A 60,444-nucleotide genomic window follows, 5' to 3' on the forward strand; every position below is an offset into this window, starting at 1 on the left:
CACGATTTGCTATGTATCACTTCCAAGTGCTGGTGGTGGAGCTGGGACATTGCGGTACATGCAAATGCTAAACATCTTAGAATATTTGACTCAGTGATGTGAGGTTTAATTTTCTTTTATTGCAATTGCAGAATGGAAATAGACTTATGATATTTGTGAGTATCAAACTTACATATCACAGATGCACTTAATTTATTTTAATTTATTATGTCGTAGTAGATAATTTTTTTTCTATCAATAATTAAAATTAATAATAAATTTAAATATATTATTTTCTACACTATGTTAAGATAAAGGTCATCTATTTCGAAATCCTGATTTGGAAACAATAACTCAATCAGAAATGCATCCAAAGGCATCATCAGTTTCTAATAACATTTTCATAATAATAATTTTTTTCTAAATAATCTTATTTATAAAATTTCTATATATCAAGCTTCAAGTCATATATGATATATGACCTTAGTTTTATATTATTTTAAATCGTATATTAACATAACTTAACCAAATAATTTTGGTGCCATATGGATGCAAAAACTCATATTTAAAGCTGTGATTATTTTAGTACGCAGGGCTTGTTTCTACTTATATTGCGTTTTGAGTTTACCACTCAACTTTATAAAACAAAATATGCAAAATATATATTTACCCGATATTGTTACATCTTGCCCTTAATTTCTTCAGTTTTTTTAAATTTTACTTTTATTTGTAATTATTCCTATCAACTTGATAGTTATGGGGATTGAGTGTATTTTGGCAATTCCGAAGAACAATTTTAAGTTGAACTACCAATATAGAATCTTAGCTTACGCTGTTAACTTGGAATTTAAGATCCTTCAAAGATTATAACAATAATTTTTTAAAACAGACTTCATATTAAAACAGAGTTCATATTCTAGAACTAAGCTTAAGATACTTTTTAATCCAGTATTTTAAAACACTTTTTGTAGAAGCAAACGGTAAAAATATAGATGCTTCTTAATTAAATACTTAATTAATACTTCTATATATATAAGTAACGTAATTGGGGCAACGACGTAATTGGGTCTTATGGACGGTGTAATATATAAAAAAGTAGCCCTATATATAGATAGTTGAAGTAGAGTTTAATTTAATTAATATTTAGTTACACAATTTTTGTAAAATTTCATGAAATTATTTCATAATAATAAGTCTAATATAATGAGATATATTATTTAGTAAGGACGTTATATATTAGAATCAAGTAATTTTACACTTTCTGTTGATTTATAAGAAATTACTGGGCAATGTTTCAGTAATTAAACCGTGTTGGTCAATACTGATAAATGGACTTCTGTATTTATGTAAATTAAAATTTTGTATAAAGACATCTATTTGAATTATTCATTTTCTGACGTTTCTATCTTTTTTTCCAGTCTTTTGCTTTTAACAGAGTGTAACTGCTTAGCAAGATATATATGTATGATAAATATATGTGTATGTGAATATAGCGAAATTGATTTGTGCCTTTATGCTTATAGAACATATTTGTAAAAGTTTATATACTTAGCTTATCGAACTATCTTTAGCTTAATGTAATGATACTCCGATGTCACAACTTTTTTTTTCTATATATGACATAGGTATTTTCTATTTTTACAAGTAAGTATTCACTCTTTCTTGCGAAGTCATTACAAAGTGCATGAAATGCAAGAATGCTGTACTAAAATTGCAAAAGTGCTGGAGCACCTATATTGCAGAATTGCAACATCGAAATGTAACAGCTGTTTTTGTAGTATACCACATTCACATGAGAAGTAACAGATATCAAAACACCTGTTTTTTATTCTTTCTTTGTTTCGTTGCAAGCATATGTACATGAGTTAAGGTATAGCAAAATTGCAAACAATTGCAAAAAAGCTTGTGCGTGTATTTTGCACAATCTATGTATTTCGTATACTTTGAAATCTGTTTGCAAGGTAGAATAAACTTGTAAAATTATGGAAAGAACAACAATGTTTAACATTAGATGATATAGAAACAAAATCGCAGTGCAAATTCATACTATTTGTGCTAATGAGTTACTCCTCAAATTGGGAACTGCGGTAGCCTAATGAAACAATATGAAGGAAACTTATTTTGCAATGGCTAAAATACATATAATATTATATACTCAATTAATGCTAATTAAAAAACTTAATTTTATTATTACTGTTTGATCAGATGTTCTAAACTCTTAAGCATAACATCCATTACTGTTGGATTCTATTGGACTGCTGTGATCGAAATTCAACAAATAAATTATTGTTTTAATTGTTTTGTAAAATTTTATTTAAAAATTGTGCAATACTGTGATTTCTTTTAAAAACAAACGCAGATTTTTTTACAGTGTACTTAAGGTATTCCAGTACGGTGATGACTTCCCACTTGTTTGTGAGCGGTTGGTGCCGCTGCACTGTTGCTCCTATTTTGCGAAAATTTTTGTAAAATTTTACAAATCAAAGAAAAAAATATGCCTTTGTATGCTGGAAAGTATTTAAACTCCTGCGACAATAAAATATAAAAATAATTTCTCAGCTCAAAAGAACATTGTTGCATGTTTGCATTCAGTGGAAAAGAAAATTAAATTTATAAACACACAAACGATAGCGCCTTTACGATAGGCGCTTAAATGCATAACTTCAGCATTTGTCAAACTTTCTCCTTAAAAATAATTCTACTCATTGTAAATTTTAATTTATTGTTTGGTATTCATAAAATTTTTTCAATTTAATATACAATGCAACTTAAATAGCATTTAAATTGAAAGGAAAAAATAATTTAATAATTTTTAAATATTTTAAAATATTTAAATTTAAAGCTTTTCGCGCTTATATCATATTATATTTTATATTAGTAATAAAATATGAAGTAATTTATACATGAAATTTATATACTATATACAAATTTATAAGTATTACACATATATTATACAACACTCTCTGAGAAAAAAATATTAAAATTCTAATAATCATTTTGGTATTTTAGCTGCAATTTTATTTTATTTCTTCTTATTTTATATCGTCCGATTGCCTGCTGCCAGACACTACAAAATTTTAATAAATCATAAGTTCCATATTTGTTTTTTCATATTAAAACGATACTTTCAACATTTTTAATAAGAATGTGAAGTGGGAAAATATTTCATATAGGATATTATTTTTAGTATATTGCTTAACATACTAGCGTTTTTTTTTAGCAGCTATCAGACATTTCAACTTATAACGCAACTAAAATTTATTTTTTACTAAAATTATTTTTGATATTTTTTTATCGAACAAAAGATTCGCGTTTGACGTGGAGTTACAACATAAAAGTATCTTCTTATTTTAACGGTTTTTGATATTGCAAAACAAAAAGAGTATTCTAGAAAAAAATTAAAAATATTATATATTTAAATATCGTTTACTTATTTTTTATATTAAAAATTTACACAACTGTCATACCCAGCGGCTTTGGAACGTTTGGTCTATTGTGTTCACCATACATAGAGAAAACTCAGGATTTAAAACACCTAGAACATTTACCGTAGCTTAGAATGCTGTTTAGTGGAAGGTCTCGTAATTGATCAAGATTCTCAAGAAAGTGTGCTCCTAATGTGTTGACTCATCGCAAAGTAGATGAGGGTCACTATCATCGTCTCCCCCATAACTGCGACAGCTATGATTGAAAGGGTAATTCAACCTTCTGGCATAGTTCCCTAGTCTTCAGTGACCTGTAAGTAAACCTACCATAAGACTGATATCTCTACGGGGCATCTCAATTTGAATATTGGATTTTGGCCAAATTGCATATAAATAACTGCATTATTATAATATATTATTATTATAATAATATTATTATATTATTATGCTTTTTTTATGGAAAGTGCTGTTCCATCAAGACAATGCACGTGTGCACACTTGTCTAGTCACGATGGCCAAAATCCACGAATTGGGATACGAACTGCTACCCCATTAAGCATATTTTCCAGATGTAGCCCCCTGCGACTATTTTCGGTTTCCAAACCTAAAGAAATGGCTGGGCGGTAAGAGATTTGAGTCGAATAAAGAAGTCATTACCGAAACAAACGCTTATTTTGAGTGCTTTGAGAAAACCTATTATATTGAGGGAATAAGAAAATTAAAAAAACGATGGACTAAATGTATCGAGCTAAAAGGTGATTATGTAGAAAAATGAATGATTATGTAAAAAAATATTGTTTTATTCAAGAAGTCACTGATTTATCAAACCGTCCTCGTAACATATTAGTAGTGTTCTATTACTATTAGTATATGTTATAGCATTTAACACTATTTAGTATTTATATTTATAGAAAATTTGGTTATTCCTGTACTGTAATTTTAAATGGTCAAATTCGAACTATTATCTCTCTTACCAAGTCTTCTAAAACCATCTTTTATATATAATAGGGATGTGTACTTTACTGTGCGACAGTAAAAGTTCTGGATCGCCAGCCGGCAACGGATGCAAGTGGTAAATGGACGGCCTTTTCTTCTCGCGCTTTGTAGGTTCCATTTACGTGACATCTATGAGATGTCATTATGCGGCTTTCTCAATGCGGTGATGTCATTATGTAGCTTGGCCAATTCAATTCCATTTCCGTCTCTTGATATCATTCTCTACAGGTGCAGTGTTTGTCAACCGGTAAAGATCTGCCTTAGACATAGTGTTCGGGCAAAAAATTTTGCAGACATAGCGCAGACATTTACTAATAATCACTTTGACCTTGACATGCTTTATTTCAGCGACTTTAGAGTCTAAAGCCTTTTTTTTGTGACAATATTACCAACGTAACATAATTCATTATCATCTATTTGGTGCTATTTATCTTTAATAGACACTGTAAGTGCTATATCGTTTGCCGTGCATATCCGCATTATTTTGGTTTTCTTAAAATTCACTTTCAAACCCTTGTCAGTGGTGTTAGCGATAAGAGTTTCCTTTAAATCATAAATAATTATATTTACCTTTTTAACAATATCTTAACAGTTTAACAGTATAAAATATATAATTATTTTTCTAAACACAAATCAATAAATGAACATACCAATTTGAAGAGAAATTTGTATTAAATAAATAATAATAATAAATTTTTATATTAATTAATATAAAATTTGTTAATTAAAATAAATACTTTTATAAAGAGGTTTTTTCGAACAGTAGTGAACTACAATAACAAAAATTCATTTTATATTATTTTAATTAATTAAATTTTTGCCTGACCATACAGCTGTTTCGAGTGTTGCCAAATAACCAACATCAATGGTCTTGTAATTATTTCTTATATTTAAATATTCATAAAAAAATTTTTAAGACTGCACGTACCAGGAATCAAACTCTGGTCCTGCCAAATTTGAAGCTCAGAATCAGCGCACCCTAACCAACTGATCCAAAGCCGTACTTGACTTTTTATGTTCACTAATTTTTCTGGAGTTTTGTTATTTTACTAAATACATTTATTAATAAATAATATAAAAAACTATTTTATTAAATAGTAATATTATTTATACAACCCATACACAACATAACATATAGGTATGTTGTCAATTAATTTAGATTTTAAATAAAATTGTATAGTTTTTGTAAGTGCTCTATGAATTTCCTTGAATCAATAATAAATAATAAATAATAAATAATAAGTAATAAAAATATATACAAATAATAATATTTAAATAATAAATTAATTAATTACGTATATTAAATTCATATTAACACTGCTATATTTTATTCTTAGTACTAATTGGAATTGGTACTATTATATTTTTAAAACCATGAAATTCTAGAAAATAAATTGAACAATTAAAGCAAGACAACTTCAAAACCGTAAAAATAAAACTTTATTTATTTTTTTAAATTAGAATTTAAGTTAGAAGCGTAGAATGAACAACAAGGATATCCTACAGAATGCAATAAAAATCGTGACTTTTTTGAATAAAATAATTTTAATTAAAAAAGGACACATAAAGCGTAAATATTTGTAGGACTGGAAAAGGTGCGGAAGCAGCGAAAAAAGAGGGCAATATTTCCAAAAGTAGTACTGAATTCTGCTCTTACAATTGTTCTGTTCCTAAAACAAGACAATAAGAAACCTCTAAAGTTTATGAAGTGAAAACAACAGCCAAATTCTGCGAATATCCTTTGCCGTTTCTTATGCATTCACGGTTTGCTTCAATTAAGAGTTGTACGTGCAGTTGCTTTTCCTAAAAATTTCCTATGAGTTTTATAATTATTTAGAGGAAATAATAGCACAAAATTTTTTTAGTTCTTATACATTAAGTTTTTATTGCAAAGTTTTTTACTTTTCATGCAATGCAAATAATTAAAATAATAATTATAAACTCAATAAAATTAAGTCAAGTTTTATCACAGCCATTGTGTAAGCTTATATGGGTGCAGCCATGTATACAAGGAAGTTCCAGATTTATTTCAATTTAATATAATATCAATTCATTAAATAAGCATGCATTTTTGTTCTGCATTTCTGTTCATAGAAATTACCTCAACTATTTAAAACATAGCAAACAGGATAACGTTACTGTAAAGTCATAAGTCATAAACTCGGTACGAAATTCATTAGATGCGCACTAATTTCTAAAAATATTTGTTTTAACAACAACAAAGGAAAAAATATATATAAAACAAATTATACAATTTTGCAAAAGAAAAATGCTAAAAATTGAATTAAGTTTTATTGTTCGTTAGTTGAATACACAGGAACCAGGTCCCTTCCATGTGCGGATCCACATATGCGTTCATGGCAGGATACTGCAGAAGACCGAAATGCAAATTCGTTAGATTCAAATAAGTTTTTTGTGTGCAATGGCGTTGCTTCGTTGCATTGTTTTGGAAAACATAAATTGAAATTTTATGTCTGAATTATTTGAAACGGAATTTATGAATTCATTTTATTTTAGTTCCTGCAAAAGAATCATAGAAAGGACATAGCAAAAAGTAACAATTTATTGGCATATGAATGAGAATTTCACTATTATGAAAACTAATTCAAATTTTTTCTTTAACTTTGTGGTTCATATTTGGATTTGTATAAATAATCTTTTATTATAAATATATAATGTGTATCATTAAATTAAGTAGTTGTGTATAAAAGATCAAGATTTGCTAAAGACCATGGTCAACGCGATTTTGTACCTTTAAACTTGAAGAGGAGTAACGAATTTTTAAAAGGATAAAAATTATATTCATATTTATTTTAAAATGATTTATAATGGGATTTACAATGGAAACAAACTTCTTTAAGAAGAATATGATTTATCTAGACATTATCTAAAAGTCATACGATATTCAATAATATTTGATAATATATATCAATACTACATACAAAATTTAGTAAGAATTAAACCATTGCTTTTGAGTATAGTTACATATCAGACGTGAAAAAAAGCTGAAAGTAAATCTTGGTCTGATCCGATTTTTAGTTCTTCAAAACAAAACGTTTTCAGCGCTCATATACATGTAAAGTACATAAGTCATTTGTGTAACGAATATAAGTATGTTATATTCAATATTTGACGAAATCTGTTCTGTCAGAGCTCACCTATTGCACAGTATTTATATGATTAGACAGTTGCCTCTGGTTTGTTGTATATAGTCTTCTTCTAGAAGTCAGAATGCAGATCTAAACAGTCCAGACAAATTTCAATGCGATGCTGTTTTTCTAATACAATGACAATTGTTGGTTCTGTTCACTATTCACTATTTTCAAGCACAACACATCTTTCAAAATTGTCTGCAAGAGATCTTTCTATTTCAGGAGAAGTATATCTCACTTGATATATCCATATCAAGAGAGTTGTATCTCACTTGATATATCCATATCAGGAGAGTTATAACTCACTTGATAACATATATCCATATCAGGAGAGTTGTATCTCACTTGATATATCCATATCAGGAGAGTTATAACTCACTTGATATATCCATATCAGGAGAGTTGTATCTCACTTGATATAGCCATATCAGGAGAGTTATATCTCACTTAATATATCCACAAGCAGTACGGAACTACAAATATTAGACCTATTCCATATATTAAGCTGATTTTGATTGAATGAGCAATAAATTCTATAAAATCAAATTCAGCGACGCAGTAGATTTTTTTATATTTGGAATCCAATTTATAATTTTTGTATTAGTAGTGTGTTAGCAATTCTAGTATTCTAGTAAACTAGTATTTTAAAAATTATAAAGATACTTTTAACAAGTAAACGTATTTTATAATATATAAAATGCAAATATTACATTTTTGGGCTTATTCTTAGTGTGTGGGTTAGTATCATTTCTTAAAATCATGTAATTTGACAAATATTTTTCAATGGGTATATTCTATAAACCCCAATTCAGATTAAGACATCTTTCGTTAATTGACTTATTTAGTTGATTCTCGCTTAAATTATAAAAAAAAACCCCCTACAAGGGTGTTATGAAAATATTTTTCCAGTAGAATAAGATTTATGAGCTGCATTCGTAACATAATCCAAAACTCTTAATATTATTATGCCATAATGTATACAGTTTTTTATATTAATATTACACGTTATTCGTCAATAATCTTGCCATTGTTGGTTAAGTATTTTTTTAAAGTAGGTGAGATTGACTGCATTCTTAAGATATAAATCGCAAAATATCTTTAGTGTGTCACTCTCGGACCATGTCTACCGTATATATGAGATATCGAGGGCAAAGGTGTGTATTCTAGTATTTGCTATGATTGTTGATACCGAATACCCGATTAGATGAGTTATTTTAGCATTGAGGTAAAAAATATTTATTTTGTAATACTAAAACCTATATATTTTATATTTTACTTTACTTGATTTATTAAACCATCAAAATATCCTCAGATCCACTTAATAGCTATACCCATGTTAATTACTTAATTGGAATTGAATATGATACTTTTCCAAATCATTGGACCTTTGCAAAAGTTAACCATAAGTTGTTCAAATAAATAATTGCAATAATAATTTTTATAAAATCAAAGTTTGTAGGAATTACTGCATGTAGAATATTTTAAACACATTTCTATTGCATATTAGTGCACTTTAACAGCAAGTTTTAACAAGTACACAATTAACTATAAATGAAAACATTATTATATGTGACAGCTGTAGTTCTTTAATATATAAAATGATAGTACTATTCACAGAATCACACAGTACTGATTAAGACCCTTCAATTTTCTAAGTTATTGAAATAGTTATACATTTAATCAGGTTTCGCTCATATTTACTGACTGCCATTATAAAAATAATTACATATAAAATTTATATCTGAACTAATTTTCGAAAAGTACTTTAAAGAGCGTTTCCTTAATTTATATATTTTCATATATTATAACAAACGTACAGAACAAGGCACAGAACACAGGGTGTGGATATAGCCTTACCTAAATGCTGCCTTTCCGCCATTTACTCCACATATTTCAGTAGTATCAGTAGTATAGTATAGTACATATATCTGCTTTAAAGTACTCTGGAGAAGTGGAATGCCTACGCTATGATAATAATCCAGCGCCCCGGAGTGTGAATGCCCTACTCGCATGGACTAAACCACTCATTCCTAGAGGGTTAAATCTATTATATTCATAAGCATCAAATATTTATTGATATAGTATAAAGTGGTATGAAAAGTTAACAAGAGGTTAATATAATTAACCTTTCTACAAATAGTTACGTTTGCAATTCAATGATTTACTTAACGTTCTAATTGAATGTTTATTTTTGTTTCATGAAATTAACTAAAGGAAATGAACATATTCATAAATCTATAATCTTCTTTTGTTATATATATTTTTAACAATTATATCTTTTACACGTGCACAAAAGATCTTTCAGATCGCAGTGCATGCACAATATATCTATAATCTTCTATATGAATATCTCTGAATAAATTCGTTTTGTTGCACCTGATCAATTTTTAAATCGCACTTAGTCTGCGAAAAAACTAAGATGTGGATATTTAAATCTAAAGTTTTATCTGTCCTAGGAGGACAAAAACGGCTGCAAAATATCGCTAACGATAGAGACTCTGACCCACAAAATCATAAGTAGATGTCTTCGTAATATATTAAAGATTATGTGCCCCAACACAATCTAAAATAACAATTTATACACAATATGTCAATTCCGACCCATCGAAACTGAGATAAAAATGCACACGTGGAAATGGATCGACCATATTTTGTGCAAATACCTTAATGAAATATGACGACAAGCATTAGATTGGAACCCTGAAGACTGCAGAAAATGTAGTCGCTCTAAAACAATGTAGAAACGAAGCTACAAAAAGAAATAGAACAATCTGACAAATCTTAGAATGAAACTAAGCGATTAGCAAATAACAGGATGAGATGGAAATGTTTTGTGAAGTCCCTATACTCCAACGGGAGTTAAAGGAAAACGTCATCATATATGATTAATAATGTATAAAAGTTATTTTACTTAAATGTAGCATTAAGGATGTAGCATTACTTTTAATTTCAAGCATATTTATTTGCATATATAAGTCAATAAAAATTAAATTTTTTATTATATTTTTAAATCCTACGATATTACTTACAATAACTGTGAGTGCACTTCAAAAAGCATACGAAATCAAAACACTGCACAATTTAAAGGAAACTTGCTAATGTCAGCAGGATATTATGTGTGTATACATACATAAAACTCTGCTTTTAACTTAAGCTACTATATCAGTACATACATAAATACCTCTTTACAGAGCTTATAATTTTTTTTATATCTTCTATTTTTGGAGTATATGTTAAGAAAACAGAAATCACATTGGAAATGTCCTCGAGAGTGTAGTTAAAATCATTGATTTCTCTCGTTGATTGTTGAAAGGATATGAGGAAACGATGTTTCATTTTTCCTAATGTAAATAGCAATTGCTGCTATGCATTGCATTCGTGCTGATGTATATGGATTCAAAGAGCTTAGGGATAAGGCCAAGTTTAGCTCACCTTTCTTCTTTTGCAATCGAACACAAATGCAACTCACGCAAAATCTACTACAGCATATTTTTTCGCACTAGGTTTTGTTGTGAAATCCCGTATAAAAAGGAAGTATTATTTCAGATACCGAGAAAAACTTTTCATGTTTTCCCATCCTTGTTTGCTTTTCTTGACAATTTTTACCATTTTTCACCATTTAATATTCCATTTAAAGTATCAAGAAAACAATAATGCGTTAATATTTTGTTAAGGTTCCTTATATACCTCGTATGTTTAATATACTAGATGTAGTTGTTAATAACAATGTTCTAATAAATGTACTAAGTTCTTAATTATAGAATTATAGAACAAACACTAACAAATAAACAAAATCTTTCGTATTTAATGTAAGTTAAAACAATTTTGACTCTAAATCCAACAAATTAGTTGAGGCATGTCAAAGATAAATTCATGATAATTATGGATCACAAGATTATTTATAGGCTTCTAACAGTTAATGATATAGTCGGTACTGTTAAGATATTTATTTCTGTCAAAATTCTTATAGGTGTTTAAAAACTGGTCCCATTATTGCATAAGTAAATATTTACTATTATAATACGTGCTTAAAAGTAAATTGATCATTAAATTGCAAATACATGAACTTTAACAAGTCTTTAAACTGTGAAATATTTTGTTATAAATTGTAGATATTCATTCATGAGGCAATTAACATTGAGGTAAAGAAAACAGATCAAAAATTATTGAAAATAAACCTTAACTACAATAACAAAATGTACTCAATAAAAAATTTTAATAAAGCAAAATAATTGCATTTCCTCAAATTTATTAATTAATTATCTTTGTTTATTATCTTGAGATAAATGTCACCAGACCATTTTGTGTACTACGAACCATTCACTATGATACACAACCCACATATATGTAACTGAATCCAAAAGATTTTTATTAGTCAAAAATTGATTCAATTTTCTATATGATATAATACTTAGGACAATACTTTTTCAACTTTCAAGAGTCATTATATTTTTTTATAGTGACATGCCCTTCTGTAATGTTTCATATGATTACGTGAAGTAGAACAAAATTTTATAATAGAAGAAAATCTAAAAATGTCAAAATAAAGGCACATATCAGTACTTAATTACATTTTCTTAAAACAAACATAGTAAAACCTACAACAAATTTAGTGGTCAAAGAGAAACCTATAATTTAAATATTTTCATAGTAACAAGTACCTGGAGGAGTAAAATGATGTAGCAAAAAACCATCCCACAGGTCACAAAACCATTCTGTTTTATTGTCAATGCCTTAGCTTTCATTTAGTGCAATTGTCAAGTGCAAGTTAAGCCGAACTTTGTTCCACTTAAGCTGTTTTTTCGTCTATCCACACTGCTTTACTTACATTTATACATACCTTATCGAGTATATTTCAAAGTTCTATACTACAGTGTATCAAAAGCCACAACTCTGTACACTTGTCGTATACTTCCATGTATTTGAATAGGTTTAAAAAGCCGATAAATCACGTTTAGAGTAAAAGTTTTCCATTTGTCTTTAGGATATCTTATTTAGTGCTATATTGTATATATATAGTATTTAGTGCCAATTAAGTGTTTTGTATACTTATAGGCTCCTTACACTAGAATAAATGATAAGTTGAGTTATATGCAAACAGAAATTGTGATTAATGAATATATAATATTTCATATTTCAAGTGAATCTTCAGTTGCTTCAGTTACCCATAATTAAATATTTTCATATCAGTTTGATGACTGAAATCGTAATAAAGTACCCTGGGCGTATGAGTGATTTTTAAGTAAGAAAATTTAAGTTTGACAATATGAATTGTGTGATTTTTTTAAACGAATGATTTATTTGAATGACCAAATAACTGAAAACATATATTTTGGCTGTTGTTTTTTTTAAAATTTTGTATTCTAAGAAAGCACAAAAAAATCGAATAATAGCCGAAAACAGTAAAAAACAATCTAATTAATCTGGAATCTAGTAAAAACAGAAAAACACAGTAATAGTGAAAAAATTTTCAAACCCTTTGGAGTTTTCATGGCACATTTTTAGTAACCTTCTTCTAAGACATGAACTCTTTAATATTTACGTATGTGCTTGATCAAAGTACAGCCAGTTTAGAAGATAACTTATTACACATTCAAATTCATTAGTATTTAATCTGAAACTCATACTTTTCAATATTCTTTAATACAGTATTTTAAGTGAAATTCAAATTATGCCTAGAGAAGCAAAAGGCATTAATTGTACTAATTCATATTTCCACTTTACTAATGAATAGCATCCATATTACACATAACCATTGTATGAAATATATGTACATCTGTACATATCATATCCTTTACCATTCTCATACATGGCTAATCTTAAGGCAACAATTCAACCAAATTGTCATAAATTAAAACATTAAAATGTTGTTTCATTTGAATGCTACTAAATTTCAGTACTCATCCGGATCCTTCATTGTGTGTAATCGCATAATACAATGTCCAACTCAGGCAAGCGGAAAACGTAAGATATTCATTTGAGTTACTACGAAGCATGATGAATGCTTAACTTTACTAAATTTTCATGAGAACATACCGAATATCCACAATGGAAACATAGACGCTATGACACTTAATACTTCGGACATATAGTTGTAGTAATTAATAGGAAAGCTAGATCTTCTTTTCGATGTGCTACAAATAAAAATTAATTTAGTAGGAAATGCAGAAAGTCACTATAAAGCCATTGGTAACAAAACTTAGCAAGATACACTCCGAGTATGTCAAAACTACAATTTAATTAAACTTGCTGAGTTACCATTTCAGTGCATTCATAGTAACCTTAGATAAGCGCGATTTACTGGTGACCATAATAATTATTCATAACTTTATTATTTAAAATTTTAAATAATTTCTATTATTGAAAATAACCACTTTTATGTCATTTACAGTTCACTTATGAAATCCTAAACTATTCACGTATTTCGTTAAGTAAAGTATACATTGAGAATGAAAATTTGACCATCTGTAATTGAGTAGAATTTCATTAACATAAGGTTTTACATACATATATTGTACTTATTTTACCGAAATGAATGTTTGTAGTGTAACTGGAACTATATTCCCTGCCAATATATTTACTTCCTGTTGCGATCTGGTCATAAAAATAATTAAAGCTCGTCGAAATTTAGTGTTCTGTTGGTACCAATTACAACTATACAAAGCACTAGTTAGTTTTCTCGTTTCAGCGATTAATTCATTCACACACCAACAGCAGGGTAATACCTCAACTAGTATACACATTAGATAAGTAGTAGATACAGTCACTTGTAGAAGACTTCTCTGCGAATCCATAAAAGTGACAGCTGAAAAACATGCAACGAATGCAGTCACCGTAAATTGTGTACCCATCACAACGGAGACAACAGGACGTACACTTAAAAAAAGTCTAAAAGAATATTAATGTATTATACAGTTTTTAGAATATTATAATATTTATAATAATAATAATATTTAATACAAAATTTACTTACTGCATCCAATCCTCATAAACCGATACACAAAAAGCCAACTCCTCATATCGCTCTTCATTGCTTTTGAACATAACGTTTCCCATTCTTGACATTCTGCTCTTTATCACGCGTAAATGTGCCAATGCAATAAGCAAATATATAATGGGGCAAGTATCGCAAGTCAGGTTCTGCATGAATGTGATACTAGTGCCAAAAACTTGTGAACCATAAGCCAAATAATAAGCACCTTCATTTGCAGTCCAATCGAATGGAAACCAGCCTTCAAAAAGCAATGAGTGCTGATAGTAACCTAAGACAGAATATGCAATCAAAGGCAGTAAATACGTCACTATGTAACAGTAATACAGGCGATGACAGAATCGTACTTCAGCATTAAGCATATCCCTTTCCGATACATTTGTTTTTGCATGTTCATCTAATTTCCGAAAATATGTACGCGCTTTTTGTAGGTTTACTCTTGTGAAGTAAAACATAATCACATGTTTCGCGGTGGCACAAAGTAATGTCAAGCTAATGGAAAGATTGTTAATGACGCGTATGAAATCACCAATGAAAAACATCTGCAACAATAGATGAAACGGATGCCAAACAGCTGCCAGAAATATGAAGCCAGCATAGCACCAATAAAGATTGCGATATTTATTGGTCGGATGTAATCCTAGTACATGCCAACACTTCCATATATATCGACTTGCATCATTCGTATCAAGTTCCAGCGCCATTTTGCAATTGTGTCCTTTGAACAAAGTTTTACATTTGTCCTATTGCGATGAGATTTTTTATTTTTATATGTCCTTTAAATTAAACATGTCACATGATGGTTATTTACAGTACAGACGTTTGCGTCATATGTCTACAATCAATTTAATTAACTCTTTCTGATAGAAAAAATTGTACCCCAACAAGCTTCAATTAAATTTTATATTATTTTTTTCTTTGAATTACAATTTTATGAGTTCTACTTTCTATAAAAAAGTCATTATATCTAACGTTTATTGATAATAATACCACATGAGCAGATAATTAATACTTAAGAAAGTTTTAATTTAACTTCATACGAGGGAGGTATGAAAAATCTCATTTCAATTTCGTAAATGAAAAAGAATTTCACTATAGAAATATTTTATATTGTGAATACTGTGCCTTTCAGATTATTCAAAATATATTAAATCATTCTTTTTTAAGCCGAGTAGTTCAAAAAAACATTTTTTTCTAATTTTCTATTAGCATTACTCGATTTCTTAAAGACATATTTCGCATATATATAGCATTTAATGCTGTAAATAAGCATTTTAATCAATTTTTTATTTTAACGTAATCTTTAGTCTTCAACTTTTATTTTATTTTATTACATTATGATATCAACTGCAGAACTGTTATAGGTATCCATAAAGGTAATTATAACGGTCACGAAGATGGGAACTAAATAGTGCTGGGTATAAAAAATATTTGAAAAGCTGAAAAATGCATTAAAAATATCGTAGGTTGAAGGACTTCTGAAGCTCACCAAAACTGTTGAAATCTTTATAAAATTACGTATATCACAAATATATGTAAAGCATCTGGACAGAAAGTATGTACAGATATAGGTTGGTTTTAGACACAATTCCAAACTTACTTTATAAGCTGACATTGGATTATCTGACTCTATACTATTGGCTCGAAAGAAACTTTCAACTAATATTTCTTTCAAGAACCAAGTGAAAAAGAACAAACTTTCAAGCAAACTACGAGATATCAATTGGCTCAGCTCAGAAATTTATAACTGGATAACAACAGGCAGCCACAATTTTTCACGAAGGCATGTTGACTAATTACAAGTCACATAATGGACAAATGTAGTGTTGCCATTTTTATTGACCAGGTAGCAGTTGCAACTTTTAAATCATTCATAACACCAAACATTGATATTAGCTAACTAAACTGACTAGCTGACATTACTTTCATTTAGGTTTTTAGAAAAGAAACATTAAGGGATATAAAAAAATAGACGATTTGACCTATCTTGGTATTGGTTTCTGGATGTATCGTTAAGAGTACTAGTTTATGCAGATCATTAAGGAAAGCTCTACATTTTTCAGCTTACTAATAACAAGTGCATGACAATCAGGTCATATGTAACTTCTCGGTTAACATGACCTTCATAAATTAAGACTAAATTTTGAGTAATCATTATAAGAGACCGCATGAATATTACAAGGCTTACTAAAGTTCTGTCGGTCATTGGTGTGTAGGTGCATATGAAAAGTAACTTCATATTTATAAAAAGAAATAACACATTTTTTCGCCTGTCCAGCTATCGCTTCCAAAAGAAATTGGCTTTTAGAGATGTAGAGATCTTAGAGATATAACATAATGGATCTAGTTTTCATCTCTTTAGGTTACTTGCTAAGAAAGTGGTAACAAAACGGCGAAAAATCGTTTATATACAGTTAAAAGATACCTGTTGATGTGCTATTGCACTTCATGTGCTAAGTTAATGAAACCTTCTGTCTTGATTACTTTTGCTGTGAAATGATAGACATTTGTGTGAATGTAAAGATATATGGTTGTAATAAGACGTTTCCACAGCCCAATCACAATTTTTTTTCATTTTCGTTATGCGAAAAATTTCCCAGCTGTATTATTGCTCGATTCCGTGAATATACGAATTGCGAAAAGGATCGTGTATGTGCGGAAAATCCTTAAACCCTCGATGGTTTGAAAATGAACATCCGCTAAGTTTAGGCAGAGCTATTGTCAGCTGCGTGAAGACCGCTCACCGAAAATCAGCTGAAATAAATGCAGTACACAAAGATGTTCACTAAAAAATATTTAAATTATTTTGTCTTTTACACCTAATGGTTAGATCTGAAGTATATATGGAAATAAACTCTCGATATAAATCTCAATAACAGTTGTATTTTATATCTATAAATACCGTATAATATTAACAACAGTTTTTTAATATATTAATAATATAATTTATATTAAGGTGAGCATTTATTGACGCATTTCATTAAGTAAAGTAAACATTGAGAACGAAAACTTAACAATCTGAAATCAAAAAAAAAATAAAATTAATTAGTAACATATTTAAATAAATAAAAAATATTTGAAGATACATAAAATGAGAATTTTAGTTTACCGCAATAAATGATTGCAATGAAACTGGCACTAAATTTCCTGCCAAAATTTGTATCTGTTTATGTGTCCGCAGCATGAAAATCATTAAAGCTCGACGAAATTTCATGTCCTGTTCATACCAATTACAGTTATATACCGCATTAGTTAATCTTCCCGTTTCAGCAATTAGTTCATTCACACACCAACAACATGGAAATATCTCAAACATAAAAATCATAAGATATGTTCCTGATGCCGCCACTTGTAAGACAGTTCGATTCGGTTCCGTAATTGCAATTGCTGAGAAACAGGCAACAAATGCAGTTACCATAAATTGAACACACATTATAGTAGACACAACAGGACGAATGCTTAGAAAGAGCCTTCAAATAATAAATTTATTCATACAATATCTTGAACATTAATCATTTTTACTTAAATGCAACTCACCTCATCCACTCCTGGAATACATGTACACACATTACTAACTCCTCGTACTGCTCTGTACTATTTTTGGACATAATATTTCCCATATTCGACAATCTCCTTTTTATCACACGTAAATGTACCAGCGCAATAAGTAAGTATAATAGCTGGGAAGTATCGGTTGTTAGATTCTGCATTAGCGTTATACTTGTACCAAAAACCTGCAAACCGTATGCAACGTAATATGTTGCATCGCTAGCAGTCCAATCGAATGGGAACCAACCTTCAAAAAGTAATGAACGCTGATAGTAACCTAAGATAGCAAACCCAACCAAAGGCATTGTATATGCTACTATATAACCATAGTACAATCTATGACACAATCGTATTTCAGTATTAATCATATCCCTCTCCGATGTATTGTCTTTTGCGAATCCATCCAATTTATCAAAATATTTGCCTGCTTCATATAAATTTGAAGTTGTGAAATAAAACATGATCACGTACTTCACAGTAGCGGAAAGTAACGTTAAGCTGATCGAAAGATTGTTTATAACACGTACGTAGTCATCTATGTAGAATACCTGCAACAATAGATGAAATGGATGCCAAACAGCAGCTAGGAAAATGAACACTGCATAGCACCAGTAAACTTTCCGATATTTTTTGGTTGGATGTAGTCCTAGTAAACGCCAACTTTGCCACAAATAACGACTCGCGTCATTTGAATTGAGTACCTGCGACATTTCATCATTTGTATTCATCATAGGACGTTTCTCGATTGTTTGTATGCAATCTGCGTTTTTAGGGTTTTATATGAATACTCTTCTGAGCCGATACTATACAAGTATTTCACATAATGGTAACTTATATATACAACAAGGTGTGGTAATAAATGGTCATTAAATGACTGACATATAATTTTCTTTGCAAGCCTATTGTTTTTCTTCACCTTCATCGTGAAGTGTTTATTATTGGTTATTGATTATAATGTGTTATATGAGGGTATAATTAATGCTGAAATAGTTATTGCGTTAGAGTGAATTTATTTAGTAGATTTTCCGTTAAGCAGAATTTAAGAAATCTCATGAACACATGTTGTTCATCTCACCAACTCCAATATCTTTCTTAGTAAATCTTTTTCTTATGTAGAATTAGATATTCGTCGCACCATCTTACACCGCATATCATACCACTACCATCGTATTTGCCAGGTTTAACACTATGTGACTACTGACTGTTTCCCAATCTAAAGATTTCACTTCGGCACCATTTTAAAACTATTGAGAAGATAAAAACTGAATAGTTTCGCGCTTAAAAGAGCATTAAGAAAATCGGTTATAACAATTATATTCAATTGGCAGTGAATTTTTTTAACCTAAATAATTTATTGGAAAAAAAAATAGAAAATTTAAAAGTCATAACCAATTCCATACTCCTTTTTAATCACAGTATTATATAGCATTCTAATAAATTAAAAGTCTATTAGATCACCTTAAATTATCTCACATGTTTAAATTTAATTGCTTAAAACAAAAATGTGGGATTTCATATAGTAAAAAACTGATAAAAAAAGAGAAATTTATTTCAATACATTAAAATCACAACAGAATTAAATCTTTCTTATATATATTATACAGCTAAAATAATTATCTTTGTGCAAACTACCAACAGGTACTTCAAGCATCCTCCCAGCGCCCAAATAAAAACGACGAGTGTGAAGATCGATAAATGAACTCAATATATAATAATCGATTATTATATCCGCTAAAACATTTCACGTCATATTTGTTAACAAGGTATAGAGCGAAAAAGTGAACTTTATAACCTAAAAATATCAAATATTATAAATATTATTTATCAACAGCAATTTTAATGAAACTTCTAAATAAAATTACTTACCGCCACAAAATTCTCTAAGTTTACTGGCGCTAAGTTTCCTGCTTTAACAGTTTTTGGCCTCTGTAGATTTTGCATGAATATTATTTGAACTTTCTGAAAGTCCTGATCCTGCTCATACCATTTACAACTGTAAATAGACAATCTCAGATTGTAGTTTTCTTCCTGCAGCTGGTCCATGTAATAACAACAAGGATATATTTCAATGACCAAAACCAGAAGATGGGCAGGTTCCACTATGAATTCCATTATGCTTCGACTATAATATAACAATTTCAGTGCACTCAAGCAAAGCACAACAACAGCGACAAAGAATTGTACTAACATAGTTTGTGAAATAGCAGGGGTAATATAATCGAGGTACCTATTAGTGGCAATAAAAGTAATATAAGTTAATACATACCCAAACTTATACACAAAAAATTACGACTACTTACGCCATCATCTGTTTATGATCCTTAATACATCCTACTAACTCCTTCATGTTATCACTCTGGCTCATACTTTTATTCAAACCAATACGCTCTATACGATTTGATAATGCTCGTATGTGTCCAATCAGAACTACTAAGTAACACTGCAGATAACTGTCACATAAGCCATTAATAACAGTCATGAAATACTGAGAGAAACTTTGATAGGCGAATGTCAAATAAAAATTGTGTTTTGGCTCTTTAAAGACTTGCGGAATCCATCCACTAAAAACCAATTCATTTGAGTTAATACCAATTACACAAAGACCTGTTGAACCCATAACAAAATAAACTACATAGAACCAGTGATATAAACGACTAATCCGTACTGCTCTAAGAATATGTAGACGATCCTGTTTGTGTGTTTCTACACGTTTGTCCAATCGTTTTAGGTAGGTATTTACGTAAAGAAGAGCATTTCGGTTATAGAGAAAAGCAAGCTGCTTAAATCCAATCATTGAAATCTGTACAGTATATTGTAAATTAGTCACCAGTTCTTCCAAACCATCAACAAAAAATAGATTTGTAATTAAAGTTATTGGTAAGCAAATTGTGCAAAAAATATGCATGAAAATCCCATAAAAGTGGTACCAGTAATGGTCGGACTTCTTTGGGAGCATGCCTAAGAAGCGTTGATTTTTCCACCAGTTATGAAACGCTAATGATGAATCCAGTGGCTGCCCATTATCTACTATTTTATCAAACACCATTGTGTTTATTTGGAAATAGGAATATTATTCTGTACAAAACACAAAATTTATAAGTTATAAAATAATATTAAGTTATTATTACGGTTTACCTAAAATGATCCAATGAGATTAATAGCCAAGAAGGATATTAATAAAATACCAGATACGCCAAGATCAATACAATTTTTAAGTTAAAGTAAAAAGAAGTTTATAGTATAATTTGTTAATATTCTGAAAGTATTCGGTTTCTTCACTACTCTATTATTCTTTTTCTAATTTAGTAAAAATGATTGTATACGATGTTAATCCATCTCAGTCATACAAAGCACTCTTTCCAAATTTCTGCGACATTTTATAATATATGTTTATTATAAGACATCCGAGAGTTTATATGAATACTCTTTTACGTCGATATTGTATTTCTCATAATGGTTATTCACATAGGAACTTTAATTAACTTAATTAATCCCTAATTATACGATAAAGTACTCTAATAAGCGGTCATTAAATCACTAATATAGATTTTTTTTATAAGCTTTAGGTTTCTCTTCTCTACGAAATTGCTTTTTATTGATAATTGATAATAACGTGTAATTAGAGCGCATAATTAATGTTGAAGTAGTTATTTCGTAGGCATAAAGCAAATTTATAGTTTTTTTTTTCAATGAGTAGGATTTACTAACTCTCATATAACCCATATGTCATTTTTCTCAGCAACTCTAGTGGCTTTCTTAGTTAATCTAATTTAATGTAGAGATTTATTATAACTATAAAAATGATATCAGTAAAATATTTCTAAATTGTACGGATTGACAATTATTTGAGAGATAATTGATTTAAATAATTTTCATAGCATAATTTATATCTCCTGAGATCCCGACACTATAATTAAAAGTTTGAATTCAATCCCAAATTTCGATAATGCGCATTGGTCATTAGGAGTTGTTCAAGTGTTAACGCAATTTTTTATCGTTCTACTACAATATATCCCGTATAATTATATATGAGCAAAATACTATATGTTATAATTATGTGAAGTATTATTAAAAGAAATTCTTGTAGATCGTATTTATCGGCGATCGTAAAGCTAATACGAGAAGACCTATTTCGTCTGTGTCCAGACTTATTCAAATCCATACGTAACATTTTGGTCGTCTATTCTTTACTTTGCTTGGTAATATTTCGAATGTTAGAATTGGTCAAAACACAACCATTTAACTATAATTACTATGAATGTGGAACGAAAACACATTCCATAATTAGTTGATGAGGGTTCCATCTTCCACTTCAGCTACCTATCCATTTAATTGAAATCTTCTTGATAAATGTAAATGGAAGGGCAATAATATATTTAGGTATATTTATATAGTAAATGGTACTCATGTTCAGTTCGTTATTTTCTTCGATATCAAGTAGAAGTAAATAAAATTTTTTTCAGTGCCATTATAAGTATGCCAAAAATTAAAAAAATTTTAACACTTGACGTCATCGATGAAAATGTCTCACCATCGTTTACTAATGAGAAGACCAGAAAGACGGCGAAAATTGTCTTTTATTCCAAAACCAGTATTGATATATTTTAATATATATATACAATAGATTATTTGAGGGTGATCAATTTCTGCAATATCGAAATTTGAACTCCAACTTCACGAAAATTTTTGTCCCTGATTTCATGATTAAAAAATGAAATCAGTAATACTTGCCTCTTTTTCAAACCTTTCAGCTGATAAACGATCTCTGAATATTATCCGACTTTTTATAATTTCTTATTACGGTATTTTTTGACCATTTGGACAATTTTAAAAGATGACAACCAAAATCCGAAAATATTTTTAAGGCTCCACATTAACAGTTTATGTTTTTTATGGACATTGTCCTCGGTTTAGAGGACGATTATAAGAAACTTTTACACAAAAAAAATAAATGATTTTACTAAAAATAATTGGGTATTTATATATGCGAATTCACTATATTCACAAATTTTTTAAAATATTTGAGGTTGCCTAAAAAAATTATTAAAAATTCTACCGGAAGTAAATATTGAAATATTATTAGTCCCACAATTTAGTACGTATTCAATACTTAATCAATATTTTAAAATTATAGAGTAGATCTGATATTCAAATAGATATTAAAAAGAGAACACCATCTCTTCGCACATGATTTCTTTTATGCCCTTGATATAGTAATCATATCGATAATTTATTAGATCTTTCAGGAAAAATCTGTGATATTTGTATGGAAAATGTTGATATATCTAAAATTTTTAAAATCTTTAAGCAATAACGTTGCTACTCGTATTAAAAAACAATTTTTTATTTAGGTTATTTATTTTATAATACAAGTAGTAAATTTTATATGAAAATTCTTTGTATTTATACTCTACCTCAATATATTAATAACATTTGAAACAATAATTAATTAATTAATTTATAATAATTAATTTCACTTATATTAATTATAAATTATATATTATTTTATTTTATTGTATTTGATATGGAATCCATGCGTTACGTCTTCCACAAATATATGTATTGCTTCAGGTTTTGGTGACATGCGTCGCATATTTCTGCAGTAGATCAGAGTATCTTAAGCTGTGATTTTCACAAATGAAATAACAAAACTGAATTAAATTGATTTTATATAAATCGATATATAATAAACTGATTGTAAAGATTGCTTATATGATAAACGATATATACATTTTATAACGTTTTTATGTCATGTTTGCCAAAAGGGTATATAGAGAAAAAGTGAACTTTATGATCTGTAAATAGAAGATAACACCTATATAAATTTAGATAAAATTTTTAATGAAATACTTTACCGCGACAAAATTCTCTAAGTTTACTGGTGTTATATGTCCAGCTTTAACAGTTTTTAGTCTCTGTGAGTGTTGCATGAATATTATTAGAACTTTCTTGAACTTCAAACTCTGCTCATACCATTTACAACTGTATATGGACAATGTCAGATTGTAATCTTCCTCCTGCAATTGATCCATGTAATAGCAACAGGGAAATATTTCAATAACCAAGGCAATGAGTTGAGCAGGTTCCACTATGAATTGAGCTATACTTCGGCTGAAATATAATAGCTTGAACGAATTCAAGCAAAGCACAACAATAGCAACAAAGAATTGTACTAACATAGTTTGTGAAATAGCTGAGGTAATACAATCGAAGTAACTATTAATCAAATAAAAAATATTTTAATAATGAATACGTACTCATAGGCTTACGAACTTACGCTAATAGGTGTTTATGGTCTGTGATACATTCCACTAACTCCTTCAAATTGTCATTTTGATTCATACTTTTATTTAATCCAATACGCTCTATACGATTTGATAATGCACGTATGTGTCCTATCAGAACTACTAAGTAACACTGCAGATAACAGTCACTGCAACCATTGATTATTGTTAAGTAATACTGAGAGAAACCTTGATAGGCGAATGTCAAATAAAAGTTGTACTTTGGGTCTTGAAAAAGTTGGGGAAACCAACCACTAAAAATAAGTTGGTGCAAATTTAAACCGGTTATGCAGAGACCCGTCGAACCCAAAAAATAGTACACTAAATAGAAACAATGATATAATTGACTTAAACGCATTCCTTTAAGGATATGTTGTCGATCCTGTTTATGTGGATTTGCCCGTTTATCCAATTCCTTTAGGTATTTGTTGGCCTTAAAAAGAGCATTTCGGTTATATAGAATAGCAAGTTGTTTAAAGATGATCATTGAAAGTAAAACAGTCATTGATATATTGGTTATCAGTTCTTCCAAACCATTAACAAAAAATAAATTTATCAGCAATGTTATTGGTAGGCAAAGTGTACAGAAGATATTCATGAAAATCCCATATAAGTAGTACCAGTAATGATCGGATTTGTTTGGGAGCAATCCTAAGATGCGTTGAGTTTTCCACCAATAACGAAATGCAAATGATGATTCTAGTGGCTTTCCATTATCAGATGCTTTAATGAGCTGCATTTTTAATTTTATTTTTATATGGGTTGTAGAATGTTATTCTATATAAAGTTATTTCTATGTATAATGTATATGTAATGCATATGTTTATGATATATTTTACCGTAAATAATGCAATGAATGCGTTTAATTAAATTCCAGATACGACGAGATCAGTAAGTTTCTAACCTAAAGTTAAATTTTTTTCCTGTGCAGTCTAATATCTTATAGTTTCGAATAAATTATTAAATGCTCTATTAATCTACCGAATATATTGGTATAAGGTATATTAATGCACCTCTCGAATTATCTTATGTGATATAAGTATCTATATTGATTTAAAACATTTTTATAGCAGTTAAAACTATTACCTAACTTGTAGTCCACATATTACTGAAACAAACACCTTAAATCCAATACTGTTACTTTTCAAAGTCCTTTCCAGTAAATTATTCCTCCATACCTGTTATTTTTAGCGTCATATGGTAGTTTCTTTATCCGCTAAATAAAAGTCAGTAGCGTATTTTAAAAATTATTATATTTATGAAACACATTAGCAAGTTGATAATATCCTTTATCTATTATAAAAATTAAAAAAATGATGCACTGAAAACAGTTGTAAATGGAAAGCCATAATACTCATCTTTAAACTTTGTATTGTAAAGTTTAAGGTTTCAAAGGAATGCTCCCAAAAAAGTCCGATAGACTTGTTTTATGAATCGTTCACGAATGTTTCGTGTACAATATATAATACATAACAATGCTGAATCTGGTCATGAATGTAATAATAACTTTTCTGCTGTCAAAGATAATTATAATCGGGAATAGCATTAGGTTAAGAAAAATGAACCCAATTTGAAATTCTTTCTTTAACATTTGAAAGTATTTAGTGTAATGTTCCCTATATTTACCCGTTGTTGATTTTCTTATAGATTAGCCCGTCCATGTATTCTAAGTCAAGGGATAACATTAAATGCAGAACATGCACTAAACTAACCTCTTATTAATATGTATTATTAATATATATACTTCTCATTAATAAATTCGTATATAAAAATAAAGTCTTAATTCATCTAATAACAGCACCTCTAATAACAAGTTTTTAGTAAGACCCCAATACATTGTAAGCAATACCGGTTATTTTATTTAACCTATGAAATTAGTAGTACGCAATATCTTTTAAATTAATAAACTTACGTTTTGTAGGGATTATCTTTGGACTCGCAACTTTTAGATTTCGCTAGTTTGTATTGAAAGCATATTCTTTTTATTATACTACACATTACTGCACTAAATTTTACCAAAGGTACAATAATGCCTATAGGTTACATACTATACAAAAAATAATAAAATAAATCCTCCACTGATATATCTCAGAAGCCTTAACCTTCAATTTATAAAAGTTAATGTATTATATGAATTCAAGTCCATTTGTTATATGGAGAATACTATGTATTTACTGCGTCTAAGGTGGTCTATTTTACTATAAATTAATGATTAATGGTCGCTTTCGGCATGTCATTGTTTTGCATCTAGCAATTTAAAATTTTATACCCGGACATTAGGTGGATTAGAAAATGCTAGGAAATGACAAATTTATTATTCTAAATTACCGAGTTTAACTTCGCACGTATTTGAAATTATTTCTTTAAGTTTTATTTAACTTGAATTATTCTAGGTAAAATTAAATTAAAAGTTTCTGTTGCAATAGGTACTATATATATATATGAAACCCATCACTGATATTGCAATCACATGAATAATTGTCGTCATCTTTCACTTAATTCAAATTAATACTAAGGACTGATTTCATAGTTGATACTTGAGTCTAGAAACTGGCTTAAGTATTATTTCAGTCTACGAAATTAAATCATCAAATTAGCATTAATTTAGTCAGTTTTAAGAATTTATTAAGTTAAGACTGTCAAATGGGCCTGAAAAATTTTATGCCGTTTCGTTAAGTTCGCAAAATAATAGAACATTTATATTATAATACGCAAAGTATCTACCATATACACATATTTGGGAAAAATTACTTACAGGTAGTGGCGTTGTGAGCATAACTAGAATAAGTTCCTTACATCACCCACGTTTCAATTTAATATTGTATTCAAATTATAGATTTATGCTATATATAGAATATACTCGTTTCGAAAATCCTTTGAAGCACTTTAGCAAATTGTTTTCTGGGCATTATAAACTCTCTTAATCTATTCTCCTTCACTGCAATCCCGGTTTCAGAAAAACATTTCCTTCACTTTATATAACCACTATTAATAATTTTAATATTAAATAATAGGCTTAAATATATCTAGAGATTTCACATTCGCGTAAAAACCCTGTAAGTATTCAGTTTCTAAATTGATTCAACACATCTTATATTTTAAAATTAATTTTAAAGGATATACGAACTTTCTGAAAACATTCCTATCTAACCCTTTCAATAAAAATACTAAATTAAATTTTTGAATTTGCATTACTTCAATTCATTTATTTTGAAGTGTTGAGATTACTCAGTAGAGTATACAAAGAAAAGGCGAATTTGATAATCTATTAAAAAGTAAAGTTTCATCATATAATTAATTAAAAATGAATTCATCAATATATTCTTACCGCCACGAAACTTTGTAAAGTAACAGGAGCCAAACCTCCAGCCATTATAACTTTCGGCTTCTGTGTATTCTGCATAAACACTATTATAGCTTTCTTAAACTTCTGATTCTGTTCATACCACTTGCAGCTGTAAACTGCAGTTGTCAGATTACTGGTTTCCTTCTGCAATTCATCCATATACCAACAACATGGAAATATTTCAATTAGCAGAGCAAAGAGATGTGCAGGAAAAACGATCAATTCTGCTATACTTCGACTGTACGAAATTAAATAAATTGTACTGGAACAGAGTACGAGAGCTGTTATAAGGAATTGAACACACATAGAAGTTGATATTACTGGATTAATGCAATCAAAGTACCTATTATAAAGAAATTTGTACAATACGAATCACATATAAATTATGACATCAGTTTCCTTACTCCAAAATAAGTTTATGATCTTTAACACACTGTACCAATTCCTTTAAATTGTCCTCCTCGCGTGTATTTTTATTCTTACCAATACGTTCTATGCGCGCATTTAATGTTCGTACGTGCCCGATCAATAGGACCATATAGCTCTGTGGGTACATATCAGTGCATGCGTTTATTACAGTAAGAAAATATTGTGCAAAACTTTGATATGCAAACGCTAAATAATAATTCACTTCTGCATCATCGACTACTCGCGGAAACCAGCCATTAAAAACTAATTGATGCAAGGTGAAACCAATCACACAGAGACCCGTTGATCCCAAAAAAAAGAACACCACATAGAATCCATGAAATAAATGGCATATACGTACGGCTTTCAATATCTCATGTCGATCCTCTTGATTCAAATTCGCATGTTTGTCCAGTTGTTCCAGAAAGGTGTTTACTTTAAGCAGTAAATTTCGAAAGTACAAGACCGTCATTTGTTTGCAAGCAACCGTTGTAATGGTAACACTCATCGATAAATTGCTAAGAAGTGCCTCAAAATTATCGATGTACAACAGATTTAACCATAGAGTAACTGGTAGAAGAAATGTGCATGTAACATTCATTATCACAGCATAAAGATAATACAAAAAGCGATAATTTTTCGTTGGATGCATGCCCAGTATACGTAAATTAAGCCACCAATAGTGAAAGGCCAAAGCTGAGTCCAATTTTTGTCCATTGTCAGTAACTTCCAAAAGTTTCATTTTTGTTCTTCAATGCTGCTCTAAAGAATTGTTATACGTCTGCTGCGTAAGAGTTATAATAATGAAATACCTAAACTGATGCACTTCCGAGTTTGTCGCACATATAGACGTAGGTAGTAGCGAAAGAAACCCACTACCAAATTACTAATTACACACAACGTGTATGGTTTTAATATTGCGTCAGAGTGGTATTAAAAAATATTATTTCATGTCACCTATTCATGCCACTTGAAATTAAAATTAACGAAGAGTAATATAATTTAAAATAATTAAGTAATTTTAATCCTTTTTTGTTTGTACCGTACGCATTACAAATTTAAACCTTTAAAATAAGGTTGTTTAGTCTACTATGAATTAGGGTCTTCATGAAGTTAAAGAAAACTAAAGTCATTTAGTAATGGTCCAATTTATTTAGACAGAATGATCTTTACTATATTATGCATCAAGAGTTCAAAACATATTGACAACAAGAGTTTCGCTTTTCCGAAAATTTTCACTTTATTCAGATGCTACCACTGAATTCAGATTAGATTAGGTTGATCTGGCTTGCTGTGAGCCACACATAGACGTTTATTGGTCCCTAGCAGCACGAAATATAGCAAAATCTCTGCATAAATTTCATTGTAGATATTTTTGCAAATCTAATAAGTTCTTGAAACTGTTTTTCTAAAACAAAACCACCAACCATTTTTCTAACATTCTTTATCAAGTGTTTTTTATATCAGACCTTAGTGCGATCTGACTCTGTGTACGGTGTATCATGGGTCTAGTAGACAAGTACCAGGGCATTCATAAAAAGCTTTAATTATATGTGAAATATATTAGTTTTAATATTGACGATATTTGAAGTTGGGGTATAATTGTACCGAATCGTATAAATATTAAAAAAAAAATCTGATCGAATAAAATATGAAAAGTTTATTAATGGAAAAAATACTCTTTGTTAAACATGTAGAATGCATTTTAAAATAAAACATCTAATATCTCAAATTGACTAACCACAGATATTTCAAGCTCTTGTTTTATTTATCTCGGAACGAAATGATTTCTATTTGAAATGGTCACAGTTACCTAAGAACCCACAGTTACAAAATGATTTCACTTGTAAGGAAGAACCCTAATGACAAAATGTTTTCATGGCTATAAAGACATTTTGGAAACTTATCAAAAAATTCTATAAAACAATTGCAAATCGGAATTAACAAATAACATTATAATAATATTGCACAGCCAAGCTGCAATCCTAGCTTTGAATCATCTATTGAGTGAAACAACGTAAAATGAGCGTAACCTCTTTAAGCGAGCTGCACAATGTTTCTCTGATCTAATTTCCAGATTTTCAGAGCATAGGAACATAGGAAGCAATATAGCCAATGAAACTCTTACAAAAGTTGGCTCGTAACACCAAACATAGTTAAACGAGCTAGTGAGTCCAAATATCTTCAAATAGACGTTTTTGGAACTACCTTTCACAATATAAGGCTAGTAAGACACTATTATAATTTGAATCAAACAATCTCGCTGATAAAAGATATTAAAGGGAACTTTCTAGTCCGCTAGAAACAATTGTTTAGTCTATTGGAAAACATGCGAAAAAGAGAATTCTATTAAGTATTTGATATTTCCATTTTCTGTGTATATGATCTACTTTTTGGTGACAGAAGTAGCTTCGTTAGTTAAGCATTTAATCTGAAGGAATTTGTGGGGGTTATTATCGACAGGCTTCAAAGATTTCTAAACTATTCGAATTTGACCTAACCATGTTGTTTAAACACGTAACCAGATAATCAGTTTATAACATGGATATGATAAATAAACAGCATAAAAACACTTTTAAGCTGATGAAAACTCACTACCCAATTATTTTTTATAATTTTTTAATTTTTTTGTTTTTAACTAAAAGTTTGCTCATAATGATATTGTACTTTCTACATATTCTGTGGATAGGAACAATAGGATACATGTTGTGACGCATACCACAATCGTATTTCCGTTTATTTCGTCGTGATGAAAAATATATCATGGTATTCTAGGTACACCTGCTTTAAATACTATACTATATAGAATACTTTTTGAATTAGTTCCCTCTGTATTTCAATATTGGCTCACATAATATTTCATCCCTCTTTCTCCTCACTCCCCTCCTCACTCGCTTTCTTACTTTCACAGCCTGTCTATCTTTTTCTTGTTGTTCCATCCATTTCTCTTTCTCGCGCCCTCTCGCCATAATTTCCTTTCCCAATTTCTTCCGCATCTCTCTCTCTCTCTCTCTCTCTCATTCTCTCTTTTACATTTTGCGTTTCTTTCTCAGTTTTCAGGATGTAAAAATAATGATTCGAATCCAAGTATGTACAGCTAACGTTTTACGAAGGAAATCTAATCCTAACATTACCGAGTTATAACATACATAAGTATGTTATAAGTAAAATAGTAACACCTATTTTAGAATGAATTCTCAACAATTTTATTATATTTTTCTCAGTGTATACATATTATAACAACATTACAAGTGTTTGTAAATATATTTTATTGAATTCGTTTTCAATAAACTTAAAGTTGTTCCTAGTAATTATAAATGTGTGATTATAAGTTAGTTTCCGGTGATAATTACATGTCGTGAAAAAGGTATTGTAATAATTATTTTGGACTCATCATCGTGTACTGGTGGAGGAAATATTAATTTTGTATAAGAATTTTATGTTCAAAGAATTTTCAAATGTTTGCTTTGCTTAAAATAGTGAACATAGAAAACGAAAATCTTATAACCTGTAAAATAAAAGTTAATTAATATAATTAATATCAGATTCCTTAATTATTTTTACCGCCAAAAATGTCTGCAAAGTTATTGGTGCCAAATTACCAGCCATAATCACATTTGACTTCTGTGAACGTTGCATGAAAATAATTAGAGTTTTGCGAAATTTCTGATTTTGTGTGTACCAATTGCAGCTGTACATGGCTGTCGTCAAATAATCGCTTTCCTGGACCAGCAGATTCACAAACCAGCAACACGGAAAGGTTTCAACTAATACTGCAATCAGATAGGTGCCTGTGAAAAGTATCTGTGCAGCATCACGTGCGAACACTGTTAAGCTAATGCCGGTTAGACACAGTACAAAGCCTGTAACTATGAATTGTTGCAAAAGTGTCCGGGATATTACAGGACGAATGCAGTCCAAATAACTGAAAATATACAAGAGAGGAAGGAAATCTGAATTTCGGATAAGTACTAAATAAAAAAAATTGAAAATTTAAATGAGAATTTAAAAATAATGGAATTATCGTGAATTGTGATCAAATGCAAATACAAAAAAAATATATTGAATCCCACTCTATAAAACTAAGTTAGGAAATGATAACTGCTTTTGCGAAATTAAATTTTTGATCTGTAAATACAAACAATTTTAATTAACAATATATGTATAAATAAAACAATAAAATAAACAGAAACGACCCAAATGCTAAATTTTACTTTTTTATTTAATAGATTCATTAAATGGTTAATGGTCGGTTAAAACGATTAGGGCTAGCCTAATAGAATACCTGAATCGCGATATATCATCTTCCCCAAATAATTAGAAATAAATAATTACTTAACAAATGTTTGCCAAATTTAGCCCTTACTTAAAACTTTAGCCGTATCACCAGCCGAATCTGCATATAACGCAATCTATAGTTCAATATAGCGCTTTCATACAGCTCATCTTCAAAACTATACTCTAGATTGTATTTTGTATAAATAATTTGAAGACAAATTTATATATATTTCAAATAAAATATTCTCCCAAAAGAATTGACATAAAAAATTTCTTTATGTAGCAAAATTTGATAGACAAAGTATTCAAAATTTATATATCATAAAAAAAAATTATGAGCGACATCTGTCTGCGAGGTGGATAATACTCCTATACCCCGCAAAGTGCGGGGTAATTATAGTCGTATGTGTAATGTAAATACTACTTACAACCATTTTCTATTATTCAAAAATCTATAATCATAGTTTTATGAATGGTGGATTAATGGTCTTGCTAACAGCTGGAACCATTACCCCTTTCTCTAGGTGCGCTTTATTTATTCTACACTAAAACAAACTGGTAATCTACACAACCTTTGTTAAAAAACTACTTTATTTTATTTGAGACGATGGCATTCCGAATTTCAACAAGACGGCCCAATTTGCTTGAATTCTTCAAAGTTCAGCTAAAGAAATGTTGAGACGACTATCTATTTACCTGAATCGCTTATTCACCTTAATATAATTGCTGATGGCTTCAAAAGAAGTATCTCTATGTATATCAGGGTTTCCGACATATCAGGGAATTCTTAATATTTTAGATATGGTGACATTTGGAGTTCTTAAAGTATATATTTAGCAATCTAATTAAAGGCAATGCAAGCTAGAGGACTTATTTATGTATGAGCATTATACATAATTTTATGTATTATCTTTAAGGTATGAGTTGGAATGCAAATTACAATCTTATTCATTTTAGGCATAAATCAATTAATGTTTAAAACGGAATTTATTATATCATAGATGTTCTCCTTCAAAAATGGATCAACTTTTTCACTTCTTTAATTATGTCCTTTACACAAAAAAGTTTGAAAAGAGAATATCAAGTTTGTCAAGATTTTTCTAATCCATTAGAGGAGATATTGTAGATCCCATAAATATTTTTAATGACCTCAGCGTCTGTCTCTTTTATCCCGGTCCACTCTCTCAGTTTTTGAGCTATTCAAATAAAATTTTGCACATATACTTTTCGAGAGCAAACTCTGATCATTTGTAGGATTGACTGAATGAGACTACTATATATCCTATAATTGCCATATAAGCGCCAAACAATCGGATATAAGTTATCTCCGTTTGTGACAAAGTATATTTAAATGAAATTTGATACAGAATAATAATTATATCGGCTGTGGCTGGCAAAAGATGAAAAGCAAAAAATTCACAAACCCAAAATTTACGATTAAAGAAGTGAATATATCCTTTATTATAAACTAAGTTCTATTGCCTGACAAAACAATTGAGTCCATTTACGCTGTCATCATTAATTGTAATTAAAAGAAAAATTTGTAAAAATGCCTAAAGTGATTAAGAGAAAAGTTGTCGTCTTTCATTATGACAAAATTGATTAGGCACATATCTGAAGATACTTTAATTCAAAAATTCTAATATATAACATACCCTAACTAGTAATTGTTCCTATATTTACAACAGTTTATTATTGGAATAAAAAGAATTTAAGAAGACAATTATAGAATTTATGTCATTTTGCAAAACTGATGAAATACTGATGCTGGGATGCGACTGTCTCAATGACTCGGCAGCATTTTAATCCTAAAATAATTTTTGTAAAAACAATTCTCTTTTACAAAAAAATGCTCTATACTATTTACCCAATCTATTAGTTTTGAAATAATATATTGCATATCGCGTACACATACGCGTTTTATTTGTTTTGCGAGTTAACACTGTAGTTTACAAAATAATATTACAGTTAGATAAAATCCTGCATGAATGAGTAGAAAACCTCATAAGAGTATACTTAATTAGAATCTAGTAACGTTCTGTTTATGAAACATCGTCACGAATTTCTATTCCCGAAAGTTTGCCTCGCAGTTAAACAATAGTTTGTTTTAATTTTACATTTGACTAAAAGGAACAGAATCTTCTTAACTTCACCGTTAAATTTTTATGTGGTACCTGATTTAAATGTTGATAATATGCTAAATAGCTTTCCAACAAACTTGTCCATTCTCTACCCCAAACAATGCTTGCTTCGCCTCATCGCGTTGGCGTTGGCATGTACCAAACTTTTCCCAACAATAATCCAAAATTTTTAGAGTTTGGAGTTTCTAGATGAAACACGACAAAAGTGAGTTTCTATATTTTTAATACCAGTTAAATACTTTTATAGTGAGATTTGCAATAAATTTCAAAACTATTTCAGGTTTAGGAGTTTTGTATGTGAAGTATTTAAATTTGCTAATAAACTTACCGAACTATATCACGGATATCTAAGATGAAGGGTATGACGCTAATATTACTTCGTAATGCTATTTTAAGGATTAAATCGTTAAACTTTGTACTCAAATATATGTATATTGTCTTTAACACAATAATATTTTAAGAAACTTTTTGTTTGTTTTATTTTAGAAGAATATTTTGAAAATACCTAAATATTTTGAAAAGGTTATAAATTTTCTTATCCGATTAATTTTTATATGTGAGAAGATAATTGTATTTTCATAACAGGATATATGTATATATCATATTTCTAACAATATTATAATAAATAAACCCTCACCTTAATATATCTTTATGATCTTGAATGCATGCCAATAATTCCTCCAGATTATCATCACCACTGGCCTTAGGGTTGACGCCGATTCTCTTTATTCTTTCAGCCAATGCACGTACATGTCCAATTATTAAAGCCACATAACATTGTGGATACATGTCATTGTTCGTATTTTGGAATACATAATGTGTGATGGCCACAAATTGAAATATAAATGCCGCGCGGTAGTTCTTCTCCTCATCTTCATAAAAGTGTGGATACCAGCCATTGAATAGGAGTTGATGATTTCTTATACCAAGAATGGCAAATCCATAAGCGGTCAAAGTGAATAAAATATTATAAACCACAAAAAAGATGTGGCACGTTCGTATTCCATGGAGTATATGGTAACGGTCTCTAGGATGACGATTGGACCGTTTATCAAGTCGTTCCAAATAAATATTTGTTCGTAGTAAATGATCTTGATAGAGATATAAAATAGAATGCTTAATCGTTGCAGTTACCACTGTTACTGTTAGTGAAAGATTTGTCACTAACAATTCCAGACCCTTAATAAAGAAGACATTTGTTACCATTGATATCGGTAACAACACTACAAACAAGTTTGATATAACTGCGTAAATGTTGTAAGCAGTACGAAACCTTTTAGGTGGGTACAAACCACTTATCCGCCAACTAATCCATAAGTAGTGCAAAGCGTAGCTTGAATTTAACTTTTGATTTCTATCTGTTGGGCTACGAAGCAACATTTTTTAATGTTGGTTTATGCACAATTAAACTAGGAAAACATGTGTTGTACTATATATAGTTTCATTTCTATTCTAAAACTAAATAAAGTTTATCAAGTAATTTATGAATGTTTGAAAAGTTTTCAAAACTTCATAAACTTTTTAATTGCTTAGAAAAAAGTTGCCGATATGAATAAATTTTTTCTTAGTCACTGTCGTAGGTGTTAATTTAAGTTTCAAAACTAAATAATTATTATGAACTTTAATAAAAATGCTCTAGTAAGTTCAGTTAAAAAAAAGGTACTAAGACTCTTATAGAGAAGACTAACATACTCTTATAAATTTAAATTAACTTACTAACAACTTGGTTCTTTACTTTCAATTAGAAAACTTATGCTTAAATATATATATATGTATATTGTCATCATTTTCCCTAACATCTACTAGATCTATATTAAAACATTCTTTTATAGACTTCTACGATCCAACTTGCCTAACGAGCATCCCAAATAAAAATCTTTATCAAACACAAGTCTTTATTTAATATTATAAAAAGGCTTCAATAATTTCAATTTTATTTCTAGATGTGCAGTAATTTCTGACATTAATACGCTACCTGTTTAGAAATATAGGTTATATCACCACTAAACTCCACCAAACAAGCCAATTGTGCTCTCATAATCTCATTAATCTATTCACTACTAAAATAGTTCCAGAATTGTGAGGTTCCAATAAATATAGTCATTTCACTTATAGTATTTTGTTAGACTATCACTTCATAAAATATTTAACTCTAACGTCTAATCCTTGAAATTTCATGTTTAGATGTGCATAAGTTATGATTATTGTAGTGGTAAATTATTCAATTTTCATTGGCTTCAAATTCTAGTATTACTATATTATAGATGATTCAAGTATCTATACAAAAAATAATTGTGTGGGAGCAGGCTGTTGCCATTTCTTTTTTTGTGAGGAGAGGAGTTTAGAAATGTCAAATGTATCGTCACTATACCGTCACAATAGTGGTATGCGAACTTTACTCAGACTAAATACAATCCCCCATTTTTGCCACATCATTTCTGCACTGTAACTTTATCAGGAAAACTTAAAGGTAGGATCCCTTTGTTGATTATTTATAAACAATTTTCTTCCCTAGCCTACGTTCAGGTCTCGTCCAGGTCTCTTCTTTCCAGGTCTCCATTGATATTATAAAGTTTCGAGATCATATTTTTTCCATTTGAGTATGAACATTACGAATCAGTCTATGGCGGTTCAGCTTCCGTTAGATAGCATCATCATCGTTCTGATATTTTCATTTTTTATTTCACCAACTATTGTTTGAAGTGATGATCTTACCAAGTATATTAATTAATATTATATTATATTAATTAATGATACTATATCTCCGAAAATATAATACTGGCCTTTTACCTTCTGCTCAAAAAGTATCCGGATTTTGTTGTTTGTTAACTACTCCTTAAGTAATACACCTTTTTCAAAAAAATTTTCTTGACATATGGTACAAATTTGAGCGCCATCTGTCAATTAGTTTGTTTACAGCAGCTGTTAATGTGAGACTACCTCAAGTGCATTTAGCGATTTTTACTATAAAACATTCTTGTTGTACGCAATTTTTTGACCAAACACGGCACCACTGTCATCGCTCTGGCACCATATTCGCCAGATCTGGATCCGTGCGACTTTTTCCTGTTGCTGAAAAGTGTATGGAAGATTGGGTTAAGCGTTGGCATATGTGTATCCCTTTAGAAAAAGCATATTTTGAAGGAGATAAAATAAATTTGGAATAAAATTTAAATTTGTGTGTTTTATTTACAAAATCCGAGTACTTTTTGAGCAGAAGGTATACCACAACTTATTTACTCTGCTACTGAAGGACGCGCGTCCGACACGACAGCGATTTATTTGCCTCAGACCAGTAATTCTCAACCTTTTTTTGACCAAGGACCACTATTGACATTTTTATTTTTAATGGGGACCACAAAGTTTAAGTATAATAAACTGAATGATTTTTTAATATGCTTTATGCATCTCTCGTATAATGTATAAAGAATTGTATAGGTACATTATAGTCTGTAAAATAAGCATATAATTACGTAGTAGTTTTTTGACCTTATTTTCTAATAAGTGAGGTCTCAACGGAAAAACCGCAAGGTATGTATCCATACCTGTTAAATTTAATTCACAGACAATTTTCAACCATCTGGCTGACCACCCGTTGGAAATGACTGCTTTAGGATCTAACTACCAAAGATGTCTGTTCGATATGGCTAATATTGACATAAAGGTTATTTTATTGATTACCTGTTATATATACATTAAGACTGAAAAGTTTTCGGAAATTCTCATTTAAAATTCGCGCGCTGTATATTTTTCGATATTTTAAGTTTATGTAGTTTGGCAGCACTGTCCTTAATTACTATGCCAAAAATGAGCTCGATCTGTCAGACAGTTCGTTTACGGCAGCTGTTGAAACCAGTTCACCTCAGTAGTGCGTTGCGAAATGTCTTCGACGGTCGTACGACCGTCCTGGAAGGCTTTGTACCACTCATAAACTTGAGTTTTCGATAAAACTGATTCCCCATAAGCCTTTTGTAGCATTCGCAACGATTCTGCACACGAAATTTCGTTCGAAACACAAAATTTGATGCAAACTCTTTGTTCAATATTTTTTTCCATTGTTTTTTTCGCAACGCCCTACTGAGGTGAACTGGTTTCAACAGCTGCCGTAAACGAACTGTCTGACAGATCGCGCTCATTTTTGGCATAGTAATTAAGGACAGTGCTGCCAAACTACATAAACTTAAAATATCGAAAAATATACAGCGCGCGAATTTTAAATGAGAATTTCCGAAAACTTTTCGGTCTTAATGTACAACATATAACATACAACATATTGCCACTTAAATTCTTATACTATAAGTTAATTGTGTGACCAATTTTGCTCACACAATGTGAAATATGTCTGGATATTCCAACATAATGAAAATTAAATAATATTATATTAAAGGTACTGAGTCGTTTCCAATGCATAATTAGATATCAAACAATTTAAAATTAAAAAATAATGTAAGCAAAATTCGGCGAGCTAAGCTTCTCAAAGGTCATACTAAAATACTGATTTCCTCAACTGAAATAGGATTATCTTTCCTTCAGTCAAAAAGCCGGGTTTACTAATTCTTACCGCTAAACCTGTAGTATCATAAAGAACTCTCATGATGGTTTCAACAGAGCACCATCTTATTAAGCGGGCTGTCAAAGGAATCTCCCATTTTACTTACACAAATATCTATTATTTATATTTCTGTCAACAAATAGTTGAGAATTATAGAAATAAGAGTAAATTTTCTTGTTTCTTGGAAATGTCTCATATAAACAAACGCTTCCGTTTAAAATTTCTAATAGAATGTCATTTTTTAATATTAACTCAAAAAAAAATTTTATAGATATTTGTTAATAACTTTTATTGACGTCGTTTTCGTTACGCCCAAAATTGTATCTAATAATTAAAAATACGAAAGTTTAACGCAACTGTAGGTGATAATTAGTGGTTGTGGTGTAATAATTATTAATTCTTATAGAAATATCTCGTGCTAGTAAAATTTAAAATACGTGCTACTACGAAGTTGAATTAAGTTGAAATAAAATTTCATTCATTCATGTTGTTTAAAAGAGTGAACATAGAAAACGAGAATCTAATAATCTGAAATAATAAAAATAGTCAATAAAATAATTAAATAATTTCGGATTAAATTTTACCGCTAAAAATGTCTGCAAAGTTATTGGTGCCAAGTTGCCAGCCAAAACGACATTTGTCTTCTGTGAACGTTGCATGAAAATAATTAGAGTTTTGCGAAATTTCAGATTTTGTGTGTACCAATTGCAGCTGTACATGGCCGTCGTCAAATAATCGCTTTCATGCATGAGCACATTAACAAACCAACAGCACGGAAATATCTCAACTAAAATTGCAATTTGATAGATGACCGTGATAAGTATCTGAGCAGCATCACTCGCGAATGTTGTTAGACTGATTCCAGTGAGACAGAGTACAAATCCTGTAATGATGAACTGCTGCGAAATAGTGCGCGATATTACAGGTCGAATACAATCGAAGTACCTGAAAGAAATTTTGGAATGCAATGAAAACCGAATAATATTTATTATGTTGGGAAATGATTAAATACGAAACGTTATGAGAAATATCACAAAACTCCAAAAATTAATAAAAAAAAAACTTGAAGATCATCCCATTGTAGTTACAAGAAAAAAAAACATATATTTATCTAATAGAGCATTTAAATATTGAAGAACCCTTTTTTATTTTAATTATGATAAATCAACAATCTATAGAACCAAAGTAATACAATGAAGATATATGAACTAAGAAATTTATTCGAAGTAGTGCTTGATAACTTTGCAAGATCTAAAACTTTAAACGCAGTAGAATTCTCCGAATATTTGAGACTTCGTTTGCTATCCGATTAATCTAATAATCGAATAACTTCCCGAATAATATGAACTATTACATACATTTATCGCCATTTTCTACATCCTCTCGATAATTAAAGTTATATTTGTATATTATGCATTTAATTTAACTTATCGAGTCAAAACTGTACAAATAGTTAACATAACTACTCGATGGTGCAGTAACCACGTACCTATATAAACCATTTTTAATGCCTTTCCAATGCTTTTTTGTTTTTGTAATCTTCTCATAAAATTTTAATCCTAAAAATTTCCTTCACAGCTAAAGGTAGATTGTTTTAGTTTTACATTTGACTAAAACGTACCAAAAACTGAATTTCACGTTGAAGTAAGTTAAACTCTGTTTATTTTTCCTTTTATTTTCGGTACCTGATTTAAATAAAGATAACATGCTAAATAGCTTCCCAACAAAGTTGTACATCCTCCATTCCAAACTTTACTTTCCTCATCGTATTGTCATGTGCCGCACCTTTCATTGGAACATTCTGAAATTTTTGGAGTTTGGAGTTTAACAGCGGAACGCGGCAGAAGTGAGTTAAGTAGTTTAATTCTTGCTAAATACTTTTGTACAGAGAGTTGCAATAAAATTTGAAACTATTTTAAATAAGCCAATTCAGTATGTGATGTACTTAATTTTCATTATTATGACTTTTTTAAAAAACCTTACATTACATTTACATATTTTACTCGAAAACTTATGGTACCAAATAATTGTTTTAATAAAGCTCAATAAACCGAATTTTTTTTCCTTAAGAATTATTATAAAAGTAATAACTAAATAAAATGGACTTACATATAGTACTAATGTCCTACAAACACAATAAATTAATTAATTGGAGCGATCCCTAGTTGGAAAAGTCGTTTTTGAACACATTGTCTTAAAGACAGGCTTTTATACTGCGTCCGCATGATTAAGCAATTCTCCGAAACAATTACTTAAAACATAAATGTAAAGAGTCTTTATTATATTAACGCTCTTCAATTGTAGTCTATTATATTACTCTCTTTATTTGTAGTGTTCACAACAACCTAAATCGCCATGTCTTTCTTATTATCAGTGCCAATTTTAAGTGAAGAGAATAAGCATTTAGTAAGGTAAAATTTTCTATTCCCTTCATATTTTCCAATTTATTTTAATTCTAATTTATTTTAATAAATAAATTTAGAGTTATAAATTAAATAATAAAAAATATTCACGTACAAATTTCTTTCTTCTTACTTAAAGTGAAACAAAATTTACAATCTAAAGAGCATAAAAAAGAAGAAATATGCAAAATAATTAATTGAGTTGTAACGCTAAGAGCACACTATTTTTAATCAAATGCATCCGATATGTAAGACATGGATGGATCCAGTCTTCCAGACATGTACACCAAATGTGTTCGAAGACAATTGAGTAATTTGTTCAAAAATGTGTTCGAAGACCTTTATACATTTGGATCGACCGGTCTGCAGGCATGCGTCTATGTCTTTGAGACGTTTTTGATGATAGATCAATCCGTTTTTTACTGGGTAACGGTGTATAAATAGTATAATGAATATTTTAGCAGTTATTTTGAAAAAAATAAAAATAGTAAACTTACTACACAGAATTTTATAATTCTTATAAAAATATCTCAGAATGGTTGCATTTGATATATGGGACTCATACCGATTGAATAAAAGTTTATTAGCAAAAGCTTTTCAGAGTAGAATAACTCTTCTATACTGGGGCGCATTCAGTTGTGAGATTAAGAAATATATTCATCCTTTGACAATGTAATCAACTGATAAGCAAAACTAAACAATTTCAATATATTTTAGTTTTCCTTATTTAAGTATTATATTAATTTTTAACTGATATAACGCATTATTTACTCAATATGCAATTTTTATGAAAAAACTTTAGAAACACCAGAGAAACTTATCAAACATACAAAAGAAAATGTCAGAAATAATATTAATGCATAAATATATTAATATCTTTACTATAAAACTTACTTTAAAATATTTTTATGATCTTGAATGCATGCCAATAATTCATCCAGATTATCTTCATCACTGACTCTATCATCTTTACCGATTCTCTCGATTCTTTCAATTAACGCACGCAAGTGTCCAATCATGATAGCCACATAACATTGTGGGTACATGTCATTGTTTGTATTTTGGAATACATATATTGTAATAGCAAGAAATTGAAATATAAATGCTGCATGATAATTCTTTGTTTCGTCATTGAAAAAATCTGGATACCAGCCATTAAACAATAACTGATGTGTTCTTACTCCAATAACCGCAAATCCATAAGCAGCTACAGTGAACAATATATTGTATACCAAATAGAAGATATGACATATGCGAATCGCGAACAGTACGTGATAACGATCTCTAGGATGTTCATTGGATCGTTTGTCAAGTTTTTTTAAATAAATATTTGTTTGTAGTAAATGATCTTGATAGAGATATAAAATAAAATGCTTAATCGTTGCAGTTACTACTGTAACCGTTAATGAAAGATTTTCTACCATAAGTTGCAAACCCTTGATAAAAAAGATATTGGTGATCGTTGAAATAGGCAATAATACTGCAATTAAATTTGAAATGACGGCGTAAATATAATAAGCGGTACGATATTTTTTAGGTGGATACACGCCAGATATACGCCAACTAATCCACAAGTAACGCGTAGCAAGGCTTGAATCCAACTTCTGATTTCTGTCGATAGGGTTTCGAAGTAACATTTTTCTGCGTGGATTTAACTGAAATAATCGAAAGTACATGTTTTATAATTTTAATTCCTCTTGTAATTAAAAACTAAATTATTACAAAAATAAAAACTAGATTTATCTTAACCAAAAAGCATGGGCGTAATTAGAAATTGGGTATTAGTGAAGACGAAGGAATTATTGTGAAAGCGCGGAGGTAATAGTGGTGGACTCTGTGATCGAAGGCACGAGACCGCAGCTGAAGAGAGGGATGATGGAGGGATCAGAGTCCCGCTCATCGAGATAAAGGGATAGGTATTGGGGAGGTTTGTGGCGTAAGACCTGAACCATTACGAAATTACTTCGACATTCCTGATATTGTTCTATTATTTTTTATATATACATAGCAAAGTGCGATGGTTAATGTAATGTAGACAAGTTTAGAATAATAAGAAGGAATTATCCATGAGATTTGTATAACTGCACTTCAAAAATAAATTAGAAATAAGTAAAATGGGCACCAATAGTTCAGATTTAAGCAAAAAGTTCACAAAGGAAACAATTGACTGGAGATATTATGGCGTCTATTTTTTGAGATGGTCGAAACGATTCAATAAAAAAGTAATAATTACAAACAAATATCATCGGCATAGAATGAAAAAGTATTAAGTCGAATTCATAAAAGTAGAATAAGTGTACAAAAATGTGCTTATAAAGAAATATATTATATATATATATATATGGTGGGACGTTGGGACAGCGCACTGTCCAGCAAGTGGCCCCACTGAAATGAAGGATTAGTCGAAGTAAACCACGAAACTACTTGGATCCTTTTTCGTCCTTCGATTCTTGGATGTTGTTATTGAGTTAAAGCTGGGGTAGCTTCCATACTCATAACTACATCTTTTGTTATTGCAAGCAGCTCATTTAGCTTGAGGTTTCCTGCCAAGTCATCACCAACCCAATGATGTCCCAAGACAGTCTTCCTCCTACTTGCCAGTTCTGAGCATTGGCACAATATATGTACCGCTGTTTCCTTTTTTTCTAGACATAGTCTGCAAGTGTCTTCCTCAGCAAGAGTTATCTTTTTGAGGTGATACTTGAAGTTTCTATGTCCAGTAATTAGTGAGGTCAGCCAGCTTAGAGTGTTCCGCGAATAGCTAAGCACTTTTATCGCTTCCCTGGCCCACGGTTCCGGCAACATGAGTTTGGTCTGTCTACAAGTGCTCAACTCTCTCCATCTATTAAGATGAAGTGAGAAATATATTATATATAATCCAAAAACTATGCATTTCTTACGGTTGCGTTTCAAGTATCAATTCGCAAAATAACAATCTCTAATAATGAAGAAGTATAAAACGCTAATACTGAAGAAGAAGTATGAAGCACTTTTCCTTCGATATAACACACTATGTCTCAAATCCCTTATAAAGATGTCCAAGTCCTCCCCACATGATATGTACTCCACCTGTATATTAGTCACTATACACTTATTCAGAATGCTCTGAGGTACGCGTAATACCTTTCAAGAAAAAAGATTATACTTTATTTTAAAAAGCAATCGAACCTTAATTATAGCTTATCTTAAAGCTCTCGCCTATTAATATGTAAAAAGTTGTATTAATAGAATCGAATACTTCTCAAAGTAATTATACCTGATAAATTAAACCACGACTTTTTCTCTTGACTTGTTAATATTTACTAGACTTTAAAACGTCAATTGCTTTGCCGCAATAAACTTATCGGTTCTTAACTTTTTTTGGTGTTACTCTTTATTGGAAAAGACAATCTTTGAATGTATAGTATTCTTTATTTTTTTATTGATGCAATAAATTTTTTCTTAATATAAGATTATCTCTAAAGAAAAGAGATAAAGGAAAGAAAGAACTTTGATTGAAAATCGCTAGTAAAAACCTTTTTCTAAATATTCTTACTATACTAAAAGTGCACTTCTCAGCGTTTTTATACTATTTAATGCGACTTCTGTATCTCTTGGTCTATTTTACTACTGGACAGTTAATAACCATCAAATAATTGTTGAAGCAGAAAACAAGAAATCTCAGCAAAAAGTAGCATGAAAGTAATAAAAAAGTATTGAAACTCAATTAGGTAGTTTAAGTGGAATGAAACAATGAAGATGAGGAGATGAAATTGTATTTTCCAAGCCGCCACAATACTTTGCTCGAATAATCCTTCTTACAATAGCAGGAATCAGTTGAATTTCATGATGGCACATAAAATAAAAGGAATGCAATAATGAATGAAAATAAAATTTGATATGGAAAAAATTGTTTGTGAACTCAAAATGGAAGATAAAATACAACAAATTAATTCATTTAAGCCTGTTTCATTATGACATTAAAATGCTAGCAATGCATCTGTAGTGAAGCCACATCACAATTGAGTCAATCTGAGTGCTCAGCAATCAGGAAAACAATCTTCAATTATGGTTATAATTGCATTTACACGGTGACAGTAAAATAGAATTTCATGCAGACGCGAAGAAGATGTGGTTTCGTTAAGGTAGCATTAAGAGCCAGTGAACTCAGGCTAACGTAATAAAGGATATTCGTTTTTATGATTGAAACTTTATTTACGAGTTCATCCAGACAAAACTTGAAATGATCAATTGAAAAACAATATTGAAAGTCAATTGAATATAAATGAGAAAAACAATTTATTTTTACCAAATTGATGCGAATACTCTTATATTGTTTTCAGATTTTTTGGCTGGTTAAAGTACTAGACTGGTTTTAATCACAAAAATTTAATCAGAAATAATTAATCAAAAATTTAAAACCTTAAATAATTGTCAATCCGCAAATCACCTTATTCAAATAGGTGACAGCAGTTTCGAGCAAGTTAAAATCTTCTAGTATCTTGGATCCGGAATAAACCCAACCAATAATTGCAGTCAATCAATAAATAAAAGAATGGAGGCAGCAAATAAAAGCTATAAAGCATTAGGTTCAAATATGCTTACTAAAAAGTCAAAATCAAGCATATGTAAAACGCTGATATCTCCAATCTTAATGTATGATGCAGAGACTTGGACTATGAAAAAATCTGATAAAAATAAGCTAGATATCTTCGAACGCAAGATTATATGTCGCATACTTGGTCCAATTCAAGAAGAAGACAGCACCTATTGGCTCAGATTTAATAACGAATGACAAAAAGAGCTAGGAGAACCAGCAATAAGCAAAAAATTAACTAAAGCAATTACAAAGGGATGGACATATTCAAAGAAAGAGCATGGATTACCCAACAAAAAAATCTGCTGCATATACAGAAGGAAGAAGGAATAAAAAGCGTCTGAGTTGATGCTAGATAGACAATGTTGATCAAACAGCACAACAGCTTTGAAGAAGAAACTGGAGAATAACAGCAAACGACAGAGATACGTGGAGGAATTTTCAAAGGGAGGCTATGATTTAACTAGGATCGTTGCGCCACTAATAATGATAATGATAATAATTTACGTTGTAAAAAACCCTGCGCTTAGATCGTGAAGGTATATTGTTCTATTCAAATTAACTTGTACTTCAGAAAAATAATTATTATCTACTTATCTTTAATTAACTACTTGGTATATCAGATAAATCTAAAAAGACCTGACAAGTCAACCACCGATGCCTGTAATGCCGATAAAGAAGTAGTGTCTGAACACTTCATCTGTAATACCAAAATTGAGCATAGAAAATTATGAATGGGTTGTATCTCTTCTTTTACAGGGCAACGCCTACAGAGTCCACTTATCAAAAAACGCCAAGTTTAAAGCATTGGTACAATAACACGGTGTTCCGTTAGTACTCCAGTAAGTTCAGGAACTACAGGTTTATTAAAACTCAAAAAAATTTTTGTTTCATTTTTATCTAATCTGGGATGCACTGTAGTTCTTACAACGTGGCACTCGTCGCGATTAGTCCATAAGTCATTTGTCGTCGCTATGGAGAAGGAAGCATTCTTTTTTGCTTTTAAACAGTTGTCGACCAAATTACGTACATTTGAAAAGCTCATCTGATTATCTCGTCTACTACCTCATTCCTTTTGATACTCTTATGCCTAGGAACCTAAGAAAAAGAGAACGTGTGATGTGCGATGTGATTTAGTGAGTCATGACATTTTGTAACGATCATCGATTGTTTGGTAAATTGCCAAAAGTTTTTACAATCTAGTACCTTCAAATTATTTCTTGTACATGTTTTAAAAATAAATGTCAAGAATGAAGGAAACCAGTCAAGAATAAATTTTTAATAAATTTGATACATTTGACTTGATACAATGGTCCGATAAATGAATATAGGTATAAGACCAAAACTGAGAATTTATTAAACTATACAATACTTATATACTCTAGTAGAATCATTTCTTATATTTGCAAAAAAAAAAGGAATTATTAGTCAAACAACCTAATCTTTCAGATTGTAGTAGTTAGGTTGTCTAAACTTTCTATCGTCTAATTATTCATATATCGCAGAATCTGGAATATAAAATATAATATATAATTATATATGTATTATATATTATATATTACATATTATATATTATATATATTTACTATATATACTATATACAAATTAGCTTTTGCAAGAGTGTCCAAATATTGCGCTTCTTTGTTTTATTAATCATTCAATTGTAATTTAACGCCTGTTATGACCGCAGTGATTATTTATTAAATGGAAACTATTATAAAACTATTATTAAAAACTATTATAAATTATAAGAAGTAATATAAAAAGATTTTATTGTTGTAGTTTATTGCTTTTTGAAACCTCTCTATTAATCATTAAATATATATCTCAAATGTAAGAAAAACAAAATCTTGACTGTTTCAAGTACTTTTCCCATGTCTATTTCTTTCCTTTCGCTAAATTTGCCCCAACTCCTTATTCCTTAATGTAAAGTTCCAAAAGAAAAAGAGAAGTATTTAAAAATTCTTATTGAAAACGTTTACCTAAAAATAATTAATTTATAACATAAAGGTTGTGCTCAAAATAAAAGGCAGGATAATTAAAATTGTATTACTAAATTGAACTCGTCACCTCGAATCTATTATTTCCAATTGTCGAAATACGACTTATTATAATGCACTACGAATAAATATCAATTCAAATTAATTTGACAGTTCAACATAAATTATGAATATGTACAAGTATCCTGCTGATTACAAATTATCTCTGCAATGAATTGTGAATAAAGCCATTTGTATGGACGCAGATATTCTACTGCACACTTGTATCTGCATCTACGTATACGCTTGTGTACATAATGAAGACATGCATATATAGTATGTATATATAATGACAATAAATGTATGCCAAATTATAAAGAGAAAAGCGGGGCAGTTACATTAAGACAATGTCAACTTGTTGTCGCCTATTTGCAAATACAGTGTTCAAGTGGTCAGAGAACAGCAGGACAAGTAGAGAAGTATCCAGGGGTCGTGACTCTCAACATTAGGCCAGTCATTTAAATAGTTGCAATTGCATGTATTTATATTGTTAGCGGTTAAATATTATTTTGAGTGCACTTGTATATCCGTTGTTATAATTATGACAACTGCAACGTTAGCCGGAAATGCAGTAAAAGAAGACCACAAAGGACTATAAATGTAACTTTTGCATGAATTTTGAAACAACAAACGAATACACATTTCTGCAAATGTGTGTATTTAGTTGACATGCATGTACTTGTTAGGCAAGTACATGCATGCGTTTATAGGTACATATCTATTATATTTATCCTTTCACATATCAACACATATAGCTCTATGTCCTTTTGTAAATACGTGTTCAAGTGTGTATTGTGCAATATTTGTTGAGAAATGCACAAACCACAAAACACTTATGAATAATTAAATACACATTTATGGCTTCTACCTGATGAAGACGACAAACTCGTACAAACTCGTAATATTTTCGCAAATGTAATCGCATATTTTATCAGATTTGCTCGGTATTTTAGAAGCTTTTAATTAGATTCAATTAAATTTTAATTAATTTTTTATTTGTAAATATATTTTTTTCTTAAATTACATACTCCTGAGTTCGTTCGTCTTTGTCTTTATATTTCATTTTATAATATTATATTAATTATTTGCACTTTTAACATTAATAGGCTTATATTAAGTATAGTATCACATGATAGTTTATTTCTTTTATTATTTATTCATCTAGAATTGTATTTTCAAATACAAAAAGCTTTCAATATTTCTGAAGTTAATATATTCATTGTCAATATATTGCTCTAAAAAATATATCAATGCATATAGAATAGATGAGACTTTAGACTTTTATAAACACAGAATAAAAAGAATATTTGTATACAGCCTGTTATATAGGAAGTTTTGCAAAGTTTAGACATAAATCCTTGGTCTTAAGTATGAAAAAAATAATGTTTTCGATGGGCCCATTTCAATATTTCCCGAGGTACTAAATATTTAAAACAATTCTGAAGAAAACATGCATTCAAAAAATTGCATTTTTATAAAATAAATTTGTATCTCATTAAAATTTACTCCAATTTTAATTTTAAGAGGTACTTAATATTAAAAAAAGTTCTAAATAAAACATGCAATCAAAAATCCTCGATTTTATAAAATGGATTTGTATCGCATCACAATAAATTTTAAAAATTTTGGAAGGTGTTCATAAATGATTCTTATAAAAGCAATCCGAATTAATTAATATAGTTATAAAATAAAAATTTGCATAACTAAAGGTTTAAAACTGTATCTTTTTTTATATACAGCAGATCTGGACACCAAAAAGTTATAATAACGCATCGATGGCCATCAGCAATATAATTAATATCATAAATGCTAAAACAAAATATTCCCTGTAAAATCTTTTAAAATCTTATTTTAATTATAGGTTACCTTTAAAAAAAGTATTGTCTCTAACAACAGAAACTAAACAATGTGTGAGTACCAATTTTATTTAATAAAACATTTCTTAACCATGTTATTTATATATATAAAAGTTAATTTTTTCAAAACATTATAAAGATTAAAGTCAAATTTAGATATATTACGTGTGTCAAGACCAGTTTAGGACCACTTTACCCTTTAAAATATTAACTTTTAGCTTTAATGCAGCTTTAAATTCTTCGTGAAGTGCATAAAAATATATATGAAAGATATCATATAAAATATTTCTCCATTTTTTAAAAAAATTTACTTTCAGGGCATTCTCCGCCTGCCGTATATTTTCCACACATTTTCAGTAATGTTAATATTTTGCAGTCGAATCCATCCATAATAACTGTAATAAATATAATATGGAACGAAGCAATGTCCTGCTAAATAACTAATCCCCATAAGCATTATCCATCAAGTATCAAATATCAATATATTCAATAATTGATGAAGTCACAATATGCAACTTAGTCTGTCTCAACCAGACTCAGTTTTAACCCAGTTTTACAACCATTACGATTAAGCAGGAAAGTATTTTCATCAAAAAAAAAACATTTTCCCAAGCATACTATATGTTGTATCACTGTATCTGAAACTTACTAAGTTGCTTTGTACAGGTTTTTTGATGGCACTTCTTTTGAAACCCACCTGTCGGTGATCCCCAAACATATACAGAGAATGCCAATGTATTTGCCGCTCGGTATAGCTTGTCAGCCAATTCCTCTCTGCTTTCCAATTGACTTGGTTTTACAATTCTAGATAACACATATGTTAACCTCATCTTAAAATTAAATATGATTGAAATCGTGACCGCAAAAAAGCAGTAAAAAGCTTAACGCAATTATATTCTGAAAAATTTAATGCCATACTGCATGCACTGACCTATATACTAACCAATAATATATGTACTAAATAATAAATTGAAATTTTTATTGCTTTTATTTTTATTGTCAATAAATCAAAAATATATTCCCAAGCAATAATTAATATTTCTAGTCTCTGTATAACTTTGTACATCTTTTTGGATCAAGGAACTAATTCATTAGAAAATAAGTGTCATCAAAACAGCAATCATTACTAAAGAGTTATATTCATCATATCTTGTAAAACTACTGGCCAAAACTCTAGTCTCTAACTAAGATCGGTAGCGATGCTTGCCGAGTTAAGTAACATCAACACTGTAATAGACAAACGTATACGATCAAATACGATCAAATTATATATATTATATTTATATAGAATCGCAATGGAACTATCAAGTGATCAACTGATCGTTAGTTTTTAATTTAGATTTTGTTTGACTTTGTGAAGTAACAATACCGAAACTCTCGGCATTTAATGTACTTTTTATTCAACTAATAACACTGCATACAATTGCTGTGATCTTATTCGCTATTATTCTTAATTTATTAAACCATAATAATAATTAAAGTAGATGATGTTAATTTTTTCTTGCCGAGAGTGACGCATCTTTTTGATGCAAAGAAACTATTTAAAAGTTAGAAGTATTCGAATAGCAAAGAAAATACAGTAACAAAAATTTAGTTAATTTATTGAAATTTGACTGACCATACAACGCTGTTTCGAGTATTGAAAAGTACTCATCATCAATAGTCTTAGGATATATTCGAATTTTTTTTGAACTGAAAGTGCCAGGCTTAGAACTCGAACTCGTTAAATTAGAAGTGATGACTGATCGTGTTTTTCAAGAAGTAGCCAAGGCTGCACAAACTTTCAATGCTCAAAGTAGATGATATTTTTTTATATTGACAGAAATCAAATGAATATGCATTTCGTGCATCTTTGTGATTAAGTACTTAACATGTATTTTGCCTAAATTTTGGTAAATAGCTGAAAGACCTAAGACAAGAATTAAATAAATACACATATTTTATATATTTTTAGTAAAACACTTAAGAAATAATTTACCATTCTAAAATAACAGACAGACTTTATTTACACACTGCACTGCCTAGACAAAAACATAAAATGGTATATAAAATGCACAACTGCTGTTGCATGATTGAATGTGAGACGTTTTGCAACAATGCCACATCTGCACTTGTTGGCAATTTATTGCAAGTGTAAATGTGAAATAATGTCAAGAATATCTGCCTACATTCATTTGGACGTTTCATTTAAATCAACAAAAAAAAAGAAAGAAATTAATATGAGCCAAATCCGTAACAATGCGAATGTTGCTAGTGCATGGGTCGAACAATGCACTTTTGCCTCAGTGAATTATAATCATTGTTAACTTGCTTTTACTGTAGCAACAGAGGCTTGACCAAAACTATACTATACATTACAACTAATAAATAATTCACACATTTACTTATCTACAAGTGCAGCTAACTAATACCTTTCAGTTTAGCTACAACCTACTCGAACATATCACCACTGAGTAAAAGGAATTATTCATAAGAAAATCATAGCCTGTGCTGAAGATACTCGTAGATAGAAATTTTAGGCTTTGTCTGGTAAGCAGAAATGAAAACAAATGAGATTTGAATATTGTGTACACTTATAAATTACATATGGGAATTTTAGAGCAACTGAAATATTTTTTAATTGAAAATAAAACATATAAAGCTTTAAAACAAAAAAAATACTATTCTTTTCCAAATTCAAATTAAAATGTCTGCACACAACCGGAAAAGTATCTTTTCAAGTAACAAAAGCAAACACACATTTTCATATAAAAACAAAGATTTAAATTCAATGCTGCAGGCAATCCGAGGCATTGTTTCCTTCTTGCATGAGTATTTGTGGTTAGACTAAGCATTATTTACAATATCAAGGCATTGATAGTTTTCCGGGCACTGTGCTGGAGTGTACCTCTCACTGGAACCGAACAATAGCACGTAGAATGTGTGAATATTAAAATATCCTGCAAAACTTACTTACTTCATTACTGTCTGGTATTTAGTTTTTGAATGAATGAGTTCAAATATATGTGTATTTATATGTATATGTGCTATGCACGTCTACTTGCATCCATTGTTATTGGAAGTATTAAATTTCCAGAAGTGTGAAGTATTATTATGCGAGTACATAAAAAAAATTTTTAGAAATATATGATCTCATTGCAAACTGTGAGTATTTCAAAACTAATACAATTTTGAATAGTAAATACGTTCTGAGATTTTAACTGAAATATTGGTTTTTATATTCATTTAATAAATATCGGTATTAAAACGTAGTCTCCCATTATAGATTGCCCTAATAAAATATTAATGACATTAATAGCTTGAGGAATATAGTACTAAGCCTGTGTGCAAGTTTGGCTAAATTATTACTAAATGAAAATTTGAAATTCTTGAAAACTCTAAAAAAGTATACTTTTTAGCAACATTCTTAATTATTATTAAATTAAATTTTAATTTAATTTTTAATAAATTAAGTTTCAAACTGTCTGTATAGAACAAAGTCATATTTTTAGAATCCGTGCCTAATCTTTAAAACGAATTTTCAGACAATATTCCCTTCAAGAAACGAACGGAAAAGAAAAAACTTTGAAGCAAATTACGATATCTCAATCTAAACGGATGTGCTTGAAAATAAACTGAGGGATAGGAGCAGGGATCTTTGAGCCATCTTAAAGCATAAACAATTCTTTTAGGCTACCTAATAAGGCTACGGTTTCTAATCTCGACAATTAGAAAAACATGTCAGTAAATTGCAAGTAACATCAATGACAGATGTAGTGTTGCCATTTTCATTGACAGCCAAGCAGCAATCAAAGCCTTTAAATCTTTCATCACAAAATCAAAGATGTTAAAAGAACGTTGAGAGAAAATCGATAAGCTAAACCGGTAGGGTGACATCACGCTCATCTAGGTTCCTGAACATAAAAACATCGAAGAGAACGAAAATACTGTCAATTTAGCCCGCTCTGGTGCTTCCCTCAATGTGTCTCCGGCGGTACCAGTTTATATTACCCTATAGATCATTAAGATAAGTACCTATTTCTACTTTCTTCAACTTACCAATAACAAATGGAAAGTATTTAAGTTATGTATAACTTCCAGGTTAACATAGTCCACCTATAATAAAATTAGATCCATGGAACTCATTAAAAGAGACCACATGAATACTGCAAGGATTACTGTAGCTCTTTCTCCTCATTTGTGTATAAGAATTCACGCAGAGAAACTATGCATTCTTCATAATAGTTGTGGAAACCTATAGAAAAGAAACCATAAAACACAATCTGTGAATGCCCAGCTTTGAAATTCAGAGGAAATAAGTTTTTAGAAAGATACTTCTTTGACAGTTTATCAGATTGTTCATAGGTGATTAAGAAAGATCTATTAAATTATTATTATTGTTTAAATTTGACGGGATGAATTTAATCTCTACTCTTTTATATTAGAGGTTCTTGCAAGGAGTGTGTTGACAAAACGGCAAAAAATCGCTTATTGAGGTACATGGAAATTAATTTGACTTCTTCCTCAGAGCGGTGTATTATTATAACTGCTCCTGGAAATCATGGTTGTCTATATATGACTATATGAAAATAAAAATTCGAAATAAAATCTAATTCACAATCTTTAATATTATACGAGTATGCACATAAAAAATAAATTAATAAATATAAAAATAAAATAGAAATCTTTTTTAAATAAAGAAATTTTTTATTAAATTTAAATTTTGAAGCAAATTATGGCGAAAAAAATTATTTTTTTTTTTTGAAATTTGTAGACTATAAGTGTTAAAAAATTATATATAAACTACTGAACCCTCAAATATTTCAAAAAATTACTGGTAATAAATATTGAGCATTATTCAGTCAGCTTAAAAATTCGCTTAAATAAAATAAAATAAATTTCTTCACTATGACCAAAACATATAATTTTATTATTCCGGCGTTCTATTACTTTAATTTTATAATTTATTAAAATGTAAAATAACAATTTTGTTTCATCTACTCTAATAAAAAAAAAGATTAAATTTAGATTCATACTGCTTTCTCGACACAATTTAGTCATTTCCCTAATTTAGTGTCTAATAAACTTAACTCGCACGCAACTTATATAAATGTTACGATGAACTTAATATAGTTTTATTCAATAAAATTTAGTATCAAACTCAAGAATACACAAGTAATGTTATTCTAACTACAGAGAAGTTTTACAAACAATATTTAACAATATCTGAAAATCACATATATAATGTATATGCTCCTTTTTTCCCCAATCAAAAATTTATTATTTTTTCATTTCGCGCTCAATTAAATAGAAGAACAAATTAAAAACAATCCGTGAGTAAAAATTATTGCCAACAATTGTTTCTGCCAAATTAAACAAAAGATACGCCAACAAGCGTTCACTTAACACAATTTTATACAGATATAAGCCAAGTTAAGATACGAGTACATTATACTTCCCAGCAGGTAGGATACAGGATGCAGGTACATATGAAAATGGCTTATAACAGATTGCTGACGAAGTTTTTAAAAGGAAAACTTTTTTTCTCGCTTTGCAAGCAAATAGCAATAAAAGAAAAACTTTAACCTAAATTGGAGAAAATTCCATTAAAAATTGGAATCCTGACAATCGAATCCACGAATGCAGAGGTATTTTCGTAATATCGAAATAATTTATTTTGCTTCTGTTATGTGCGTATTAAAATAGTTTTCGAACTATTAAATAATACCTCGAACAAGTATGAGATTTAAAAATAATTGAAATGAAATAAAAATAATCATTGCAAATAAGTTTTTGATTTATACCATGATGTAAAGGTAATTATATTGGAAAATATAGACACCGTGAAAGATTTTAAAATAACCATTTTTTGTAAGTACAATAAGAAATAAGCCTTATTCACACAACATCTGAAAAATAAGTTTCAGACACATTCACAGATAGTTTAGCTGTATTTATCAGCAATTTATATCTAGGCAAATTCAAGAAAAACTAACAAAACATAACAAAATAACTCCTAAAATACTGAAGCAGTAACCAGATTACAAGGTAACTATCCTATTATCACACAACCTCTAAAAGCCCTATAACAGTCGCTCTTTCAGGTCATTGAATTCCTCTAAGAAACATTTTTCTTCAATAGTCAGAGATATTCTCAATGTAAACTTCAATGAAAAATGATAAACAATAGGTATTACTAATTCCAAGCCTAAAAAATCGTTTAATCAGCTTTTCAGCTTGAAAATCGTTTAATCAGCTATCACATTAGCTAAAGAAGAGCCTATTCTCATAATATTTTTGAAAAATGCTTTTCAGTCGCTTTAGTTTCTTGAGAATCACTCAATTACCTAGACTATTTCAATAACTAATGATCTGTTCATAGTAAGCTTTTACAAAGATAAAAAATAAATGTATTTAAGACGAATTCAAAACAGCAACGAGGATATAGCTATATTACTAGAGAAATATTCAAGTAATAGATAAGGCAAGATTGAGTATCTTCGTTACCATAAATATTAAAAAAACTGTGGATTCAAATAATTTCAAACCCAGAAAAAGTTTTTACTCTTGCGAATTTATGTACACCAATTATTCTATCCAATCTTGTTTGAAGCACATTCTTAAAAATGGAGACACTATTTTATCTGATATATGCAACTGGACCTCACTTAGCAAGTCATCTAGAGACTACATTCCCTAATAAGACAGCGGTAAACTTATTATACAATTATGTAAATATGGTCTCTTAAAAATAAAAAAAAGCAATATTCTCATATTTTAATCAAATAAGATAATATAATAGACTAATCATATACACATAAAGCCATGGTAAAAAGAAAACACTTTAAAGGTAAAGAAGTGATCTGAAGATGATTGATCAACAATATTTTTTGATAGATTGCTTTGCAAAATGGCTTAAATGTAAAAGACCAATAGATTGCGACAGCAAAAGGGTCTATTGTGTTTCTTCTAAAGCTGAGGAACTTTTAATTTTGTAAAAAAACTGTACAAGGATCTTGAATTAAATTTCTTTATAACACATATTTTCAAGTTTCCACTTCCCAATACCCAATAGAGCTAGACATTTGTTTTACCGTATATGTTACTTGTCTTCATTGCAGTATTGGTACTCGTCTGATTTATACAAGATAACTAATAATAAATGCACTTAGTAGACACAACTGTAATGTACTGTAGTAACTCCAGATAGAATTCTCCAACCAAATACATTAGATCGAGACTGGAAATGTAATTTTATCAAGCAATTTGATCATTTTAATTATTAATCATATTTGGATTTTTGATTCTCTAATATTGAGCTAAGCATATATCTGAAGTGTTGTGTTACAATTTCAATTGCTGCTATAATTACCGGCAGATTTAAAACGAAAACATCTATGTGGACCTAAATATTCTTGCATGACCGTTATATTAAAGTTTCTTAGAGTATATTGGAGATGCATAGCCATCCAAATAAATTGGTTAAGCATCTATCTACTTGAAGTTTTAACAGACTTCCGATCTAAGAAAATAAAATGTATGTAATTACTTGTCGATAAAGCAAACTTTATCTACCAGAACTATAAAATTGGAGCTATTGGTATGCCCAATTAACAAGAGTTTATAGAAGAGTTTTCGGGAACCTTCTCTTACTTCATTTCATAACCATATAACTAACTCATTTCACAAAATATTGTGTTTCAAAATTGTCAGATAATGCGATATTTCCTTTTAATGATTATCTTGTTTAAATTTTCAGCTTTAAGGTCCGATATCTCGAAGACTAAGTTATGTTTACATATGAAATCAAATAAATCTGAACAGATATATAAATTAGAAACATTATTCTAAATTTAAAAATAATTATTTTAAAAAATAAATCCTAAAATTTTAATTTTCTTTAAGTATTTAAAATTAATTCTAATAAAAAAACAATTTTATTGTTATAGAGTAAGAGAAAATTTGTTTCGATTTATCTGTTTGAACTAAGATAAAATTTTTTTTAAATCAAAATAATAAACTGAACTAAAATAAAATAAATGAAATAAAATAAAATAACACAAAATTTAATTAAACAAAATTAAATAAATAAAATTACGTAAATTAAATAAAATTATTTAATAATAACATCAGGTAACAAACTTGACATAATTTTAAAGTTAAAATTTATTTTTTTTTTAACAATATTTATATTAAAACATTTTATTTTTACTTACTTTTACTATAGAGTCCTTATTTATGTCCCTTTAATCTGACCCAAGCGACTCAAGTGACATCAATAGGAATATAAGCCAATCGAACACCAAAATTTAGTTATTAGTATTTCCATTTAAATGAAATTTTCGAACAGTAATTAGTTTATAAATTAAGTTCAACATTAATTAATAATAAACTAATTAGTAGCCAAATTTGTTTTTAATTATGAGAATATTGACACACTTTAATTTTCTATTGCAAAAAATAATAATTATTTTTCACTAATTATATTAAAATATTTGAACAACTAATATTCTTAGTCTTTAAACTAAATATCTTTTAATGACGTATTAAGATATATCGTCAATAGATTGGGATTTATTTATTAATATATTGCAAAAACTTTTTTCAATTAATCTTATCTTCAAAATTATTATTATATTATTATTACCATCATCATCATACTTAACAAACACTGAGATGGATTTATATTATTATGTAAATAATAATAATGTTTAAAACTTAAATTCTTAGTTTCCAGCTCCAGCTCAAAAAGTACCCGGATTTTCTAAATAAAACACACAAATTTAAATTTTATTCCAAATTTATTTTATCTCCTTCAAAAGCTATGCTCCTTCTGAAGCTATACACATATACCAACGCTTAACCCAATCTTCTATACACTTTTCGTAGGCCCATACAGGTATGGCTTTTAGTTCCTTCGGCGAATTCTCTTTTACCGATACAATCGACTCAAAACGCTTACCACGAAGGAGCAATTTGAGTTTCGGGTACAGGAAAATGTCGCACGGCGCCAGATCTGGCGAATATGGTGCCTGAGCGATGACAGTGGTGCCGTGTTTGATCAAAACATCGCGTACAACAAGAATTTTCCATAGTAAAAATTGCTAAATGCACTTGAGGTAGTCTCACATTAACAGCTGGTGTAAACAAACTAATTGACAGATGTACCATATGTGACCAACATAACAAAAAAATTTTTGAAAAAGGTCTATTACTTAAGTAGTAGTTAACAAACAACAAAATCCGCATACTTTTTGAGCAGAAGGTAGATATGACCTTATAAATGACGTTATTATCATCATTAATTTCTTTCTAACTCTAAACGAGACAATGCACTACTATATAAAAATAACAGTCGTGGAACATCCAAGCTCCTTTAAGATTGATTTCTGTGAAGATATTTAAAGTTTACATAAAAACAACACCTTAAAAAAGAATATATTATATATAGTGTAAAAGGGTTAGAAATTTTAAAAGATAGTATACAGGTGTGATTTCCAAACCCTCTTCTTATATTTCGCTTTCTGCTATAAATACCGGTAAAAGCAATAAAATATTCGAATGGACTGTAAGAGTTCCGTTTTTATTAAAGATTTTTAATGAATTTATGTTTAATAAGCGTTCAACAAAAATTCGTAATTAGGATATGGCAAATAAAAAAAGATTGATTAAAATAATATGAAGTATGAAGTGCCACTTATTCATTATAACCTGAATACTGGTTATATACTTACGTTAAGTGACTCATCTAGCTAAAATATATAACCAACTGAATACAACACATGTGTTGCAATCGCACTTTAGTTATAATTCTCATTCACTTCAGCATATAGTTACTATAAAAATCTCAATATACTTTAATTGAATTAGTGCTAAGAATTATATATTAATATACTTTTAATTTGTATTATTCTTTAATCTTGATGTAAGTTTTGCTTAATTTTTGTTGTTAAGAAATACGTCTTTGAAGTCAGGTAGCTTCTGAATTTTAATTTTTGAATCTACTTTATGCAACAATACTAAATATTATATGGACTACAGTCGAGATTGAAACACAGACGTTAGATTTTAGCAAATCCAAGGACAAATTAATTTTTAATGTCTAGATTTGAGTTATTCGGGAATTGTCTTAAATCTGAAATTTATAATGAAGTTTTATAAGATAGTAAACATGATAAAGCCGTTAAAAACTCAGCAAAAATGCACATCTGATGGCAATATTCACTTGATTTGATTGACCGCATCCAATGTCTTATATATAAGGTAATCTTTGCATAAAAATAATTTTCAATAAACTTAATTGGTAATGTGATAACTGTTATATTATTGTATACTTAGTACTATAATAATATATTAACAAAAAGTTCATAGCCGTTTGTATGACATATAAAAGTATATATTTTCTAAATATATAGTAATGTGAAAACATTAGTAGCAAAATATATCTTTATTATGCTTTATTCAAACACTAAAATGACAAAAATATTGCGT

The 60,444-nt window shown here is 29.4% G+C and overlaps 7 protein-coding genes across 7 annotated transcripts; all 7 read right to left on the bottom strand.

Moving 5' to 3' along the window:
- Positions 1 to 13,963: 13,963 nt before the first annotated feature.
- On the bottom strand, positions 13,964 to 15,247 carry LOC119674839 (odorant receptor 33b-like). The gene is made up of 3 exons (XM_038085996.1): positions 14,526 to 15,247; positions 14,080 to 14,440; positions 13,964 to 14,017 (listed from the first exon to the last, which is right to left on the bottom strand). Exons 1-3 carry the CDS (start codon positions 15,245 to 15,247, stop codon positions 13,964 to 13,966), a joined length of 1,137 nt encoding a protein of 378 aa, XP_037941924.1.
- Positions 15,248 to 17,507: 2,260 nt separating this feature from the next.
- LOC119681161 (putative odorant receptor 59c) lies at positions 17,508 to 17,892 on the bottom strand. Its single transcript, XM_038094270.1, has 2 exons — positions 17,653 to 17,892; positions 17,508 to 17,561 (listed from the first exon to the last, which is right to left on the bottom strand). Exons 1-2 carry the CDS (start codon positions 17,866 to 17,868, stop codon positions 17,508 to 17,510), a joined length of 270 nt encoding a protein of 89 aa, XP_037950198.1. The 5' UTR covers positions 17,869 to 17,892.
- Positions 17,893 to 18,076: 184 nt separating this feature from the next.
- On the bottom strand, positions 18,077 to 18,820 carry LOC119674840 (odorant receptor 33a-like). The gene has a single exon (XM_038085997.1). It carries the CDS (start codon positions 18,818 to 18,820, stop codon positions 18,077 to 18,079), a length of 744 nt encoding a protein of 247 aa, XP_037941925.1.
- A 1,013-nt stretch (positions 18,821 to 19,833) lies between these two features.
- Positions 19,834 to 25,115, bottom strand: LOC119674841 (odorant receptor 7a-like). Its single transcript, XM_038085998.1, has 5 exons — positions 24,370 to 25,115; positions 23,948 to 24,308; positions 20,393 to 20,892; positions 19,959 to 20,319; positions 19,834 to 19,884 (listed from the first exon to the last, which is right to left on the bottom strand). Exons 1-5 carry the CDS (start codon positions 25,113 to 25,115, stop codon positions 19,834 to 19,836), a joined length of 2,019 nt encoding a protein of 672 aa, XP_037941926.1.
- A 2,466-nt stretch (positions 25,116 to 27,581) lies between these two features.
- On the bottom strand, positions 27,582 to 28,872 carry LOC119674842 (odorant receptor 2a-like). The gene is made up of 3 exons (XM_038085999.1): positions 28,127 to 28,872; positions 27,705 to 28,065; positions 27,582 to 27,641 (listed from the first exon to the last, which is right to left on the bottom strand). The coding sequence occupies exons 1-3, from the start codon at positions 28,870 to 28,872 to the stop codon at positions 27,582 to 27,584; spliced, it is 1,167 nt and encodes a 388-aa protein (XP_037941927.1).
- Positions 28,873 to 31,584: 2,712 nt separating this feature from the next.
- On the bottom strand, positions 31,585 to 35,338 carry LOC119674843 (odorant receptor 42a-like). Its single transcript, XM_038086000.1, has 3 exons — positions 35,187 to 35,338; positions 31,695 to 32,055; positions 31,585 to 31,638 (listed from the first exon to the last, which is right to left on the bottom strand). Exons 1-3 carry the CDS (start codon positions 35,336 to 35,338, stop codon positions 31,585 to 31,587), a joined length of 567 nt encoding a protein of 188 aa, XP_037941928.1.
- A 7,055-nt stretch (positions 35,339 to 42,393) lies between these two features.
- On the bottom strand, positions 42,394 to 43,140 carry LOC119674844 (odorant receptor 2a-like). Its single transcript, XM_038086001.1, has one exon. It carries the CDS (start codon positions 43,138 to 43,140, stop codon positions 42,394 to 42,396), a length of 747 nt encoding a protein of 248 aa, XP_037941929.1.
- Positions 43,141 to 60,444: the final 17,304 nt, after the last annotated feature.

Source organism: Teleopsis dalmanni, chromosome 2, assembly GCF_002237135.1.
Source record: "Teleopsis dalmanni isolate 2A chromosome 2, ASM223713v2, whole genome shotgun sequence".
Classification (NCBI taxonomy): domain Eukaryota; kingdom Metazoa; phylum Arthropoda; class Insecta; order Diptera; family Diopsidae; genus Teleopsis; species Teleopsis dalmanni.

What these genes read in the sequence shown, in the direction of transcription:
- LOC119674839 (XM_038085996.1), bottom strand. Translation starts at nt 15,247, where the DNA reads ATGGCGCTGGAACTTGATACGAATGATGCAAGTCGATATATATGGAAG. An exon ending in GTTTATGAGGATTGGATGCA is followed by an intron (nt 14,441 to 14,525) that starts GTAAGTAAATTT and finishes ATATTCTTTTAG; the next exon opens with ACTTTTTTTAAGTGTACGTC. An exon ending in CACTACAAACATTCATTTCG is followed by an intron (nt 14,018 to 14,079) that starts GTAAAATAAGTA and finishes ACTCAATTACAG; the next exon opens with ATGGTCAAATTTTCATTCTC.
- LOC119681161 (XM_038094270.1), bottom strand. Translation starts at nt 17,868, where the DNA reads ATGATTTTTATGTTTGAGATATTTCCATGTTGTTGGTGTGTGAATGAA. An exon ending in CATTGCAATCATTTATTGCG is followed by an intron (nt 17,562 to 17,652) that starts GTAAACTAAAAT and finishes TTTTGATTTCAG; the next exon opens with ATTGTTAAGTTTTCGTTCTC.
- LOC119674840 (XM_038085997.1), bottom strand. Translation starts at nt 18,820, where the DNA reads ATGAATACAAATGATGAAATGTCGCAGGTACTCAATTCAAATGACGCG.
- LOC119674841 (XM_038085998.1), bottom strand. Translation starts at nt 25,115, where the DNA reads ATGCAGCTCATTAAAGCATCTGATAATGGAAAGCCACTAGAATCATCA. An exon ending in GACCATAAACACCTATTAGC is followed by an intron (nt 24,309 to 24,369) that starts GTAAGTTCGTAA and finishes TTTGATTAATAG; the next exon opens with TTACTTCGATTGTATTACCT. An exon ending in ACTTAGAGAATTTTGTCGCG is followed by an intron (nt 20,893 to 23,947) that starts GTAAAGTATTTC and finishes TATACTGTACAG; the next exon opens with ATTTCAATGATTGGATTTAA.
- LOC119674842 (XM_038085999.1), bottom strand. Translation starts at nt 28,872, where the DNA reads ATGAAACTTTTGGAAGTTACTGACAATGGACAAAAATTGGACTCAGCT. An exon ending in GATCATAAACTTATTTTGGA is followed by an intron (nt 28,066 to 28,126) that starts GTAAGGAAACTG and finishes TCTTTATAATAG; the next exon opens with GTACTTTGATTGCATTAATC. An exon ending in CTTTACAAAGTTTCGTGGCG is followed by an intron (nt 27,642 to 27,704) that starts GTAAGAATATAT and finishes ACTTTTTAATAG; the next exon opens with ATTATCAAATTCGCCTTTTC.
- LOC119674843 (XM_038086000.1), bottom strand. Translation starts at nt 35,338, where the DNA reads ATGTATCCACAATGTTATGTGGCTTTAATAATTGGACATGTACGTGCA. An exon ending in GATCATAAAGATATATTAAG is followed by an intron (nt 32,056 to 35,186) that starts GTGAGGGTTTAT and finishes GTATATTTTCAG; the next exon opens with TTATTTGGACTGCATTCGTC. An exon ending in CTTTGCAGACATTTTTGGCG is followed by an intron (nt 31,639 to 31,694) that starts GTAAAAATAATT and finishes TTTATTTTACAG; the next exon opens with GTTATAAGATTTTCGTTTTC.
- LOC119674844 (XM_038086001.1), bottom strand. Translation starts at nt 43,140, where the DNA reads ATGTTACTTCGAAACCCTATCGACAGAAATCAGAAGTTGGATTCAAGC.